At 32.1% G+C, this 72,089-nt stretch overlaps 1 protein-coding gene across 2 annotated transcripts; it reads right to left on the bottom strand.

The window, feature by feature from the left end:
• Window positions 1-43,208: 43,208 nt before the first annotated feature.
• On the bottom strand, window positions 43,209-70,160 carry LOC130891223 (homeobox protein Hmx). 2 transcript variants are annotated; one of them, XM_057795834.1, is made up of 6 exons: window positions 70,007-70,143; window positions 66,789-67,132; window positions 59,499-59,647; window positions 47,614-48,080; window positions 47,152-47,540; window positions 45,455-45,514 (listed from the first exon to the last, which is right to left on the bottom strand). In XM_057795834.1, exons 2-5 carry the CDS (start codon window positions 67,121-67,123, stop codon window positions 47,193-47,195), a joined length of 1,299 nt encoding a protein of 432 aa, XP_057651817.1. In that variant the 5' UTR covers window positions 67,124-67,132; window positions 70,007-70,143; the 3' UTR covers window positions 45,455-45,514; window positions 47,152-47,192. The 2 variants fall into 2 exon arrangements, with proteins under 2 accessions (XP_057651818.1, XP_057651817.1); XM_057795835.1 differs by having other exon boundaries at window positions 43,209-47,540; window positions 70,007-70,160.
• Between the last annotated feature and the right edge of the window lie 1,929 nt (window positions 70,161-72,089).

Below are 72,089 nucleotides of genomic sequence, written 5' to 3'. Positions count from 1 at the left end.
TGGGTAATAAAAATATTTTTAAATCGAAAGGTTTATTTTTATGAATTTTAAATTTAAATCTCCCCTTACAATATCTCCTCTGATAAACTAAATTAACAAAATTTTCCATAGAATGATCCTGTACTGTACAACAGAAATTATTATAATTTTTTAATTATCACTAATATAAAATTGCAACAAAAAGCAAAAATATTTCGTCACAATTGTTGTTAATAAAAAAAAAACAATCAATTTTATTAATGCTGAATGGTTAAATGATATTACCCTTCTAAATTAATGCTTCTAACGTATGTGTGGTCTGTATCATTTTATAGGGCCTTTTCATTGATAACAATCTAACCATCAAACTCTCCAAATTTTAGGTAAATGTTCGAAAATGAATTGATAAGAACAAGGCAGAATGATGGATGACAACGTTGGGGCTTTTTAAAACTTGAGTTAATTGTAATTAGTTCAAATATAACTGGATGACAGGAAAACGAAGGGATGACAGAGGCGGATCGACTTTTCTTGGAAATTTAACCAAAATATTTTTCTTGTGTTTTTATGAAGAGTATGGAGAATAGGGAGAAGAAAGATTACGTCTTACAGGAAAACAGTTGAAGAAGTGTCAAGTTTTATATGTTAAAAATTATTTTAAAAACTTTCTAAAATCACGTTGCTATAAACAAATATTATGGTATGAATATAGCAAATCTGGATGATTTGACGTATGTCTAGGTGAATAATTTAATATCATTTGTGACTCAAGCAGTTCTATACTGACTTGCGCTGTACAAAATAATATAGCGTAAAAGAAATTTACTCTGATGTTGATGTGGCGCCCCCTTTATTCAACATTTCCGCACTTTTCATATACATAGATTGTTCTTCTTATCTCTACTATCCATATTTTATAAGCTTTAATTAATTATTAGTACCTGTATGTATGTTGGTATGTTATGGCCTCGATTTTTCTTACTTTGAGTGATCAGACGAAAATACACAAAATATCTAATTATTCAGATAATATTCACCCGGATTCACCAATTTCTTTTAGTATCCTTCGGATTATGAAATAAGTAGGAACGGATTTTTTTTATCCATCTTTTATCTATTATATATATATATTAAACTATACAAAATATAATCACAGCTATAAGCTATAAATTATAATAAAAATATGATAAATAATACCAAAAATCAAATACTCTAGGTTAAAACATTGTTCTAAACAAGCCAATTTCTGACGGAGCAAGAAGAATCCGAAATCAGTTTTGAATGCTTGTAGAAACATTAGACATTAGAGATTTCTACTTGTAACTGATAGTGTTGCTTTTCGGGAATTTTCCATTTGATTTTTGAGATTTGTGGTAAGCAATCTGATTTCGGAATTGCTCATTTTTATTTGTATGAGAATATTTAACAGCTCCACAAAATTTTTAACGGCTTTGCCAATTTGGTCACTCCCAAAATGTCATTTTGAGAATCATTAGTCGGTTTCAGGAAAGTGGAACTGTTGCCGAAAGGCGAAAAACCGAAAAACCCAAAGTAAGAACCACTATTGATGATCGTTACCTGGGACTTACGTCTTCTAAAACGAATACCATTGCGAAAGGTAACAAAGATTGGGCATGGGTGCACCAACACTGGCGTAATGATTGGAAGATCGCGATCTTCTCTGATGAGTCGCTAGAGATTGTTTTAGACAGTAGACGAGAACTAATATGGAGAAATTCATCAACGCTTTTGAATCAACATCATAGTAATTCACTCTTTTTGAGGAGGTACAATTATGATCCGGATAGAAATTTTATGGCTGTACAGTTAGTTGTATTGAATGAAAACATGACAGGAAAGGTGTGAAAGGATCAAGTAATATCCAACATATTGCCATAATTTCATGCTACTATAGTCTTTTGGTTCATTTTTATGCTAATGCTAGACCACATTGAACTGCAATTATAAACACCCAATGACGACCACAATCCGCGATCATTAACCATACAGGAGCATAGAAACAAAAGTCTTTGAACAGAAGTTAGACAGCATTCGGTTTTGTTGAAAGCTTGCCAAGATGTGCTGCTGTGATACGTGTAAATGTAGATCATACAGATTAGCTATTGTTTAAATAATTCGTTTAATTAAATTCCATGATAAATTACTTATTTTGTTTTTTGATTATTCTTTATTACACATTAGCACTCAGCATATCTGTGTAGATGATTGTATGATTCATTTTTGGCATTCAACAGTTAACAAGTTTGAGAAATATTATTAATGGAATGTAATGAATATCTATAAACTTTGAATAGCTGTTTAATTAAGTTAAGCATACTGTAACGATATAGGTTATTCACTGAAAGTGTATACACGGGAATAGATTGGCTATAAAAGGAAGTGGTCAGAATGTGGACGAACAATGATCAATCATTAAAGCCTCTTGTGTTACAAAAATGTATAAATTATGAAATTGTCGTATACAAAATGTTTATAAATATTGATATCAATATTTTTAAGACGAAAAACACGCAATGCATCGTGTAATTTTTTATTGAACGATAACTTGTTTAAATTCGTCCCATGTAGCTCTTTAAATCATAATATTCCATTAAACGAACCTAATTACATTTTACATTCAACGCAACTACACTACATCGATGTTGTGTTTTTAATTATATTAATTGAACAATTTTATTATGGCTTTCATTTAGTAAATAACATGAAACTGCGGCTGATGTGTTAACAACAATATTTTTCAGATAAGCTTGTGACGCTGTTTTGATGTTGCCACTGGAAATATGTTTTATGCAAATTTCAATAGAGAAAACTAATTGCTCTGGGAGAAAAATATCATTTATTATTATTAAAAAAAGATAACCTTGTATTTCACACATGTCAAGTTGATTACAAACATTGGAAAATAAATAGAAAAAAAGGTGAAACCATGAATTAAAAATTAGATATTTGCATTAGTAGTGGATATTTATTATTCAAATCAATAAATTTTATTTTATATTTGTAAATATTTTCGTATAAATTTCCAGCTGAATAACTTTCAATTCAAATGTTATATGTTTTATTTTAGTAAAATGCATGCTATTCGATATCTACGTTTCCCTGTAACCCACTGTAATACGGTTAACTAACCAAAGGATCTATTCCAGCTAATTTAAATATAAATTGTAGCACATAGGTATTCTATCAACAGTATATCGCACATCTTTCTTACGAAAGAACCACCAAAAAACATTTTAACTCTAGTTTTGTCTGCTCAAAGTTATACAAGTAAACTTCTTTATTTTCTTGATAGGACCCTTTCTTGTTTAAATTGGAACATTTAGCTTTATCATCTGTTCATCTAGAAGCACTGAACTCTGGCCTAGTAGTCTCGGTTCTGACTTCTTGTCCATTTTATTCAACATGATCTCTCCAACGTTCTTCTAATAATTTCACCACATAGTTAATTCCTTGTTCTTCTCTAATATCCTAACTACTCATTTTATCTCTGAGGCTCACTATTTTTAATGTTCTAATCGCTTTCATTTTAGTATTCCTTATTGTTCTTTATTAAATCTCTCTCACTTTATATTGCTACTCTAAGGTAATTGTTGTCGATAACTACTTCATACCTATTCGGATCTTTGGATATTACCAGTGATTTAGTCTTCTTAGTTAAGATATTTATATGATATTTATCTGTTGCTGCCTTCATCCTTTGTATATTAGACGCTGAGGGTCATTTTCATTCTCTGTTATTAGTACTTCATCATATAATTTTTTGCTTATGCTTGATGGTTGCTGAATCGAGATTTTATATTAGTTTCCAATTTGGTTAGCTTCAGTCTCAAAACTTCACGTTATGTTATATTTCTTTTTTTATCAGTTAATCATTTACAGCAATCCACGTTTAGCTGAATATGAGATGGAGACGGTAGCAATAGTTTTATAGCACATTTTGTTAAATTTGAGTATTTGTTTTCTGTTTACTCACAAAGCCATACCATACCGTCCTTAAGCCGGTCATATCCAGCTACAATGGAATTTTAAAATTCGGCGCCTTTAATGTGTTTTTTATAAATGGCGGATCGTGGTTTATTACAGTATTTTAAATAATTTGGAGGAAAGTCTATTTATTTATTTCTTGAACTTCTTTTCATTCTAGAACATTATAGAATTCTATTTGTGATATAAAAATAAGTTTATGTGGCGCAGTAGGTTAGTTTTCAATAAATAGTCGTAGTGAAAAGAACTAGTTAGTGAAAGTAAATTATTATAAGTTAAGTGTACTGTATAGTGTGTAAGTAAATTAAGGACGTAAGAGACAGTGTTTATTAATTCACCCCACGAGTAGAAAGAATGTAAATAAGTTTTAACTGCTTTTGATAGGGTTTACGATTTTTTATTTTTGAGGGTTTTGATAATTGTTTACTAAGGTTATAATTCTGAATACACAAGCTCATATATGTATGTTTTGCTGATCTCAATGAAGCCTTTGATAAAGTACGTATTCAAGATTCTAGAACAGAATACAATATAAAAGGTGTTCCGGGAAAAATTGTGAGTGGATGACGTGAAAATAATGCTGCAGCTTGCAAAATAAGAATGTGTTTGACGAAATAAATAATTTTACTCTACTATCGGAAGGCTAGGGGAGACTCATGCCCAATGGTTAACAACCAGTAACTCCTACAGTGAAAACCAGTACAATCTAAAGATAGTAAAAATGAAATTTTCAATAAATTTTTGGAAAAAGGTACTCGATAAAATTTATGGCTTAGAAGATAGTAGATTTTTAGATCGTTGTACGACGATGTATTGATATTGATTGGTATTGTATTGATATCTAGTTAGCCTAGACCAGTTCCATGCATAAACAAAATATTGCGTTACCATATCAACGACCAATAACTTATTAGAAGTGTCAGTGTAAAGTTTGACGTCAAAAAAGTAAACCAGAGTTACGCAATTCCGAAATTGTGAAAATCGAAAAATTGGAGTATCGAGCCATCATCAAGTACCTGTATTTAAAAGTGGTTAAGAGGTAAGCAGATTTACGAAGATATGCTTAATCCCCTTGGTGATCAATGTCCTCCGTATGCGACCGTGAAAAATTGGACTGCAAGCTTCAAAAGGGGTAAATTTTCCATTGAAGATGATGACCGAACGGCAAAGCCAGTTTCTGCGTCAGTTCCCGAAAATGTCAATGTAGCTCATGACATGATTTTATCAGACCGTCGAATTGGGCTAAAACGGATATCTGAAGCACTGAATATTTTATACGAACGCGGTCATCATATAGTTAACGTCAATTTGGACATGAGAAAAATTGCTGCAAAATGGATCCCAAAATGTTTGAATGTTGACCAAAAGCGTGCAAAGGTAGAAGCATCGCGTTCGATCTGTACCCGATTTGAAAATGACCTAGACTTCTTAAACCGAATTGATACTATGGATGCAACTTGGGTACATTGCTACGATCCAGAAACAAAGCAACCATCGATGTAATGGCGACACTCTGGTTCTCCAAGACCTAAGAAGTTTCGTGTCCAAAAATCTGCTGGAAAAGTTCTTGCTCAATTTTTGGGATTGCCATGGAGTAATGATGATGGATTCTTTGGATAAGGGTAGAACAATAACTGGAAATTACTCTTCAACACTACTGACCACTCTACGGGAAAAAATTAAAGAGATCTATCCAATGGTGGTTTGTTTTTGCAAGACAACGCTCCTGCACACAAATCTCATGTTGTCATTTGAAAAATTCGTGATTTAGGGTTTTAAATTCTAGAACACCCCCCTTATTCACCAAATTTGGCTCCGTCCGACTATTATCTCTTCCCTCAACTGAAAAAAAGTTTAAAAGGTCGTAAATTTTCTTCCAAGGAGGAGGTAATAAAAGCTGTGGAGGTTTGGTTTGCAGAGCAAGAAGAAACATTTGTTTTGAAAGGTCTAGAGATGTTGCAGGTTCGATGTAATAAATGTATCCAATTAAGAGGAGAATATGTTGAGTAATAAAATATTTTGACATTTAAATCTTGTTTGGTTCTATAGTAGGCTAAGAATTTTTCAATATATCCTCGTACATGTCAAGGAAACCGTTCGTCATATAAAGATATTCTTAATAAAATTATCATAAACTGATTATTTATTGAAAATATTTACAGGAGGTATTGAAACGCAATAAAACATTTCTAATTGAACTACATACGGTCGAATATCGTGTTACTTACATAAAATTGAAATGTAAAAAATTCATTTGATTACCCTACAACTAACAGAAAAACTATAATAAATGTTCTAAGGGGGGAGCTTGCACTTCTACACACTTCCGAAGTCTACAGGATATTTCTTTAAACTTAGAAGAGCATTCCAAGATTCTGCATTATATCGTCAAAATGGAAGTTTATTCTATCGATTATTTCGTTCCTTGTGATGTTGCATATACCGAGTTTCTAAGGTATCCCCCAAAAAACAAATCCGTTGTATGTAATTCAGGAGAACGTTATAGCCGTGCAATTTATCTGCCTGACAAATCACTCTATTAGGAACAATGTTATTAAGATGATTTCCTTTTAATACGTAATTAACCATTCAAAGAATTTGAATTGCAAGAAAGATCGGCTTAAACTTCTTTCAAGTGAATCTTGCATACTCTTCACAATAGTCTCATGTTTCATAAAATGTGTCAAAAGTTTCTAGAACTAATTGTTAAGATACAAATTTTACCACTAAACTTTGTTTATTCGAACTTCTGGCTTGGGTGGAATGCTGCAGAATATTTGAAATTTACAATAAATTCACTAAATATCTATTGATTTATTTGCAATATTATAAAACAAACTGCACAAAGTTATGCATGCCATTTTAAACTGCCAAATCTGGCACGCGTGTGGAGATTGCCAACCCTCATTAGCTTAATTAAAATTGTAGTTTTGCTTTCGACATTTCAAAATTAAATTCTATATTATTCCAATTGAGCCATTCTACAACTCTTTCACTTGCTGTCATTGGACCATTATTCAATCGTCTACTATGGTAAAACGCATTGGCCAAACAATGTAAGTTTTTTCATTTAACCTTCTTCATACTTTCGAATTAATTAATCTTTAAAAACTTTCGTTTTCATGTCGTGACGGTAATCGTCAATCTATTTTGAGTCGAACCATCATCCTAAACCTACGTGTAGAATAATAAAACGGCCAAACTTTACCGGGAGGATGTTCTTGTTCAATGGAAAGTCCTTCTAAATGGAATGTCCCAGGCATTGTGATGTTCTTGTCTACTCGTACTATTGTAGCTTATCTTAATCTAGGTCTCATCTAAAAAATAAATCTTCTAGTTGTTATTTCTTTTGTTTGTAATTTCTCACCGATATTTAGGTAGAAAAGCTGGGACATCATTTTTTTATCGCAAAAAACTGTTCCGTTTCCCACCAAATCTAACAAAAAATAAATTAAAATAAAAGCATTTGTCCGCTTTTTAAGGATATGTGTTTTTCTATGTCAATGAACCTGAACTTATAACGCGAGAAATTTCAATATTACCCTCTAAGTTTTCTCATACGTCTCGCACTTAACTTGACTAATTATTCAACTAACAGTAAAAATTCTATGCCAATTGTTGTTAAATTCGATCTTTTAACAATTCACCTACTTCACGAATATAGTATAGTACCTACTGCTTTCAGTTATTTCAGCGATTTAGCGTGTTTCCGCATTTTCAAATGTAAATAGTTATTTCCATTAATAAATTCAAATAACACAACTGATAGATTTGTTAAAAATTTGATCGGTCAGTAAGTTAGTTTTATAATATAAATGTTAATGACGTGGTCGTCTCTAATAAAATTACCATAATGCCACCTGATACTCATCCTATCGTCAGCTGGATCTTTTTTTTATAAAGGCGTAAATGACATAAATCAACCAAATAATATGATGGAACTAAATTTGAGTGTACGCCTCTTAACAATACATTGTTAAGACAGGATTAGAAATTGTAGAGTGATTTCATTTAGATATGTTAATAATTATAATATATTAGTATAGCGGAATATATTGAGATTAGAAGAGGATTGAGGTAATTGAAAGTTTTGTTTGTTATAGTGTTTAACATAATTATATCTATCAATTACTTCGTATCAATAATTTTGACCACACTATATTTAACATTGTCAGTTTGTCTGTTTAGACAGACTGTTATAATCAAATTTTCACTAACTATCAATCAAAGTTCAACTTGAACTTTCGTATATTTTATCGTTTTTCATGATAATACAAGATTCAATAGAAATAATTCCTGAAATATTTAGTAATATCGCGTGAATTCATTTTTACATGAAACAAATTTTTTTTGTTTTATGTCACTCTGTAATATTTTTTCAAATATGGCTTCAAATGTAAAACAGCCACTGTCGCTATTGGTTCGAGAACGCAGCTTACAATACTATAGGAGTCAATATTATAAGTAGCGGTGATAAAAAAATCAATTTTTTTTGAAAAAACTTGTGAATTTCCACTTTAAAACTTTTTTTAGTCTTGTATAAAAAAATGCTGTGTAAAATGAAATTTTACTTCTTCACCGAGATCTTTCCTACTTTATTTTTATTGTTAATTATGTCCTGAAAAACATGAACTAATGTAACACTTCCAATAACCAAAATATTATTTTGTTCACGTATTTTGTTACGTAGAAACTCACTTGAAGTTGCATGTAATTCAGCAAACTGAAAGTACTCGAAGCGTCAAATTTTTATCTGACATTCGAAAAAAAAAAAATATTTTAAAACAGAAGAGACCTAAAGTCAAGAAACATAATTAAATATTATATAAATTTCTTTAATTTCTTCTACCTTTTGATATGTTCATGCTTCTGAATGCTCTTGATTTTAGGTTTCTTTTGTTTTAAAATTAGGTTTTTCTAATAATTTTTGAAAGATAGATAAAATTGATGTTTCGACTTTATCAAAATATGATATTGACACTGACAATTTACGTATTTATATTAATCAATAGATCATGTATATCATGAACAACAGAATAGAATAAAATCAAAATAGAAATTTGTTCTAATAAGTAAAATTAATTTCTCCTTAATCTCTATATTTAAAATATGTAGTCGTAATAAATTGAATTATTTGTAGTTCTATTACAATCTAGAAAATAGAGCTATAAATTTTACTCAAATTATTTTTGAACTTTTTGGAACCATTTCTATGTGTATTAGATTCCATCCCAAGAATTTTTAAATTTTTATATCTGAATTTTTTTGATATATCATGGTCCGTTAATGCATTATTTTTTGTCGTATTGATGACCTTTTAGTCTTTTTTCTAAATACTGAGATGTCTACCCTATGTAGACAGCGCCACAATTAGTACAAGGCACTTGATATATGATATTGCTTCTTTTGTTTTATTATGACGCTTTATTTTATCCCACAGACCTATTTTGTGGGTTTTAGTCATAAATTGTCTTGATTTTATGCATTTAATTGAAACTTGTTTAAAAACCCATCAAAGACTCCTTTTTAACATATAACAATACTCCTTTCAGATGAATATATTTGAGCCTTACGTATGCAGCCAAAGTAAAATTCAATCTTTCCAACCCTTCTAAATTACTTCTCCAAGAAATTCGTAAATTCTTTTTCAAATAAACCTAGAAATCCCAAACCTTTAAATGCCATAATTAGATCATATCTAAGCGAATTAAATTTCTTCCATCCGAATGCCTTCCTATCGAATCTTCTCAGACTCCACCATAGACAATAGAAAGCACCAAATTCATTACCCAGCTCACCTCATTCAACAAACACCACACCAACCATACGCTAATCGAAGGACACTTTAATAACATACTCAATGAGTATCGCCATCGAATATCGCAACACTAACTTCCAAATATATGCTGAAAAGCTCCTCCAACCCCATCCACTTTCACTGCTGAATTATATGCAATACGTCGCCGCTTCATCAAATTTACCTAATCACCTCATATTCACAAATTCCCTTAGTTCAATATAAACTCTTCACACCACAAGTTCCTTAGCAATCAAAACCAAGCAGCAACTACAATATATATAAGACAACAACAAAAAAGTAGCATTTTGTTGGATCCCCTTACACACTGGAATAAAAGGAAACGAAGAGGCACACCTGGCCATTAAAGAAGCTGTAAATAGTAATAGTGCGGAGTGCGTGAACTATTGAATTACTTCCGATATTAAATCAATCCTAAAGCGTAAAGTGTTTAATGAATGGGAGAACAAATGGTCAACGTCCATATATAAACTTCGTGAAAGACTCTGGCCCATAGCTACTTATTTGATGCGAAACCTGAACAAAATGTAGCAACTTCAATTGCAAATTTTAGGACCTAAATACAATATTACTTACCTTAAACAGATCTTGATCATAAACTTGATTTAACAAATATCTGTAGATAAAACACCTAATTTTTACTGAATTGCTAATAATCAGTATGCGGTTAAAGCGACTTTTGTAAGTAAGACAAATACCAATTTATTTTCATGTTATAACGGGTTTAAATGTTAATATTCATTTGTTATTCATATCCCAAATTAAATTCTTCACAAACTCATAAAATGTTCAGTGTTACGCTAATGCAACGAAAGGTGTTTTCTATTAATAAGAATCTTCAATTGTTGTTCATATCTATCACATTGATCTTGAGGATGTCATGTTAGCCAGAAATTAAATTGCCACACCAAATTAGTGGTTCCTAAACAATTCACTTAAACGTTAATTTTTATCTCTTGAATCTTACAACCAATTCTCTGAATGTAATAAGTGAAAATTATTTTTTCAAATGATCGGTTCTAAAAACATGCTAAATGGAGAGGCAGGATTGATGCACCAAAACCAATGTTTCCGGAATGAAGCACGGAAAAATAGTTGGCTAGCTTCGGCGGTATAATTTGCTTTTATGGAACATACGTTACTTGATTCTGTTCAAAAAGATGCTGTTTCTAGATGAAAAGTTATATTTTTGAAAATATTAGGTTCAAAAAGTATTATAAATTTTTGTGTTTAATGAATAGTGCCACAGTAAACGTTAAACTAAAATGTAAAAGAATTTCTCCTCCCTAATAAATATTTTATAATTGCAAAGATTCTATAATATTTGTCACAAATGAATGAAAATATTATGTTTCACTTGATTATATACATAACCCCTTTAATACCGAATAATAAAATAATAATTTCAGCATTTTTGATGAATTCATTTCTTAGTACAGTATTTACTTTCAAATATTCGTTCCTATCAATGTTATAATTCAAAAAATATTACACGTAATTATATATCCATTTTCAACTTTATCATTTCTGTCATTTTAGTCTTGTCGACTCTTGATCGAGCTTAACTCACGAAATTAGTAAAATGATCACCATTATTTTATTATAGTGCATTTTACAAGTGTAAATATAGTTATTTAGTGAAAAAAAAACTACAACCATTATCGCAATCATCACCCCATATATATCATCTCAAAGTAAGCAAATTTAAAATCTTCATAACGAATTTAACATTTGAATGCTAACAATCAAACACGATTGTTGTTAGTCAAGGTACAAAACCTGTTGCCGCTTATCAGCAAAACAATATTTAGAAACCAGTACCGGTTTAAGTACTAATATGTTAATTAGATTCAAAGAAGATGGATGAAAACAGCACAAACAATTTTACTTTTACCCTACCTAATAACCCTCCACAATCTTATTCATCCATTACAAGCCAACAAAAAACAATTTTTCCAACGAAACAACAAGCAATAGTAATTAGCTCACTAAATGGAGTAAAATTAGAAGAATACCTGATAGCCGTAGGCACTATTATCAATCCCAGCAAAATTACATTTTCATCAAGAATAACCAATAATAGAATATGCATATATCTAACTAAAAAAGAAGACGTGGACGAATTTTTAACAAAATGCAATGGAAAAATCAAAGTGAATAACGAAATTCTTTCTGTACGTCGACTTATAACACCTAGTGAAAGATTACTACTATCGAACGTCTGTCCAACTATACCTCATCAAATTATTGAAAAGGAACTCAGACAATTGGGCCTCCATCTGTCGTCTTCCATAACATTCCTCAAAATCGGTACTTCTAACCCAAACTTTAAACACATTCTAAGCTTTCGCCGTATTGTTTACATATCTCCCACACAAATCACAATACCTACCTCGATTCTTATTAATTTTGAAGATACTACATACCGAATCTTCTTAACGCATGATAGCCATTTATGTTCTTTATGCAACGGATCAGGACATAACTCTAATAATTGTCAGAACACATCAATAAGCACTACATCCGACAATACATCATTACCAATGGACACTAATACAACAAGATCAACAAACATCGTCAATCAAATCTACAACAAACCTTCAGTTTCGAACTCGACCACAACAAACCTAACAAATGTGAATAATCAAACAGAAGACATACCATCACATATAGCTCCTACCAACCTCAAACATACCACTCAATCCACAACCGATAGCAAATACATATTCTAAAAAACTAACCATATCAGCAGAAATACACATGGATACAGATACAACGAATACAAAACGCACCTTATCTGAGATCACAACTCCACCTTCACCTACACCACAAACAAAGGATACATTTAATAAACCAAACGAACAAACAATTAAGAAAGCGAAAAAGATAGTAAACAACAAATCAAATACACAAACAAGTACTTACTACAAATTAATGGAGTCAGCACAACAAATATTTGAAGACGAAAGCCAAATTTTAACTTTCGCGGAAGCCGTTGATTTCTTCGAAAATGCAATAGGAACAAAAGATCCATTAAGTATATCAAAAATATATACAGAAGATACAAAAAGCTTCTTAAAACTACTCGCACACATGCATCCATATTTTACAAACAAAAGAATGAAAAGCATCAGTACAAGAATCAGGAAAAAAATCATGGGACAGCTAAATTTACACCCGTCAACTATCGCACAAGAAATAGAAGACTACTCTGAATCATCAATTGAATCATCGCAGGAATAATGACTAATAATAACTCAATTTTACAGTGGAATCTAAGAGGATTTTACAGAAGATTCGAAATGCTTAAAAACCTACTCTCCGAACTATCACCAAACATAATATGCTTACAAGAAACCAATTTTAAAAATCAACATTATTACAACTTGAAAAACTACACCTGCTTCTACAAAAATAGAACGTACAATGGAAAGGCATCTGAAGGTGTAGCAATATACGTCCACAATAAATATAACACACAACAAATCATTTCTATAGCAAACAATATTGAATTAATAACTGTAGCAGTTGATATACCACAAAGAATATATATATCCTCTTTATACATACCCCCAGACCAAAATATCGATACGTCAGAACTTGAACAAGTTCTAAAAACTATTCCAAGTCCTCGATTGATTTTAGGTGATTTTAACGCTCACAATACACTATGGGGATCAAACTATATCACAGCCCGAGGCAAAACAATTGACAACATGATAAATTCCCTAAATCTTAACATCTTAAATGACGGAAGACCAACAAGAATTGACATACACACAGGAACATGCTCAGCTATTGATATCACCCTGTGTGAACCAGTCCTGACTCCCACATTAACTTGGGATGTAATACAATATTTATTTGGAAGCGATCATTATCCTATAAAGATTTCATATACATCAAAACTCTCTGAGAATAATAGCTTACCAAACCCAAAATGGAATCTAAAAAATGCTAATTGGGAAAAATTTAGCGAAACAGTTGAAACGAAGATTAACACTACAAAAGACCAGCCAATTTTAAATGTAGAAAATCTCGTAGAAACCTTCACATCTATAATCGTAGATGCTGCCAAAACACACATAGGATATACTAAAATATTATTAAACCATAAACCACTACCTTGGTGGAACAAAGACTGTCAAAACGCAATCAGAATTTATAAGTCCTCTTTTAACAAGTTTAAACGGAAGAATACTGTAGAAAATTTAATTGAATACCGGCCAATATCCTTAACGAACGTCCTATGCAAGATTATGGAGAAAATGGTTAATCGTAGACTACTCTGGGTACTAGAACAAAATAATTTATTGGCACCAGAACAAAGCGGATTTCGCCAAAATAGGTGCACAGCTGATAACCTGATAGACCTAGAATCCGAAATAAGTGAAGGTTTTGCCAATAAACAAGAATGCATAGCCGTATATATGGATATCACCAAGGCATATGACATGGTTTGGAAACACAATATAACCTCAAAACTACAAAAGTGGGGTCTAGGAGGGAACATTCTACACTTCATAAAAAATTTCCTGACAGACAGATACTTCCAAGTGAGAGTAGACAGAAGCCTATCAGCTAAAAAACTACAGAAGAATGGGATTCCACAAGGGTCTACAATAAGTACCACTCTATTCCTGATTGCTATCACCGATATTCTTGACAAATGCTCTCCGCTAGTCAAAGGAAGATTATACGCCGATGATTTAGTACTATTTGCAAAAGGGAAAAATATAACCACTATCCAAATGCATTTACAAACCGTACTCGATAACCTAAGCAACTGGTCTAACACCAACGGATTGAAATTCTCGGAAACTAAAACAAAATGTATTCTCTTCTCCAGAAAGTACATACAAGAAAAACCTATATTAATCTTGAATGGTCAAAATTTAGAGTTCGTAGAAGGTATAGGAAATTTGACCTTACCACAAAAATGATTTTATAAACTCAACCAGCGCTCGCTGAAGGTCAAATCTGAAGTATATCGAAGAGTAGTGTAGAGAACATTCTGCGTAACTTCTCCTTTTATATACAGCGGGGGTTTTACAGCTTTCTTTGCCGCATACCGCATTTCGTAAGCCACCATTTTCTATCCATCTTGAATAGCTCTGTCTTTCATATTTTATTCAACTTCGGTCCTTGAGGGTCTTCCTCGTCTCCTTCTATTCTGCGTTTGATACATCAATGCTTTCTTCGGCCACCTGCTCTATCCTCATCACATATCAGTACCAGAGCAGTTGCTTAGTCTGCATTCTCTCTGAAGTCGTATATACTCGATATAGACAGGAGAATATAGCTCCTGTCTATATGTTAGTTGCTATTACTTACATCCATACGTTAAAATAGGTTCCATTATGACTTTGTATATTATCATTTTTGTGTTCAGGTTTATTTTTCCTGAGTTCAATATTTGTTTACCTTTTTTCCATTGCTACACTCTATTTCTTATATCGTCTTTTGTTGTTTTATCTTCCGAAATTATGCTTCTTAGGTATTTGAATTGTCTATATCGTTTAACTCTAATAATTTGTAGTTCGGGGTCTCCTTGTGTGCTCCCTACTGGCATATATTTTGTTTTTGATATATTCATATTCAAATACCATCGTCCTTGTCACCAGCTATATTAACTTGGTGGTCTGCGAAAAATAAAGTTGTTAAGCACTTATCCTCTATCTCAATTCCCATTCTCACAATTTTGGTTCTCCAATTACTCAGAGCTTCCTGAATGTATATTTTAAATAATGTTGGTGATAAACTACATACTCGTCTCAAACCTTTCGAAAGCGAAAATGGTTTTGATAGGGTATTTCCCAACTTGACTACACTTTTTGACTTTCTGCATATGCTCTGAATAGCTCGAACATAAACATTGCTGAGGTCAGAGTTCGTCAATATCAAAAAGCGTTTTCAACGGCACCGAGTCGTAGGCTTTTATGAGATCAACAAATCAGAGGTGAGTGGCTAAATTTCTGGCTTTACGTTTCTCTAATATTTGTTGTAAGGCTTCTCTTAGCTTTCGAAATAATTCTGTGGTAGTTGGTTGTGATTTTCGAGCCAAGAGTTTTTTCTTTGTCCTGGTTCTCTATGACCGTATCTTTTGCTTTGAAGAATTAATCGTACCAAGCCAAATCGCTTTCCATTCCTTGTTATGTGACCCAATATTTTTGTTATTATTTTTCTCATATGTTTTATTTTGAGTCTTTGTAGTAACTGATAATTCTATCCATCCAAGCCGGCTGCATATTGAATCCACTCGGCTCGTTCGAATCGGGAGAGAACAATCGACTGAGCAAATATTCGATCGGTTTATTTTAAGGTACGACATCTCTTAGTATACATAAAGCAGCTTTATGAAGTATTTGGTTGATAAATAAATTATTATAAGTTAAAAAATCAGTTCAAGCTCATTATCAGCTGATGAAGAAGTAATGATTGCATTAACATGCGAACAAAGGGAAAAGCGTAGGCCAAGACACTGGATCTAAAATATTAACCTCAAAAGAGAGAATCACAGGGAGTTTTCCATCTATTTCCATATTTACTTTGAGTCACATAAAAAAACTTTTATTATACATACTCGTAGTTTGATGATAAACAATTTATTTAAGTTAAAAATGAATCTAATAAATGATTTTATTTTCTACCGGAGTTTGTTGTTATGGTGGTATCAGTGTTCTGAATTTTACAGCTCAACATATCCCCCACTATGTTTATTAAAATTTCATCTCTGCAATTTGAACCTAAAAACCTGAAAAAAACCTTCGGAACGTTAGGCCAATCTTAATGATATGAATAAAAATAGAACAAAACATGCAGACCTTTTTCTTCCGATTTAGTGCGACAAAATCCATAAATTCACTCCATATAATAAGACATTTATATTTATGTCCAAATATATGCAGATATACTTCGTCTTGCTTACGTTAAATATAAGACCATACTCTGTAGATCTTAGAATGCCTGTTAATATAATTGTGGCGTCTGCATATAATTTTTATTTAATGATTCAATGTTCATAAAAAATCAACAGTTACTGTTTTTGAAGCAGTTTTGATTACTTGTTCTGAATAAAGATTAAAGATTGAAAATTATATAGCCTTGTCTTATCCTCGTATTTCCTCCGTCAGTTCACTCTACACAGTAATATTAGATGATTAGTTGTAATAGATATTCAAATATTTTTTTCATCTATGCCAATATATCGTGATATTGATACGATGTTGAATGCATAGCTGTAGACAATAAAGCAGACAACACAACAACAAGACTGAAAATGACTCATTCATTATTATTTATCATGTATGAAAATCGTTTTGTCTATCTTGCGATAAAAGTAGACTTCAACTATTTTTTCTAGTTTGCGTGGTGTTCAGATCTATGATTTTGAGAAATTGATGCAAATATCAGGGATTATTTCGGTAGTTGGTGTAATTTGATGTATCGATTGTCACCGCTTTAAGAAAGATATTAAAAAAACCGTATTTGAATCATTATAATTTGATATCGTTAATTATATTCTGTACCCTGAATTCCTTTTCCATTTTCACTTTACCTCCGACAATATTAGTTTCTAATATCAATATCCTTTTTAGCTCCGTTTAGCTGAAATAATAAGAAGGTGCCTCGAAAGAATTAGTGGTTGCACCAATGGAAAAAATCATTATGCCGTATAATTTGAAACTGAATATTCATAATTGCAAATTTTTGTCTCACTTTTGAACTTATCTTACAATATATACATGTATCCATCAACATTTGTCACAGCCTAAATTTATTCCGCCATTTTCAATTTTATCTGATAAATAAAATTAATTAATGGGGAGTTGTTATACAAATACTGTTACTGTTACATTGGCGGAGTTATGGATAGGAAAGTTTCGTTAACGTGATCGTACAGCTTTTGGTGTTTGATTATGAAAAACATTTGTTGTTTTATCTAATTTCCTAAAAAATCATATTTCGAGCTGATAACTTCTCAATGGTATGATTGCACTAATCGATAATAAAAAATATTGCAAAAATGACGATAAAAATATTAATCTTGTTGTATGTCTGAAACCAAAAATGAGTATTTCCAACTTTTCCAACTAGACCTTTTCATATGTTTTTCTTGATAAATCTTCTGGATTTTGAGTCTGTGTTAATAGAAAATAAGTTTAATAAAAAACAGATCAAACCTTAACGTTTCGACCTATTGCGGCCTTCATCAGAACATAATTTGACATATCACCTTCTACGTGAATATAAAAAATAAAAATTTGGTTTAAACACAAAAAATACTTTTTCCTTTGTTCTTACAATTCAAAAATATGCAGCAGCCATCAATTGAATTATTCGTAGTTTCATTAAACTTTATAAAATAGAACCATAAGTTTTACTCGAATTGATTAGGTCTTTTCTAACAACGATAGCTTTCTAGTTCATATGTATGTGAACCATTTCTAAAAATTCAATTTTTTTGTATTTGATTACATTTCAAGAATTTTCGAATTTCATATTGATGACCTTTCAATCTATTTCCTGACTACTGTCCTACGTAAAAAGCATTACAATCCTTACAAGGTAATACGTAGATATTGTAAGGAAACACGTTTTTGTTTTTCTTCTGTTCTATTTCTTAATTGATTATAGAAATTGTTCATAATTTCATTGAATTTGTTATTTATCATTTCATCAAAATCATTATTTCCTTATAATTCTGTTTTACTTTATGAACGCATCTAAATTCAGGATCTGACAGCTCTATCTACCAAGCTTATAATCACTTATCTTTTTTGGGATATAAGGTGAAACGAAGTTTGAATATCTAAAGAACCAAGTTGGTTTTGTATAGATACTAATCGATTTTGATTGAGAATTGAAGTTTTTCATGATAACAATTAAATTTTTTGTTCTATTTCATGTTTTCAATTTCATTTTTCAGTACAATACAATCATTTACATAACAAAAAAAGAATGGAATATTCATGTTAAGTTTGATTGAGACAGAGTCAAGATCTTCCACAACTAATTGTGCTATAACACTTATATGGATGCTTCTGTAGGGCAACCATCAAATTCTTTATCTAATTCTGCTATCAAATGTGACACTTTGAGCCATTTCTTGACATTAGGAAACGTCATGACCTTCATATATCAGTTATGAAAAGAATTTAAGTAAAACTCCTGGTTTAAGTTTGAAAGAATAATTTATTAATTACTGTGAAAACTGACAATTATTTTAATATTTAAACTGACTCATTATTCAATTCAATAGTATTTTAAGGGATATAAACATTGAGAACAACATCATTAAATACACAGTTATTTAAAATACATTTTCTGGGTGAATATTCTCCCTTCTTCCTGTCGAATGTTAATTTCATTTGAAGCTGTGATATCCACATGAATGCCAGTGGCTTGGCCCAAAATGTTTTTCGAAATTCTTCTCCTAGTTTCTAATGAACTTTCAACATAGCCTTCGGCTGCACTGTTGGATTTCCATCCTCCGTGCTGCTTTATTTTCAGAATGTCTCCTGACGAGTGTCTGAAACAATATCTTGTGTATCCCTTAGCATTAGGTAGGCGGGATGTATGTCACATTTTCCTTTATAATATCGCACAAAACATCTTTACAGCCTTACAGCAGGAGGTCTAATATTTCTATACTTTTTGAGGAGGTCAATAAGACTGACACCAGCAATATTTCCAGTAGTGACCACAAGTTCGCGAATAACATGTATTTTGCTTTCTGGGATTTTAAGTTTGAATAAAGGTGCCTTCATCAAATACGTCTCCTTCTCGTAGGAATGTCAGTACAGCCTTTCTGCAGGCTCCCGTAATCCCTATTATCATTACAAGCTAAGGAACAGATTTATTAAATAATGAATTTAGTCGTACTTTTGCAAATAGTCAGCCTCTTTTATAAATCCTTCTAGATTCTCCTTTCTCAAAATCTCAGATTTTTTTGCATGGTATCCTGCTGACCGTCTCTTCAGCCAAGCCAAAAGCATAGTGTACTATATATATCGACATTTTTGCGCACGATGAGCTCTAATCTCAATATTGAATTTGTAGTCCACAAAGTCGACGCCTTTAATGTTTTTAGAATTTCAAAATAAGCAAGTAATGAATACCTTTTCGTTGATGTTCTTTATATTTTTCAAGTCGCACCATTTTTCAAATTTTTGGTATAACAGGGCGTTCCTATCTATTATCGCTGGCGTTCATTTTGGTAAATGTCACTCTTTTCTCTTCGTCTTATTTTTGTATACGAAATTGAATTTATAAATTTTGAACTTAACAGGTCACATTGGAATGAATTCATGTTCACCTTTCGTAATCTGCAACTGAACATGTCTTAATAATATTATTGATTGTTGTTGGTACGACACTGGATGATTTAGATATATCTAACACTCAAATTTTGGCAGTTGGCATATTCAGTTAAATTAAACCCCATAATTTAATATTCGCTTACTATTCTGCCAAGTCACGTAAAACAAAATTGCAATTTCACCGATACAACATTGTGATAAGGGACATGTTCCTTCACTTTTATCGAAGTAAAGGGAAACACCATATATAAAAAAATTAATTTTACTTGTAGTAATTTCAGTTTAGTTTTAATAGAGCTTAAAAAGTAGATTGAATGGATAATGTGAATGGAATAAAATGGCGGGAGACGAAAATGAACTGAACTTAAACAAAGTAGGAAGTAAATTGTAATTTTTTTTTCACGTAATTGGGTATATGAGGACCATCAAAGCAAATCTCGCTTTGTACAACTTTTTACGAAAATTGAGTTAGATATTGCATTATTATCTGCAGCAGTCGGGAAAGTAAAAACATAGCAAAATTAGTCTTGTTCAATTTACATCTGAAACGCGTGGCCAATAGGAATAATTCATATCGGGTGGGTTGAGTCACAGAGCACAATAATATTGAAATAGTTATTTACGTAACCAGTTATGAAAAATGCAAGTTGCGCGAGTTGAACTATATGTCTTTTTTCATGACGTGTTTGCGTACAACGTTTTATCTGATTCCCCGCTTTAATAATATTTAATAGAATCTTCATGGAAGCAAACACCGGTTTTTTAAAATGAGTCAAAACAAGTCAGAAATAATTATTTTAAATATCTTCAGATAGTTTTTAGATAACTACTTTTCATAACTTATATATGAAGGCTGTTAAAAAAAGTGACGTTTCCTAATGTCAATGAGTGACGGACAGAACCGAATCTCAACAATGATTGGCATGCTATCATATTTCTCATCTCAAAATGCCTCCACTAATATAAGCACTATAGAGCTACATTTCCGATACCAAGTCATTAGTTTTCACTCACAGACAGAGTTTTTGGGAGAATCGAAAAGATCTTAAAAAGTAGCTGACTTAATTGGCTATTTTTAAAACATGGAACTATCATGAGGAATTGCTGTCTTGGATTGGAAATCGAGTGTTGGATCATGTCAATATAAGATATTACTTACTAAATTCAAAAATAGAATTGTTGCAATATATAAGGAGCTTTATAATAATTCAAATACCGGAACAGTAAGACAGTTTTGAGAAAAGACAAAAAACTTGAGTATTTTTCTGGTAAGATTACTTTTAGTAAAACCAGTAAAGCTACCTGATGAAATATTTTGTAGTATGTCATGTCAAAATTTGAAAATGGCAAATAAAATGAAAATGGCGTAGATTGAAAAAGACATTTCTGCTTGAAAAACCTTATTATGTGGTAGAATTCTACAATTTACCATAGACTATAGAATAGCTTAATTCAATTCAATTGTTTTTCATATTTTTATATTATCTCATATAAAATTGTATTGCTTTGTCGATAAAATTGTATCATAAATTAATAATAAATTGTATTTTCTGTTTTTTTTGCGTATTAATTGTTTGAACAGAGTTTAAATCCGAGGTTCCTAAAGTGGTTCACTCCTTAGAACCAAACTGATTTCACGGATATTGACTTAAACTAAAACCTATTTTGGAAGTCTACAAATTGACCCTTATTAATTGAGTTCTTATCCAGACAATATATCAAGTTTTTTTAAGAATGACTAAGGAAAATAGTATTTTTCTACTTTTAAAAAGCTTCGCAAGTCGATATGTGTGGTGATGAGTTCGTACAATTTAATTGATTACAAAGTGATTGGAAAAGAATTACAAAGTACTTAGTTACGTGACCATACATAAAAGTAACAAGGTGTTTTATCTTCTAGCTATAACTCTTTTTTTAAATGTTAATTATGAAGACACGGCTTCAATTTTCACTATTTCAGTTTATTATCAAATAAACTATACATATTATACTATATGATACAAATTACACAAATTGATGATATGTAGATTCCATATAATCCAATAAGTTTAATGGATATTATATATTTGATTTTTGGCAATTTCTGCTGTCATTTTCTCGATATATTTCACTACTATAACTGCAAAAACGTAATTTGTGAAAATGTAGTTATCGGGTATATTACAAAAACAAAATTATCTACGGAATCTCATAATTTCAATCTAATTGTTCATTCAATAATTTATTCACTTCGGATTTTTTATCTTATTTCATGAATACAAATTAAATAAGAAATGAAAAGTTGACATTTTTGTGAAAAACTATAAATGAAGACATTTGTGACAATTATCAAGTTAGTATTCGTCCCACAATAATTAAATGCATTTGTAGAAACTACTTTTTATCATTATTAGTTTTTTTGATGGTTTATGACATAATAGGACAACCTGCAGCTTTTCTCTCTTTAGTGTTAAGTGTCAAACTCCAAAGTAGCATAAAATATATTATTTGGTGGTAAATGGCTATCTTCCATTGCTGTTGTGAACATAAAAATATTGATAAGAGCTCTAACCTCAATAGCATAATTTAATCTCTAAATGACCGATACATTCTCGTATTTTTAGATTTTATTGCAATTTCAACATTGGTATAGATTTACCATATCATATGTAATAAAAGTCGAAAAGCAACACAAAATATAATTGATGCTTGTATTTATAATAATCAATTCATCAGGGCCCTGTGCCTAAGTACTTTATATCTAATGTTCACCTCAAGGAAGAGTATGGTTATTTACCTAAAAGTCTTTATTTGCATATGGATATTGTGGATGGAGCTGAATTTCATTATTAGTTTAAATTGATATTGATTCTAATTTCAATCAAATTATATGATGTATTCCCCTGCAATTCTCATAAAATACCCGCCATTGATTCTATCTATTATCATAACCTACAAACCGTTTGCTAACTATTGGTTTGCTTTTGTTTTTGTAAGAACAATGTCGGTTGAAAGTATTTGCGTTGATGTCGCTTTGTCTTACATTCAAATTTTTAATTGCGCTTTTTTTATCCCCATTGTACACCGCTCATTTTCGTTTTTAATGACTGTTACGTTTTAATTTGAACGGATACAATTGTTCATTTTGCTCGTTAAATAAGGCTCGAGTGGAGTTTCAGGGTTGAGGGAGGAAATTTAGTATAATCGAACTAAATGAGTTTTATGAAAACTTTTTTGTGTGGATGATATTTTAGGTTACCGAAACTCTTTTTTTGAAATATAATATTTTAATAATTTAGACCACATTGAGAATTCTAATATTCAGATTGAAATTAACTTAGATGTTGATTAGATGAATTTCAACATTCAAAAAGTTTGAGATAAATCATCAATGGTCAGCTTGGAAACGCAAAATAACGATAAACAAAGAAACGATTAGGAATTAAAATTTATAAAAATCAAAAAGATAGACTTTAGAAAGACCAATGACATCTAAGATGAAAGAAATGGAAAGAAATAGTTAAAATAAAAATAAATAGAAATAATTGATTATTGTAGCAAAGATTTTTTTCTACAGTCACTTCCAAAACGTCAATTCTATACGAATCTATTCAGATTACAATTGTAGATGATTTTAAAACAATAACCGTAGTGTTCAATTTTTCGGATGTCTTTTGGTTCTACTAAGGGATCAGATTTAAAGTAAAGCCTTTGCATTCGAAAATGAAGAAATAACTCCTTCTAACCAATATCCGTTTCATCTACTCGTTCCGTCTTTAGTTGTCTCCCTCAGTTTTTTATCGTATATTTTCCACAGTTCTGTAGCTGCTAGACCATGACTAGATAACTAAATCCAATGAATAATTGTTAGATTACTAATAGATAACCACAACAGATCATCGCTAGAGCCATTAAAAGACACAACCTAGCCATCTTCAGATAAGCTTCTTAACATATATGTCTGGTAGATGCATTAAATATGCCCATATTAAACAAAAACCTTGATCAAATTAGTAAATATGTTCATTGATATTTTATAGAAAGCGTACTCTCATTCTTGAAGATATAATTTATGAACATCAACACGATTATTTGTTCTTTATTTTTTTATTATATGGTTTTTTTCAATACTGACCATTCAGGGCGTATTACCAGCCCTGTCGTTAATATGCCCATTGGAGGTGCCTAATATGCCCAGGGCATGTTCATGATATAAAGAGTGATTTATTTGGTAAAAAACATAAATCTTTCGTTAATTGAATATATTTATTTAAAAAAACAAATTTATGTTGACAACAAACTAACAAACTAAATTAAATAATATTTGTGAAGAACTGAATATAAATTTTCAATCGTGCGTAAGCACGCTCTGAAAAAATAAGTAAAATGTATCACAACAAAACAAAGAAGAAACCTATACAGTGACAAAATTATCAGCAATCTGAACAGACAAAATTTATTTTATCATTCTCGGTGAGCCCTATGCATTGTTCATGAAATTACACCGAGCACAATCGCGTATCTTTTCCAACGTCTTCTTGGTAAGCTTTGCAGTACCATGTTCTTTGTGCCTAATTTTTTCTCCCAGATTTTCGTTCTTTGAATCGATTTTTTCTATTTTGGTGACTTTTACTGGCGTTTTGGTAACTTTTACAACTCTTTCGGTAGAAAAAACTGCTTTCAAATTTATGAGTATCAGTTGTATAGGCAATGAAAATTGAAGAGCTCTTCTTGAAATATTCAGTATCATCCTAGACTCAAAAATGAAAAAACATAAGAAAAGGAGCAAATGGAGTATTGACAATCACATAATCACTCAATCGACTAATGAGAAATATCGGAGTTTGACTGCTACCAAAAAAAGACTTTTAGAATATACAATGCATAACGCTCTGTTTCAGAACCAGCAGTAGTAGCCATTGCGGGAATCGATTGATCTGCTAGCACTTGAACGCAGGAGGATATACAAAAGAAGACGTAACGCGTGAAAGGCCGGTGAAATCATCGACAAAGCCAGATATGCCAACGAGGAAAGAACCATGACCATGGACCAGTGGCAATAGAAGTGTGATAGGAAATCAACAAGGACTACATGTCAAAGGCCGAATAGAGGTGAACTGTTACTTGACCCTACTACTCTCTAGACACGGGCACTTTCGATCCAACAACAAGGAAAGGTAGAGATACTTACTTGTCTCGCTTGCGGACAAGCTGCTTACAACAAAGATTACACAATCTGCATTTGCAGTAATTGGAATTTATAAAGTAAGATACTGCATGAAATAATTGAAAATTCACTCCCGAGAATATCATTGGGATTATGATCACGAAAGGAGAGAACTGGGGCGCCGTACCGGAGTACGTAGAAATTATTGTATGGGCGAAGGAACATGACAATTTGGTCGATGACCAAACCCCGTGAGCTAAAAAAATCACGGAGCGACAAATATACTGATCAAGCGCAAATCGAGCGAAGAACAGCTATTCTGAGTGTCCCTTACGAGGGGTCCAAAATGGAAAAAAGTTTAGGTTTAATAGAAGGGGTTTTAGTGTCATATAAGTGTAGTACAGTGTCACAGACCGGTCGGCCTCGAATGGCCACTGATAGTGCAGATGCCCATTTTCCTCCTCATCTGAAAAAATTAAAAACTGTATATATTTTAAATAAAGTCGACTACAACTTTTTGGTTAAAAGTTTCCAGGGGGGACTAGGGTCACAATGAACTTCATCTAAAAATAATTTTTATATCATCTCATCATAGGAGTAGCTCATTACCAATCAATATAGTAGAAGAAGAAAGAAATGAAACTAAAAATATGCAAATGAAATCGAATTAGTTCCTCCTTTTAACTGTAAATCAAAATATAGCTAATCATGTAATAGATTGGTAGATAAATAAATGGGTAAATGAGAAAAAGAGGGATGTACGTTGAGTTTGTGATTTTCATTAGATTTGGAATCAGGATGATTTAGAGTGGCATCGATATATGATTCTTTCTTCTGAAAACTATTGAATTTAACGCTTTTTAGAGTAAACTCCGTTGATACGTAACGAATGTTATCTTAATGTGAAAATGGCGCCATTAAACAATAGTACATTATGTTACTAGGAGTAGAAGGCTATCATTATTTTTGAGCCTAGATTATTCCACTACCGAGGCGTTTGCCGAGGCTGTGCAAACTGGGCGAAGTATATAATGGGTCTTCTGCTCCAAGTGACATTTACTATTTTTTCTTCAAGCGTAAAAATAATACATTGAAATTCTTCTACTTGAGACATTTTTACATAGAAGACGTTGCTATCTTTCGCATTATTTTGATACTAGTACAATAATGAGCGTTCATTATTTTACTAGTAAAAGAATACACGATCTGAGTAGCCGAAAATAATATAGATATTACTATACGCTTGAACAAAATATTACATTTTGTTACTAGGAGTAGAAAGTATATTATGTAAATAGATAGAAAGGGGGCTAAGCCTACGGCTACATTATTCTATATCGACGGTGATTTGGTTGATAAACGAATGCTTCAGGTTACCAGGAAACGGAATCAAACGAAATCAAACCTACTGAATAGTTAGATACTTGGTTATATTGACAGATACATAGATGGGTAGTTACATCTAGCTAATATAACGAGACGTGAATGGTAGTGGTGTTGTTGGTTGTGTGTTTGAAAGCGGCATTTATTTTTAAAATAGCTCGTTTTTCTGTATGATATTGAAATTTCACTCCTTCTAGAGTCTTTTTAAAATCACTTTCTCCTGTTATTTCGACAATCACTTTTGTTTTATTGTATTTTATATAAGAAAAACGAATTTTATTGGAGTGAAAGCTTTTTTAATGGATTTATTCTTTATTCGTTAACTACATTGAAACATTAACAAGTTTAGACAATGTCTATTGATTTCGGTGTCATTTAATGCCCTAAATTTATTTTTTATTGAGCTAAACAGGACTATTAAGGTCCTTGAAATATGAGAAGTTTTAGGGAGGATTTGCACAAAAGGGATCTCGTTTTAAGGGCTTTATACACATTGGTGTAGAATTACAGTTCGAATATGTCATTATTGAGTTACAACCAAGCAAATTACTAACGAAAGTATTTAGTTCTTACGAACAAGACACACAAGAACTACTTTCGGTAGATAAAACGAACTGTTTGTAATGATGGGTCAGGTCAAAATGATAATCGTTGAATTTTTTTATTTAGTACCTTCTTTTATTTCGTTGTTTGGAAAAAACAGGGGTGTTAAATTCAAAACTTTATAGGTTTTTCGTTTAGGTGAGAAGGACCCTCTTCACGAGTTGTCGTGAAGTGTCAGGAGGCAGATGCCAGTTATTTCTAATGGTTTATTTATAAGTGCGAATTTGAATAGCAGCATATCTTGACCAGAATATTTAATTGAATTCATCTATGATATAAGTTTGAATATTTTTAATAAATTTATTTGCATAATTCCTTTACTTCAGTTATTTGTGAACTTACGTATCTTTTTCTACTTGTTCTAGTTATTTTACTGATGTTAAGTACTTGACACACAGAATTGATTGCTTATCATAGTTCTTTTTTCTAAATCCAACTTTCAAATAATTAACGTCAATATTTGCAGTGTACTTAACAGTTTTTATCTCTGTTTTTGCGTGCAGTGTATGTTTTCGATTAATTTTATAGCTAATAAACTTGATTCTCTGCTCGCTCTACCTTTCAGAAATACTTTTGCCGTTGAAGTTTGTATTCTACATAAACCAATTACATCTTTCTTTATTAGTCGTTTGTAAAGTCTTTGTAGTAAATAATAGAAACAGTCAAGATTTGTTTTTAGTAATTATGTGGCATTAATCATATGTTGAATGTTTTGTTTAACTCAGATGCTAACTGTAAACTCTTCCTCAGGTGTATTGTCCCTTCAGTTGAAGTATATAGAACTAAATTGAAATGAGCTGCTACTAAATTTGAGCTTTTTCATGAAACGAAATTAAACCATTAACACCCAGATCTATAACAATATTTTAAAATTATTAGATTAAAAATTTAGTGTTGAAAAATAATGAATATGTCCTAAAAATGATTGATAATTATAATCTTTGAATTGTAGTTCTCGATTTTGATCTTGGATCATTAATGACACCTTGGGCACCCATGGAAATAAAGATAACAGAATATTATTTTTGTTTCTAGGTAATTCATGAAATTCATCAAAACATTTATCTTGTAATGTAACTGATAAGTCTTGCACGTTTTAGTGGTTTCATTCTTTTACAGGGACGTTATTCTACTTTTCTATTGGCATATTATCGAGTGGGATTCTTTCGAAGTGATACAGTACATACGAGCCCTTTTAGGTCTAGTAATTTTTAGATAGCTCAATTCCATATCAATTTAGGAGAAACTGTAAAATCTAAGATAGAAATCTGCTCCTTACCTCTTCATTATTTTGGAATCAACTAATTTACGGTTCACGGTTCTGTTCTTCCTAACTGTTTTCAACTTTTATTCCAAAATTTATCAAATATAATGAAAAACGTAAACCAAGATATTATATGTGAAAAATATCAGCAAATTTTGGCATACCATATTCCTCAAGATCTCGACTTTCTATAGTCCTTTCCTGGTTTTTTCGTCCTTGATAAATTCATTCGTGCACCGTCCTTATTTCTTTTATCATGTACATGCCTTCTGGCAGAAACATCCATATCCAAATTTTGGATATGGATATTTTGGATATCCACAATTTGGCACTCTTTGGTCAGAATCTTGGAGAAAATCTTTGTCTTGAAGGAATGCTTCTCCTGGGTTCAGCTCTACTGGAATATATATCCATATAACCCTTCCATTATTCCTGATTATGCTTTCATATCAGACATCTATGAAGAGCAAAATAAAGGACCAACACAAACTAACATTTCAAATAAAAGTCAATTCGCAGAACTATTGGGGGATGAGTCGAAGTCATCCCAACCAGTAACCTCAAAATTCCTAAATTTCTTTGTAAGTCCAACCCCAAAAATTGACAACACACAAGAAAACGTGCAAAACAAGTAGCAAAAATACTGGCTGACAGAGAAAGTATCAAAAAAAAAAGAAAAGAAAAAATAGAAAAGAAACAAAATATTAAGAATGACAAGCCTCGTTTGTACAAAAAGAAAGCAGAATTAACTTCTGAAGAAGAATGTAAAATATATTTGGATAGTGAAGATTCAGCTGGAGAAGCCTACAAATAAGATTGTGTTAGCTGATGTGAAAACTACTAAAAAACTGAAAAAATCGCACGGAAATTGTATTCGTACACATTTTGAAATGAAAAGGAAAAGACTGAAGCAAAAGGCAAAGGAAAGGACTGAAGACAAGGAAAATCAAAGTAAGGGCGAAGGAAAAGGAAAAAGGAAGAAGAAATAATATAGCCATCTTCTACTACTTGCTATGGCTATCTGACACAACTTACTTAGATTTAAAAAAAGTTAATTACTAAAATGTCAGATGATAAATCGTCACGTCTGTAAAACCAAAGTTGGTTCATAAAATATTAATAATAAAGTACATATTTTCATTTCTTTTTGTAACAGTTTTATCCTAAAAAATTATCACTCTGAATTACCCTAATATCAGACAGAATTTTTTTTCTACATTACTCGTATTTGAATTCAACCGCTCTTGAAAAACTATAATCGGATTCATCAGATCTGTTTGCTGTTATTCGCAAACTGAATAAAATAATCGGATCATAGTCATTTCATAGAATCGTTTCTATTTTTGTAGATATATTGGGTTGGCGAAAAAATAATTTTCGTTTTTTAGTATAAAATAAAACAATAGCTTTTAATCAATTATATATTTTCTCTTTTGCTCAATGACCTTTTACCATCTTTCTTTCAGCTTCATGATTCCACTCTGGTTTGTGATGGTTCATCATACTTAATCCATGATCGTTCTTGAACTATGTTACTGTAAAGGACCGATTTTTCCTCACCAGTGATTATTCTTATCATTTCGTTTAAGGTGCATATCGCAAATGTTGATTCTTTGTGTTAAATGAATTCCTTTCGTGAGGTATCAAGTTATATGATGTTCCTCTTTGACTTTCATTTGGTCATCATCAACATCAGTAGGCCGACCAGAAGGTTGCTCAATTTTGAGGGAATAATCTCCAGAAGGGAATTTTTTATACCAATTCTGACACGTGCGCTCTGTTAAGCAATCCGCACCATAAACTTCACATATTTCTTTGTGAGCCGTAGCAACTTTCTTTCCTTTACGGAAATTAAAATGTAAAATATTCCAAAAACGATCGTTTCTGTAATGTGACTATTATCACGTGACAAACTGCAAAGTAGAGCACTAACAAAAGTTATTCAAAGAATAAAGCAACGCTCTCTATCAGTAAAGAGAGAAAGTTCTCAGTTGCCAATCATATACTCGTATTATGCGATTAGCTGAGGGGTTATTACATTTGTTTGAATCTTAAAGTTATTAATACCCCGTACATGGTTATTTTTGATTAATTTGTAAGAGCAGCGTACCTAACTTGCGATTCTAAACTTTTTACACTTTCCGACAAAATAGTTTATTGGTAATAGAAATTTGTCCAAATATAATTATTGAAACATCTTAAATCTATTGCATGAGGGTAAAATGAGAAAAACCATAAAGTTTTGAATAAAGCATGAAGCTAAAGTGACTTTTGTAAAAGCACAAAAAGTTCAAAATTAATGGCGTTAAGTGAAGACAACAAAGGTTTATAATACAGAATTTGAACAGTTTTATAAATATGAACTAACTTCTTGTCTTTTTATGGACATCACATTTAAAAGAACCACGTTACAATAATTTTACCTTCATCATGAATGCATCCGTTAAATGAGAATACTCATACTGAGATCGTTTTATTTTGGAAGTGTGTTAATTATAACTGTGTTAGTGTTAAGACCGCGGGGTTGCCAAGTAATCGCAAGGGGATATTAATAAAAAGAGGGTGGTTGAACAGAGGAGAGTGTATTACAAATGAAGTTGGGTGTTTTTGTAAACTAAACAGTATAATGCAATTATTGTTATGATTTAAAAAAAGAGTGCTATTATATTTGGACTCCTTCAGTGATATAAATCGGGTAAAAACGTTATAGAAACTCATTGAAACGGTATTGAGAGTTTGTTGAAATTAATTAAGTGTGAAATATTTCTATATATTTAATAGCTATTGGAACATCGGCTAAGAGTATTTTATATGGAAATTGAACCAAATATATACCGGTGGAATGAAAGTTTGTTATCTTTTCTGATAATGTCCTTGTATATTCTTATGAAAATCAACACGGAAGCATAGTTTTGGATAGAAATATAAACTAGCTTTTACCAGCGGCTTCGCTCGCATAGAAAAATTGCCAAAAAACTACAAAAATCCATAACTCATTGAATGTCCGCTCCTCTCCAACTCAACCGATTTAAGTGTTCAAAAACACAAAAGAAAAAAGGTGTTTCAGCGAGTGTTCTTAAGCCAAATCGAACTCTGTAGCTATATTAGTACCTGAGATATATATCTTTGAATGTGGAAAAATTGCCAAAAACCTACAAAAATCCATAGCTCATTGAATGTCCGCGCCTAGCTCCTCTCCAACTCAACCGATTTAAGTGTTCAAAAACACAAAAGAAAGAAGGTGTTTCAGCGAGTGTTCTTAAGCCAAAACGAACTCTGTAGCTATATTAGAACCTGAGATATATATCTTTGAATGTGGAAAAATTGCCAAAAACCTACAAAAATCCATAACTCCACATTGAATGTTCGCGCCTAGCGCCTCTCCAACTCAACCGATTTAAGTGTTCAAAAACTCAAAAGAAAGAAGGTGTTTAAGAGAGTGTAATGTACAGGGGGAAATCGCATTTGAGTATAACTTGAGAATGGTGAAAATTAGATGAAATCCGATAGTTGATGGCTGATCTGTGCATCAATACCTTTCATTGAAAAAAAAAAAAAATTAAGCAAATCGGTTGGGTAGAACGCCTGAACGGACTCGGAATGGAAATCATCAATTTTTTTATTATATAAGATAATGTATTATTCCACATATTCCATATAGGGGAGCCAAAGATTTCTTCCTGATGATGATATTAAGTGGTGACAAACTTTTTTAGGGATTTTGATTATAAAATATGACATTAGCATCATTTCTACATAGTATTAACCAACGATAATTTCATCTGTTTTCGAAAAAATTTGGCACTCGATCCATTCACATCCTCAAATGGAGTTTACATTTTTGGGAATGCCAAAATATTGTTTCTGATACATGCCATTTCTTTCAGTGAATTATTTTTGCTCTGAATTTATTATGAAAGCAAATAGAAATAGGATTTTATATACATGAAAGCGATGTATGAGATAGAGAAACATATAATAATCCGTTCAGTTTCTTTTCGTAGAAATAATTTAATAGACATTATCTTAAGTTAAATCAGGTTGTTGTTATGATCTATAAATTTGAAGAATATCAATGAAAACTATTGAGTTACAAAGTGTGCATTCGAATGCTAAAATTGCCTGTAGTAAAGTATTAAAAATATGTTACAGAAGTGAAAACTGACTATCCATTTCTGACTTAAAAGCAACTGCTATAGAGATGTAGCACTTGATTCTGAAATTTCACAATCGAAAATTTTATTTGTATATTTGTATTTCATCATTTCACATAATCTTCCATATCTGTGATCGAAGTTTTCCATCCCCCATGTCGCTTAAAAACACATATATTAATATTAACAAAATTAACTGAAATTTTTTAAAATCCATAAGCAGTGTAGGCCTCAGATTTTAGTAATTTTAGTTGTTTCCATCACTAAATACAAAAATGACCACTTATGGTAATTTTTTAGGAATATCGGTGTGTGTTTTCGAAAACTATAAAAATCTATAACTTTGTAAGAGCTGTAATTTTCTTTCAACATAGTATTTGTGAAGCTATTTTTCTTCCCAAATCCCTTCCGTGTGTGGTTACATTTCCAAAGATTTACCAGTTTCTTCACTGACTTTATAGAATTGTTGAACAGATTTCATACCATACATCACTTAAAGAAATAAAATAAACTACCTCACTTATTTCATACGGAAGCCATGTTTTTCCATTCTTATTTTGCTCCTCCCATTTCTAGCACCGCATTCAAAGAATAGCTGCAAAACATTCACACAAAAGCTTCTACTCTATAATCAATTTTGATACCACCCATGTGTTTAATAAGAACACACTGTACAATATCATCGTTTACAATTGTCGTTCACTGCGAGCGTGCTGAGGTTTAATATATAATTTTAGTTTTAGAATGTGTGTTATTAAAAGTTTGCTCTACAAAAAACCACAGGGCTACTTAACACAAAAATTGCATATTCCTGTGGGAAGTTGAAAAGAATGACAGATCGTGAAATATAAAGTATACTATCAGTCGAAATCTTGAGATTTGAGATTCAATTTAAAAATTATTTGTTTTTCTTCGGATTTATTAACCTTCTTAAGTATCCTCCGTCAGTCTTGATCAATCTCAGTATCTTCCTTAAGTTTTTTTTCTATAATATTTGAAGATCCTCTTCGTCATTCTCTGACAGGTTTTGACTCCATATGCTATGACTGGTGTATTCCTGTGCTGTATACTCTCAACTTTGTATTCGGGCTCAGCTCTTCACTCGCCAGGAAGATTCTGTATAAAGTATGAGATATAAATGTTTATGGTTATAACCATAGGCCTAAGACAATTGTAACAAGATTTTAATATGACTACCTCGAAAATTCTCAATCCCCAAATCCTGTAAGGAATCAACCAATAATTTATTCTATATTTCAGTAGAGAAACACGAAATTAATATAGTATAGAAAATAGTAAACTGTTAATATTAAGTGCCTTCATTTTTCTCCTAAAAATAGTATATAATCTATTTCCTGACAGCTGAAAGACAGCTAGAGTCGTTCTACTCCCGAAGGAGGGAAAATACCCAAATGAGGCAAGTAGTTACAGATACCTGATTAACTCTTTTGGTTAACTACTAGAACGCATGATTACAAATGGGCTAGCTGAGGAGATTGAAAACAAAAACTTACTATCTCCGCACCAGCACGGCTTCCGATCTAAACGATCAACGGTGTCGGCAATGAAGGATTTGCAAGAAATGGTAAAAAATACTAGTCACAAATGGGGTGTAATTGTGGCGATTGACATTAAAAACGCTTTCAATATTGCAAAATAGCAAAGAAGGAGGAATAAGCCCATACTTGGTAAAATATATACAGAACTATCTGAGTGGCAGGAGGGTGACATTTGGCATCATTTCTCATAAGTGTTCGATGGGTGTCCCACAGGGCTCGGCACATAATGTATAACAGAATCCAAAAGTAGAGCTACGGGCCAAAAGTGGCGACCACAGCCTACGCAGACGACCTTATATACTATGTTGAGGGGAATAAGGAAATTGAGGTTAGGAATAGAGAAAAAAATACTCTGGCTCTAGTAGTCCAATGGATTGGGACAAATAGCCTCAGAATAGCTCCGCAAAAAAGGAAATTCTGGTAATAAAAGGGCCTACAATATTTAAGGGTCATAACAAAAAATTTCAACTTTTCGGAACATATCAAATACGCGGTCGAAAAAGCAAACAAAAAGACAGCACAACGGAGGGAGCAAGCTAGCCGGCAACAGAAGAATGGCAATAGGAAGAACGTACAGAAAGTGGCAGGAGAGGTGGGAAAGTTTAGACTCAAAGGCCTAGTGGACAAAAACACTAAGAAAAGACATCAGAAGCTACCAATTCCTACTACGTCACGCAGGTTCTTATGGCACATTCACTAAAAAAATCCAGAAAACCTCGGATGAATATGTGTAACATGTGGCCAAAGGGACGAGTCGAGCCATCTCCTGTACGAATGTGTTCGATAGAGGAGGAAAAGAAAAACACTCGAAAACCAAATAGGAGAATTGCCACCGGTCGGTGAGATCATAGGAAATATGATTAATAAGGAAACCTGGAATGTGGTAACGAAATTCATGACCGAGGCTATGACCAAAAAGGGGAAAGAGGACAGGAGCACACATGGTTAAATATATTATAGGAGAAAGGAAGTACGAGAGATGAGATGATGATATGAAAACTTGTTGTCCTCCCGGTGTACACAACTCCCAATCATGGATAAAAGAAGAGGGTTGTTTAGTGAGGTGAAAGTCCCCACCTCAGGCTATAAAAAAGGTTGGCACATTTCCTTGAAGCGCCTCAAGTACTTATTGTAATTAATATAAATATGAAGTTATATATCTAAATAAATAAGCTGCTTAGAAGTCATAATCAGTTTTTTCACTTTCCACAGAAATGATAATTGGTTCACTTTCTTCCTTTATCAACATATCAAGTCTCAGAATGTATCTTCGTCTTCTATAACTTGTTTTACATCATTCTGCTAATTTTTTGGTTATATAGTTAGGAAGCATCTTCAAATTTAGATTTTCGGTCGAAGAGTTAGGTATAAGAAAGTATAAGAATGGGGAACACCTAGAAAAGTTGAAATAAACATGGATGGTCTAGATAAATTGTTAAAAAGTATATGGAGAGAGGAAAAGATGCCAGAAGAATGGACAAATCGTCACAATACTCACAAAAAATATCACAACAGTGCCAGAACTAAAGAAGAATTACACTTCTAGACCTTCCATTCAAAATAATGTCAACAATACAGATATGCCAGCAAGTAAAACAGATTATACGGGACTACCAGTGTGGCTTTATGCAAGGTAAGTACACAATAGATGCAATACATTTTAATAAATAAGCAAGTAATATCAGATCGATATTGAAATACTGTTTGTAGATTTCCAACAAGCCTTTGACTGAATCAATAGATCATAAAGTCAACAGCAAGTGTACTGACCAGCAAAGAAGAAACCGGAGAATTCCCAATTATTAAAAAAGTGAGACAAGGTTAATCATTAAATGCAACACTATTCAATCTATCACTAGAACACTAAGAGAGATGATAAGAAACAGTAGATAAGAAAGATAAGAAACAGTAATGGGATTAGGGAGATGTGAACATAAGAGTGAAATTATGGATATTACAAACAGTTCCAAATTAGAAATGAAAAGGAAAATATCAGCAATTAACAGATCATATCATACAAATGAGATGTTAACTAGCGAGATACTTAATGAAAAGACCAAAATAAAAATTTACATACTATGTACGGCGAAGAAACAAAGATCAAAAATTTGAATTGTACACATAACTTATGAATTATAGATTAAAGGAAGTAGAATAAAGTAGTAGAGAAGGACCTGTGTATAGTGTTGATCAAGTGACGGCTCATAGGCATTATCATTGTCCAAATCTATCAATTAAAGAAATACTCATCATCTCCTTCTGGTGAAAGTGAAAGTATATTATAAAAAATCTCCAATAACAAATCCCAATAAAAACATAGCCTTTATATATTGAACACTTCTGGATGATAAATGAGCATGCGTTCTTGTCAGTTACCTTTCTAACTTCCAAAGGTAAAATAGTGAACATAATTTAATCTAATTATAATTCTTTGGTCAGAACCAACAAGTGCTGCTTCCCCTCTTCGAATTTGCTAACAAATAACAATTTTATGTTTTTGTGGTGAGCACGCGACCCCCAAAAACCGAATTTCCGGCATTCAACGCGCGATCCTAATTAAATAGATTATTTTTGTTTGCTTAGATAATCATTTAATAGACCCTTAGCCCTTAATATTTGGCCATGCACTCCCTTTAGGGACAGATACAATCTGGAGATCGTTATCTGGCACTCTACACGCGCCCTTTCATTCGTATAATATACCAATTTATTTTCAGAAGACTGTTGGTTGTATTATTATTATTGTACTCAATGTGTATCTAGCTTTGGATGTAGGATTTTCTATTGATTGACTTGGTAGATAAGATGCCGTTTGTGGTAATCGTAACGTTAATAAACACTTAATTAAAAATTGCCCAGAAAAATAGACCAATATAAGCTGATAAACTTATTTTAAATGCTTTATTGTAAAATTTAGGTATTAATAGTTGAAAAAACTCAATGAGATAATATGTATAGAAATCAAACATTATTACAAGCATAAAACTGATATTAATTCAATTTCTTTAGTCATTTAGAGAGGTTATATTTAAACATTGTTGCCAAACTTTGGAATTGTACAGATACTGAGAAAATGCAAAGCAATGGGATTATATTAGTTCTTCATTATTTGATCTTCTTACTAAAATTTATCTGTTTGGATGGAATTTCATCATCCAATTTTCTATTCACTTGGAATTATATACATTTTCGTTATTCTATATTAAAATTAACTTGAAACATTTCATAAAGATTTTTTGTGAAATGAATCATTTATATGAGCCTTTAGTCAAAGAGGGTTTTAAATGAAAATCAGCTTCGTTAGCAATAAAAAAATAGTTCGTGAAAGTGGTTTAAAATCCATGGTTGGTAACTTGTAAATGTTTATTCTAAAACTATTTTTAGTCTAATTTTTTTAAGAATCACACTTCATTTAAAATTAACTTCATAATTTGATTTTTGGCACTGTGGTAATAATACTATGTTCATTTTAACTATTTTCACACATTATGTGATAATTAGAACTCCATCACATTTTACGTTTCACCTTAAGTTAATCAACCGGACCTGTAAAGGTCAATTCTAGTTGTGTCCGAGCTGACCATTTTCCTATCTACATACTAAGGTTAGGTTAGGTAAGGTTAAGTTGCAACCAATTACTTTATATTTATCCTCATCCATGGTAGTTATCCCAACATGATAGGGGGTGTTATGATTAATAAGTTGGTATAGTTCTTCCAATATCAATTGCAGATTATAAAAACCCTCGCCGAAAATTTTGTTTGATCTACCATAGGCGTAGATACGTAATTTTATGAATTTATTATTTTTATAAATATTTTTAAAAATTTGTATATCTTACGCGAGAAAGTATCCGTTAAAAAGCAATCGAATCATTATAAATTGGACGGCATTATACGTCGTTATTTGGAGAGATGCACTTAATTGTAGTCCTACTTGATACTTGAAAAAAAATCATTATTATACCTCGTTAACTTGCTACAACTGAATATTAAATTATAAAACGTGAATAGACGAGTAAAATGTACCTGTCTGTAAGGGAGTTTGGTTAAAACAGGATACCAGACGTGAATTGAGCCCTTTATGTACCCCATACGTCTATTAGAACTTCAGTAGACTTTTATCTGACCCAAATAATCTTGACGCCATCGAACTATCCTTGACGATTCGGTTATTGCCATCCGTTTATTCAGTTTTTTTATGTTTAAAGCCACATGCTGACTTAACTTGTCGCAATGTCTCTAATTGGTATAATTGTATTCTGGGCAATCTACTACTTTTTGCTGTATTACTTCTAATGTCGCAGCCCTGTTCTTCTTATATAAACTATAAATTGTCCTACGTATAAAATCTTGAGTAGCTTTCAGTTTTTCTTTACGTGTTTTTCGGTTCTGTGAATGATCCACATCAACCCCTTTTGTGACTACTCGATAAATGGAATATTCATTTACTCTAGTTAATTCAGCAATTCTTATTACGATTGCATTATCAGATTATTGAATATTTTCCTTATTTAAATATCGAATATATTTAAAATAACTTGCTGTGCGTGTGTATCTAAATATTTTTTATTAAATTCATGCCTGTCTTTATTCTCACTGCACTGTGCAATTTCATTCTTTTCACTGCTTGTTGCATATTGTCTGGCAGGAATATTTCGAAGAAATTGTGCACATACGCCTTCCGACAGCTTCGGCTGATAGAAATGCATTTATGTTTACGATTCAATGCTTTCATTGGTAAACAGTGGAGATAATGAGTCCAAGTGGACTGACAGTTTGTTAGATGTTTACCGAATAAACCGAGGAGTAAACATTATTGTTCATTTCTTAATTTTGTATGAGTGCCGTGCGTATTTCTGCAATATTGATTGTTCCTCGCATAACTGCCTTCTGCAATTGATATAGGAAGAACTATAAAATACATTTTACTTAAGCTCCAGGTAAGAAAATGGTTAACCTGTATTCAATATTTTGATATCGATAATCCCAAGAAATATAATTAGTTTACAGAAGAATTTAGTACAACATTCCTTGGACGATCTTCATATACAACCCTTACAAGAACCAATAGGATTTTTCAGTTATTATGAAGTAATAGTTTCTATTTGAACTATACTTTATTTTATATTTCTGTACCTATTTGTTTACAATATCCTTTTTCAGCTAGGCCTTAGATCTATTTAAATAAATTTTATTCGTAAATTAGTGTAACCTCGGATTTTTATAGGGAATATAATGGTATTACAATTAACGTTAAAAGCTAATTACCCAAATAATCAATTCATTATCCTTTCGAGAATCTTTAACCAAGCATAGATGCAATAACAATAATTCGGTGTTTAGTGACCTACACAGAAAACCGAAGGGGAAGAGGACAAACAGCATTGGGCCCCCGCGATTTAACTTATCTGTCACTATCGAATCTTTTAACAGATTAACCATTGGCTTTAATTCGAATTTTAACTTTAATCATGTCCCTTCCAACATCTGGTACTTTTGGAGACGAGCACAATGCCCTATATGAAGGTTTATCCCTAATGTTAACAGGGCCGAATTAAGGAATCAAATATATTTATTTATTAACTATAGAAATCGGATGTCCCAATAAGAAGTTTAGTTTATAATTGCCATAGAAAAATGTGCGTACTTTACTATAGGTGGGCATATATTTGTTTTGACATTATTTACTTGGGTTCGTACCTCATAATGTGAGTTTCTGGCGCTTGTAATCTCGAGTCCTAAATATGTGCATACACTGGTGATAGAGTTGTCGTTCACAGCTAGTTTACAACTTTATTTTTCAACGTAATCTCCTTTCAGCCCTATACACTTTTCCCAGTGATATTCGATAAATTCAATACCCTTTTTATACTAAGAATCGTCAAGCTCCTCAAAATAGCTTTAACTGCCGACATCACCTCTCCATTATTAGAAAATCTTTGAACAACTGAGCCATTTTTTCAGGTCTGGGAACAGAAAATAATCCGACGGGGCTAAATCTCGTAACAATTCAAACGTTAATTCATTAATTTGGCCATTGCAATAACGGTTGTGTGAGCTAGTAGATTGTCTTGATGCGGCCATTTTTGCTTGATTTTTTTCTCAAACTTTGCAATAAGTTCGCATATTACTCGTCGTTGATAGTTTTTTCTTATTCAAGATAGTCAATGAAAATTATCCCAGGCGCATCCCAAAAAATTGACACCATGACTTAGCCTGCAGATGGAACGGTCTTTGCCTTCATTGAAGTCGGTTCTCCTTTTTCAGTCCAATCTTTTGATTGTTTTTCTGTTTTAAGTGTGAAGTGATGGACCTACGTTTCATCCATAGTCATGAAACATGGTCAAACAATCAATGGAAACATTTTCACTACGCTGCTTTTGCTCCATTTTTGGTGTCATCACTTTCTTTGGTCGACCAATGCGATACTGGTCTTCTCAGGTCTTACGGCCTCATTTAAACTCTGCCACCCAAAATTATACTGTTGATAACGAAGGAGCAGTCTCACCTAGAGCTTTTATTTTGGTTGTGGTAAGGCTTTTTAAATAAAAGTATTGTACCACAAAACGATTACCAATTTTTTCCATATTTACAAATTCATTGAAAACGTTCACTATTGATGGCTGCCAAACAAATACTGAATAACGTGGCGTCTTCAAACTTGAAACATACGCTATATAGATTGTGTAATTTCTAATACGGTATTATTTCTTAAGCAACTACCACTAGCTCTAGGTCAGGCCAGGTACTTCTGGAACTATTCTCCTATATCAATGATGTCAGCTATTAGTGCTGTATCAATTGTCTTCTTGAAATCGACAAAATAAAGGAACAGGGGCTTTAGATAATCGAAGTGGGTTTGTCTGAGAATGTAAATTGCGTCTATTGTCGATCTATTTTCTCTGAAGCCTTGTTATTCCTCTCTCATTCCTAAAAATAATACACAATATTATTTTTTCTGTAAAGATTTTGGTCTCTTTTAGTTTTCATTTTAGAATCAATGCTGCTTTCGGAGGTGATCTTATTTCCTTGAAATTACTTTTCATATTCCAATTCACCTCACATAATATCCTGGTTAGTAAAACACAGTTTTCAGAAAATTGCTTATTCAAATATAATTAACTGATCATACGAAAAATAGAAAAACTATAAAGATTTTTTGTTAGCACATTCATGATTAACTTGATGGCACCAGGAAGACTTTTCCCTATTTGTATCATCAATGTGTAGTAAACTACAAAGTTGTACAATAATTTCTCTGTAATATGCATTGCACTTCATATGCAGGACCGCATATGCAAGACCAGGACTGGTCCTTGCAAAACTAAGTTCAGGACTACAATCACATCGCTGGCAGGGGGTCGATATTTTTGAAAATGAGCGATTTTAGTGATTATGTTTATCATGAAACTAAAGCACAGGTCGAAGAAGTGGAATAATTGCAAAAACAACACAGGTTTTGTGCGAAAGAACCTACATTGCATATAAAAACTGTGGCTATGAGAAAAATATGCATATTATTCGTAAATACAACACAAAACTTATTGGTACTCTAATTTTAAGAGATCTAGCTCAAACGAATGATGCTTAGCATTAAAGAAAATATTGATATTTCTTAACAAGAGATGACATAAAGAAATCTATTTTGCTAACCTACCCAAATGAATTCTCTCAAATAGATTGAGATCTAGTTCAAGGCATATTTCAATCTTTGTTAATAATGAACAATAGAAGACGATAAAGTTACGTTTAAAAGCCGGTAGTGAGAACAATTGATTTATTCATTATCTACTAATATATGATAGATATATGTGATAGAACAAACTCATAAAATTGTATAATTTCCATGTAGATAATGAGAAATTTGATGATCCGCTCCTGTGCCAATCGTTTTGAATTCGCTCACATACTTTTAATAGGGATTCAAATTACACGCGTCCACCACTCGTTGTTCCCTTCTGTTCAGTTCAATATACTGCTTGTCGTCGATTTGTTTATCAATCTACAGTGATTCCATTTTATAGCCATTTAAAAGTCATTGCAATTCATTTTCTGTCTGTATATCTAAAATCTTTCTTAAGGTATGATAAATAAATGATTCAATCTAGTGGTTGGAATTAATACATTTGGATGATATACCTTGCAAATTGTGAGTTACTTTAAATTAGGTGACTCCATAAAATATACGCATGCGTTTTAACGTGTGTCTACCATTATGAAGTGGTCTGGATCAAATACAACGGAAAGTAGGATGGAAACAGACAACAGACATTGGAATGCCACTATTGGAAATGTTTGTAGTATTAGTTTAAATTGCATTTTAATCAATGCCAATGATACATTTATTTGAAAAATCAATATTGTTGAATATTTGAATGAGCTTTCAAAACATATATTAGTAGTTTTATTTAGTTACAAGGGTACCTACTTCTGCCAGATCAATCATTGAACGTTAACACTTGAAATAAAACTTTCTCGGGTTAATGATAGAAGCTTAAAAATCCTGAGTTTTTGGAAAGTGACATTATACACGCTGTGGCGTGAATAAGCAACATAAAACATATAAAAACAAATTTTCTTTCTTGTTTTTAGTTCAACCTAAGGTTGTTTCAGCTCTTTTATATTATTTTTCTTGTAACTTTTTTTTAATTATTAGGAATGGATGTTGAAGGGAGTGGATGAATTGAAAAAATACGAAATATATTAAGTTTATGCTTGATTTTTTCGCTTAAAATTATCCTACGCGCATCCCAAAAAACCGACGGTATGACCTTGCCTATAGATGGAACGGTCTCTACCTTTGAATAAATTTTCTTGATAGAGTTATTAGTTCAACCAAAGGTATATTTGATGAATAATATCTACACCTTCCGGATCTTGTTTCAGTTCTTTTATATTTTTTTTCTTGTAACTTTTTTTAAACATTAGGAATGGAAGTTGAGGGGGATGGTTGAATTGAAAAAATACGAAATATATTAAGTAGATATTCCATTTATGATAACAACAATTTTACTACACAATTACACATGTATTAATAACTTAATAATTTTTGGCATATTAGGTAACCAGATGCATACAAATTTTAATATATACAAATACCTAAAGGAATAAATACATTTACAAAAACTATTTACAATAAATTATTCATATAAATACAGTTTGCACAAGTAGCAAGAAAATTACAGAACATAAGTTTAGCGAAAATAAATGTTATGATAATGAATCACAATTTTATAGTTATTCATTCATTAAAAGACGAATCGCAGGTATCCGAAAATCACAAATATCAATTTTAATATTTAAAAAAATTTTAGAACTTAGCCACTCTCAAAATATTAAACATACATCTAAGGAGAAGTCATATGAGAACTTGAGCTATCAACAAAATGATTATTTTGAAACTGATTCAAGTTCCTGAATATTACCTAATAAAATTGTCTCTTTGAACTCAATTTTAGATTTGACAAGATATTGCAATGTGTTTAAAGTATTAAGATCAGTGAAGTAAAGTGAATTTCGAACCAAGAAGTCATTTATTCTGTTAGTAAGCTTTATATCGCTATAATATGAAGTATTATAGATAGTTTAGACTTAAAAATGAGACCCATATCAACAAATATCATCGGACGGTCAAGACATAGAGTTAATATTACAGATAGAGAGAGCGATATATAGAAAGAGAGAAAAAACATCGGTTTACCACTCTCTATTTCTCTCTAATCCTAACTGCGACGTGGTGACAATCTAATGAGAATAGAGGGAGATGAAGAGTTATATGCCGATATTCTTGCTCTCTTCATCAGGAGTTCGACCCCATTTAATAAGCTTCTATTCCTTGCTCTCTCTATCTTTAATAGTAATAATACGGCTCAAGAACAGTATAGTAAATTTGATAATGTCATCACCTTAGATTTACTACTGGTACGTATCTTTAACGAAGACTTTAAATAATGAGGAAGCCCCGAACTTATTTCCCCGAGTAACTCCTCATGGACTTAAAAACATTTAATATAAGCTGGTATTAATGCATTAAATTGCCTTACGTTCGTCAAACTGGTGATAGTAGAGAGATCTTTTAAGAAACCTTGTCGGTTCATGTTTATAAAGTAACAAAAACCAAAATTTAGGAGATTTAGTAGAACTTTTCTATATTCTTTAGATGTTGAATATTTCACTAGTAAGAATTTGAAATGCTTAAGAAGAGTATTTACATTATTGATGAATGCGTTGTTTTTCTGCTCGAAGCAGAGCTCAATCTTTATGAATCAATAGTACGAGTATATTACACAACTAGGGAAGATAATTTGAGATTTCTGCATTGCTCTCAAACTTCTGCTGGTGCAATGTATACTATTTTTCTTTATAGACGGTCAAAAGCAAGTACGCATAGTTTACACGTATTTCGAAACAGAATCTGTAGCTTTCTGCCTCGTAATAGTTGCAAAGTATGCGTACTTTTGATCGATGTATGGACAATAAGAATTTTTGTTATTTTATTTATATCATGTAATGTTGAACAGAATTACTTCAAACAAAAACGTGTATATTTCTAAAATTTGAATTCCGATCCAGACCCTCTGCGTTTTTTTTCTGGTGCGAATGAGAGGGTATGAGAATGAAAATAAAGTGAAATCTGATAAGCTAGAAATGAATACAGAATAAATCGAGAGTGTGGATGGCTAGCACTCCTGCTACCTTCGCTTGCCAAGACTCGTATATAGAGCCTCTAGGAGGCGCCTCGTGAGAATCTGGATCGAACATAAGAGATTATCAAAATCTAAAATTAAGCCAAAAGTATAATTTTGGTGTATGTTTCGAAGGCTACAAAAATATATCTTCAACATTTCATAAAAGTGCATGGAAATAAAATTGTTCTTCTATATTAAGCAAAATAAAATATTCTGTAATTTTTTGCAAAAAATTAAACATCAAGCGCAAAGTTATGAAAGATCTATTTGCACATAAACCCATGTTTCAAAATTTACAATTAATTACAATGTACATATCACTTTGTTGATTAATAACAATTGGTATTCTGGAAATGGTAATATAGGAGAGTTCTCGCAAATTGGGTTAAAAAAAAACTCAAGTAAATATTATCTTCCTATGTTGTATTTGAAACACCTCGTATTTCGAAGTTTCCTTCATTGAACATTGCAGTCGTGGATGGAATAACAACATTTGTTAATATAGTTAAATTATGTAAAAATTACTAAAGCCTCAAGTTTCCTTTTACTTTGCTTAATCCTCCCATGCGTTTACTGTTCACCATAAATGGGCTAGACAAAAAAAATGTCATATAAAACTACTGACCCATAATTCATTGTATAAATTTGTTATTATACTGGAAAGTTATATGCCAGGATAAAAAGAACTGTATAGAAATGTAGCTGAGAGACATTTAGCGTTCTAGTCTTTCATGAGCGATGTTGTCTCCAAGAACAAAATATTTCAAAATCCTAATGTATCCCTTTCATAGTATTTCGGTTGCATGTCGAGATATGAAAACTTCGACACGCATAATTTCATTTTGTAACGTTCACAGTTTTCTCTTGAGATTTTCCAATTGTTATGCTTTCTCTTTACAATATTTTCTATTTAGTTCAAATTGACTTTACAGGGTGATTGATTAGTGAGATAAAATTCAGTGCCTCCTTTGTCCTTTGAGATATCAATTTGAAAATTTGAATGATTGTGACCATCATTAGTCTACATATTTTAAAATTATTTTCAATCTTAAATGGTGTATTTGCAATTAGTTTGACTTAACAATAACAATAATGTAGAGTTGTGATGGGTTGTACGGTATTTAAAGTGAAAACCAGTATTCCATAAAAATCGTAACAAGTGCAATACCCTGTAAAATATAAGAGAAATTCAAGAATCAAAATCTGCTCCGGTCAAAGCATTCGAATAGTAGTGGAAACTTTGGAAACTTATTCATTTCTTCAATATTCATCAAATCTAATACAGTGTGAATCCAAATACTAATACATTATTTTCCCGATTTCTTTTTAATTGAATCACTCTGTATTTTATGTGAGTATCGGAATTGGTTGAATTGCTACAAAGAATAAAGGTGAACTTTATCACACTAATAAATCGTCCTTTGTAACATTTATCCAACCAATTTCAAAAAACATTTTATAATTCAAAACTATGTGTTACAAAAACCAATAAGGACGATCTGGCAAGTACTACAAATGTACTTTGCATTGTACCATTATAACAATGTCTCATTGTAGTACAAATCTTTGAAAGAAATGAAAAAAGAAACTTCCTTATATGTAATTAAATATATAAATACATAATAGCAAATATAGAAGATAACTTCGTGGATGATGAGGTACCATCAACCAAGTGAATAGTTTTAAATGCTTTGGCACAACTAGCACAAGGAACAGCTTAGGTACAGATATAATTAGAAGTCGTATTATCAGCGCTAATAGAATCGTCAGATGTTACAATAGCCTAGGTGAGACCAACTCCAATTTAAAAGCGTATGGAAAGAATAATTGAAAAGAGAAATCAGAAATATATGGTATAGGAAAATAAAATACATAGTGGCTATGCATGATGCTTATTTTGGATAACGATTTATGGAGACGGATAGAAAGGAGGCTTTATTTTTCAGGTATTATAAAAATGTAGCTCAAGTTGAACTGAAACAAATTGAGTATTAAAGAAGATCAAATTAAATGAAAAAAAGTTTACAAATCACTGGTTATCCGTTGCTGTACTGATGTTACCGTGGACAAGAAGAAAAAAAGTTATTATCTACCACATACCTCAAACTTAAGCGCATATATAAAAAAAAAATCATTTTACGTTCTAAGCATGATTGGATTTGCGCTTGCTCTTTTTCAATATTAGTGAAACACAAACCAGTTCTTAACTTTTTGTCACATAGACTCACCACTATTTCCAGATTACACATTAATGTCCAGTTTCTCTAATTCAGACTAATCCAGACATAGGCGGCCTACTCACAGGACTAGAAGGTAAACTATGTACAGCTGCAGCTACCGCAGCTTGATGGTGATAATACAAACTACTTGGATATGCGGGTGAAGATACTACGGAACCACTTCCATTGTTCGCACTATCTCTATTTTCTAATTGATGATGAAGACTTAGTGGATGATTTTGATCGAAAGGGTGTCGTATTGAAGAGTTAGCTGATTCGTGATAGAGAATTGGAACTCGGACTAAACGCTGCGCCGCGTGTGCCATGTTTGCAGCTTCTAATTCGGCAGCTAGTTGCCTTTTCCATTTGTTTCGACGATTTTGGAACCATATTTTTACCTGTAACAAGAAAGTGCTGTTTAATCCATTATTATAGAAAGAAGTCACTTTTTCACATTGAAATTATAATTACCTGGGTTTCTGTCAAATGTAAACTAGCAGCCAGCCCCGCTCTCTCCGATGAAGACAAATACCTTTTCATATCGAAGGTACTTTCCAACTGAAACACCTGTGATCTGGAAAACACCGTTCTCGTTTTCTTTTTCCTTTTGTTAGACATGGAATTGCCGGGACTCATACTAGCACAGTTATTCTTTTTATCTTTATCATTATCGTAATCACTTTCTTCATCTTCGACGTCTTCTTCGATAACAAGATTCTCGTTTTCTCGATACGGACTTTTCGATCTGATGTTTATGTAGTTTTGGTCTAGGAAAGCTGGATGGGAGGAAGATAGGACATTTGAGTTGTTCGGACTGGAAGGTGGCGATCTCGGATTATCTGATGGAGAAGATGGGCGAGAAGAACGACTTTCTGGATTTGTAAGTGGTCGAGCATGTGGAGAAGCTGGCGGACTTTGATCTTCGGTAGTTGAACCTCCTGTAAAAAATACGAAATGATTATTATCAAATTAATATCAATTTTTGAAAACCTGCTTATTGTTTGAGAAGTAATAAACTTTAATAAGATGGGTTTAGCAGCACACAGCTGCAGTGAGTATTCTATTAAAAAAACCGTTACACATTATGATATTATAATGATGGTTTCAAATTCCACGTACATTTATAAAAAAAAACAAGTAATAATGATGATGATATTGATAATTTCAATTGAGCTAATGCTTATATTGTTCTCCATTGACTATTATGTAATAACCTAAAAGCGAACTAAATCTTTCTGCATATTCCTAACTTGAAGCGATAATAATTCATTTCTCTCTTTAATAAGCGTCTGCTGCAATCTCTGCTTTGGAAAGAAGCAATGGAATAGATGAAGGAAATTGGAACAAACATAATCATTAATACCCTATTCTACTAAGCCGTAGAAGGGTGTATAAATTATACAAGGCTTGCTGCTTAAGTTTTGAAATATGGCATCACTGATATAAATATGTCAAATCTAACATTGCTATCATAAAGTTTGACATTTATAATGGTGAACGTATTCAGAACGTATTGTCCTATGAGTGCTATTTGAGTTATTTATAGATACTTGAAGCATTCATTTAGATCAAAAAATGGAATTAAATCGCGAACATTCTCTTGTGATGATTTTCTATGATTTTCGACGTGGATTAAATCAACAGAAGTGTGCCGATCAACTCGCTTCGAATGATGATGATGCACCATATAGAGCTACCGTGTTTCGAAGGTTTCCCGTTTTTTCCATTTTGGTCGCACTTCGCTACAAGATGAATTTCGTGAAGGTCATCCAAAATCAGCTGCTAGAAGTCAGAAAACATTCAACCGCAATGTTCAAAAGACGTCTATAAAATTTTGACAGTCGACTAATCATGGAGCTATGCATATGAACTCAAAACTAAACAACAATCTACTGTATGGGGCTTTCAAGAAGAGTCAAATCCAACAAAAGTTGTTCGCGCATGAAGTAGTTTGAAGCAATTGATTGCCTGTTTTTTTAAAATAACTGGACATGTTGCCACAAGGAAATCACTACAACAATGCAAGCTCTCAAACAAAAACGTTTTTGAACAGTCAAAACATCGAATTGATGGTTCATCCGCAATACATTCCTTGTTAAATATCCAATATTATAGCTGATCAAAAATAAATTACGAGGTGAACGCTTTTCTACACCTGAAGGCGGTTGATTCGTTAATATACATACATACATTGGCAAAAGTATATTGATCTCACAGAAGAATATTTTGGAAAACAATCAAGCCATATCCAATTATAAATATTCTTTTTTATTTTTCTATATCAAAACTCGTATATACTTAGCCAGTTTCATTTTGTAAAGTTTGCTTATGTGGAAATTAGTGAAATGATTAAGCTCTGGCCATCTCGATGAGAAAACGCACCATTTTGTTGAGTGTGGTTGAATATGGCTCTCCCTTATCTCATTCCGACAATATAGAAGAATTTTGTTAATTTGATTCGCCATTTGAAATTATTGCTTTGTTTAGTTACTCTATAATTTGATCACAATACTACAGTATTCTATCAGGATCAGCTTTTAGTACTTCCTATAGTTATTTTAAAGTTATACTATATATGTTGGGTAGAGATACCTATGAGGATTTCTTTGAAGAACTAGTGATAGATTTTTTTGATATTCTGAGGGCAGTTCGACAATTAGTACATGTTTCCTTTAAATGTCCGTTTACTTGAATTGTCTTCTTATTTTACCTAAAGGACTTTCGATTTGAAATTTTCACTCAAATATTTATAACAACAACTGATCAATTCCATATACACATTTGGGATGGCGTTAAGTGTGTAAGAAAGTTCCAATTAGTATGATTTCATTGAAAAAATAATACATTTATTAGTATTTACGTATGAAATGTAATGTAAATGAAAAGTTTAATATTTTTCTATTTGTATAATTCACCTGGAACGATAAATAAATGTTTTCTTAACACGTATATTGACTAAAAGAGCTCAGTTATATCTGCAATTAACATATGTTTAAATAACCTGTGTAAAACACTGATAAAATATTTCAAAATTCAGTTTTTGATGATTAACTTTGGTCAGAATAAAGAGATGATCTGTTTTTTAAGAAATTTATATAATTCCTCCGGTATAAGGATATTTGTAGACGTACTGGTGTTTAAAGGTAGTCACGCACTTGTGTATTGGACGAAGCTTTCGCAACGGACGGATGGAATCTATTTCTTCGGCTGCGCACGCAGCGAGCTCCACAAATTACCGACTCCGAGGTCTCTCGCCAATCGTGAGTTTGAGTGGCATCCTGTGTCTGCGGAGCTCTCGTATGTTTGGTTTTTGACTTCCTTTATTATAAAAATTTTTATTTTTGTGAAATGTACAGTATGGATATTGAAGGAATTATAATAATTTCTTGCTTGCTGGCAGAAGAAGAAGAGAAAGAGCATAAGCTGGCCAGAAAGCCCTCAATTTGGGTTTATCAAATTAATCAGAAGGGACAGAAGTATGGAACGAAATCATTGAAATAAATGCATTGTTACTTACTGCGATGGTTCATCCTCCTTCCCTATCTCTTCCCAAATATTGTCTCTGCGTTATTGATTGGAGTATTGAGGGTTCCTCAGATTATATAACTCTTCATACTCCCGCACGATCACAATTAACTGAGCTGGATCCATCTCAGGTAACAATCCAGTTATAATAAATAATATATAGATAGACCACACGAAGTCCAGCACGTGCTAAACGTCGGACTGAATATTCTAACTACAATCGGCTCCGTACACAGAGAAAGAAGGGGTAGCGCATATTCCAGGAATTCCTGATACTGTTGATACTCCGTACGGATCATTCGGAATGAATTCATTTGAATCAATGTTTCAATTTTTTTAATCAGATTCGGAAAATCCGATCCATCCAATGCGTGGGTGTGCTCTGTCCGATGACGACAAGTGCGTGACTACCTTAAGGAACGCTTGCTGCTTCATGTAAGATGGATATTATGGAGAAGAAGAAGTGATTTTTTGCGTTGATTGCCAATCCATAAAAATCTTTCTGTTTGATTATGTAGGTAGCAGAATTTCTTTTTTAGCATGCGGATAACTCTAATATGTTAACAAGAGTACGCATTTCGTCTTCATTTAATGAATTTGTAGTAGTCATAGTATTTACCTTGTATGCGAAACAAACAGAACTCACGTTATAAATTCACGCGAGGCACCAAACGGCACAATTGATATTTCTAAAAACAAATAGTAGCTAAACATCATCTACTTGCACCAAATTAATACATTTGATATAATTTTACCCGAATAATATTACATCCACTTGTCAATATTATTCAATTGAAAAAAGTACGAAGAATTAATATTCTCTTCGTAATCCATAGATTCTGTGAATGTTGTTGATAAATTCGTCTAAATCACTTTTATCTAGAGAACTAAAATTTACTAATAAACCCGTTGTCAAGTATATATCCAGATGAAAAAAAAAATTATTCCCTATTGCCCGTATAAACCCCAAATTCATGTACAATAACGGTTTCGAAGAAAGACATCATTAATCAACGAAAATTAACCATTGAGATAAGAATCCGATTACATTTGAAACATTAATTTTTTTCAAAAATATTTATTCATTCATTAAGTGAGGCGAAGTGTTATTTTTAGCTAACGGGATAACCATCAAACGAATGGACATTTTGGTCATTTACGAGTATCAAACAAAGGCATTTACCCCGTGAGACACCTGGTATCCAATGTTTTTGCACGTTTTATAAGTTGGATGACCGAATTAATTTCCATTTATTAAATAACGTCCCTCAATGTAGTTTTTGGTTTTAGAATACAGAATATTTTCGGATACATAAAAGTGATGTATATATAATTGTGATAGAATTCGGTTAATAAATCAGGATTTAAGAGTGATACCAGATCAACAACAACAAAAATCTGATATAGAAGAGTTTTATAATATGCAAGCCATAATAAATCATACTTCAATGACATTATCTTGTTCTTTAATATTAATATAATAATAAATATTAATCTCCAATAATCAAAAAATGGTATATTGTTAGTCTTTTCCTCACACAGTTCTTGTAAGAGAAAAGTATGCGGGGTATTGCACTACCGGCTTCAATAATATCAAAATAATTGTTTATTTTGTAGTAATTTTTAACAATATTTTGCTAATATTTTCAGTTGATGGAATATATAAATTTTTGTTTCATTCGAGTTCTCAGTTCGAATAAACAGTTAGTTGCAGGTATAAAAGAAAGCATTTCATTAAAAAATTCTTAATTTTGATGCAATTGAGAATTTGAAACTTTTATAGGTGTACTTATCACCCCAACAGACTTGGAGATCGAAATCTACTAGAGTGTATAAAATAATCGTATTTATTTAAATTATCCAATAGAGCCAGAAATTAACCAAATCGCAGAGGTTCAAGAAATGAATTGTGCCCAGTTTGTGTATAAAATTCTTCTAAATAATAATTTGGTTCAAAGTGTGTGTGGAATTATTTGAAAAAGACTAAGAGAAAACAATTTTTTAGATAAAGTTGGGATTGCACACATATATTCAGGAGATTGATAAAATCTAGGATGTATACAGGGTGTTTCTATATTCGACCGACTACGCTCTACTACAGAAAGATCTCAATAAATTATTCATTTTGATATAGGAATACGAACCACCCTTACGGGGCCATCCTTACGAACATTTTAAATCAAAATAAAAACTGCCGTAAATCAAGAACGCCTTTAATTTTTTTTTTCAAAAATGGTACCAATATGCTCTTCAATAAAGTAATATTTTGACATAAACAAAGACACGCTTTTCAATGACAAAACGGTGTAATAAGTGCATTGAAGTAAGCGACCAACAGTTTGAACAACTACTGTAACTTTGTCAATTTTGTTATTGTTTTAATAAATTTTGGTTTGAAATTGAGATTATGAATAATTTTTATTTGTTTTGAACTACTTTACGCTTAATAATTATCCGAAATTAAATGAATAATTAATTTGTAAATTCTTGCAGACTTTTGTTTAGAGGCAAATTTCTACAACACTGTTCATTTTAGCTCCAAAAAGGCTGTAGTTTCTTAATTAAAAAAAATCAGGCAATTTAAAACAAAATTAAAAAAAAAATAATTTGTTCCAGTGGCGTGAAAAATAGGGGGAAAAAGTGATAACTAACCCTGACAGCGCACCACTGGTTAAATTTTTCCAATGTTTGTTTGTGTCAAAATATTACTTTATTAAGGACCATATTGGTCATCAAATTTGAAAAGAAAATTTAAAGGTGTTCTTGATTTATGGCAGATTTTTTATTTTTATTTAAAATTTTGAACACCCTATATGTCAGCAACTGGGCCCCGTAAGGGTTCGTATTCCTATATCAAAATGAAATCATTTATTGAGATCTCTCTGTGGTTAGGTTAGGTTGTCGGTCGAATATAGAAACACCCTGTATATTAGAAGGAACGGATGTCGTTTCTGCGTTTATCGATATAGAAAAAATTGAAGTACCGACAACTGCAAAAAGTAGGGAATATTCAAAACACAGAGAATCGAGATTCAAAGTACCTATGAATGAATGAATTTATAATGAAAAGGAGAGTAAAATTTCAAGCCAATTGCTATTTATGACTGAATAAACTATAGAAAATAATAACAGAAAAATATAGGTTTGCTGCAATTTTTGTCGCACAAGTGCTGTATTTAAGAAAAATATCTAGTTACGTTTGGCATAACAAATGTCAATCAGATAAATTTCCTAATCTTCTCAATCAAGAAGTACACAACAATAAGTCAGAACCTACAGAAGAAATAGTATAAATTAACATAACGGAAGAATCAGAAATAAAAATTAGTAGACAAGAGATAGAACATGCAATCACAGATCTAAAGAATGGAAATGCACCAGTTCGAGTTAAGTCAAAACGTCGATTTTTTATCAATCTCTCAAAAATTATTAAAAAAAATTCATTTTTAAACAGAAAAGACCTAAAACCAAAAATATTCAGAAACATTAATATATCAAAAGGTCTAAGAAATAAGAAAACCTTTGCTATATCTCATAAGTACATAGAATTTGAGAAATTCATGAATCATCAAAGTGTAATATTTTGAATATGTTATATAATATAGATGTATTGTACTGTAATTTTCATTATTGAATGAGAAGTTTATTCTTTTAACACCCCACAACAATTTAGTTTCGAATTGCATGTTCAAATTAAAACCTGAAAACTGATATCTAGTAATTGCAGCAAATTGTGAAACGGCTTCAGTCGACTTACAAAGAATTGCGTAATCAAGTTTAAGGCGATTAGAAACCGGGTATTTACGGGGGGTTTGGAAAGTATTTTTATTGTTAGGACTGATTTTCAGAGTTAATGCGTCGCAGTTGAGGGGCTTGCGATTATTAGCACAAGACGTAACCAATGGTAGACATATTAAGGGGTAACAATAACAGCTATTTCGTTTTTATTAAGATCATATAATAGTACACAAACATTACAAAATGATTTATATCTTTTGCATGTAGAGCATTTGATAATTCCTTAATTCAAAGACCAGCTCTCACAGAGGTAACGTCAGTATTGGGGAATGATAAACCTGACCAAAAGATCGTGATGCAAATGATCAAAATCAAATATACCGGTATAAAATCGAATTCTAAAAAGATTTTACTTCGATTTATCATTACCACAAGCTAATGATGTGGTAGAAGTATTTGTTTTTAGATATATAAGGTCGATCAAAGGTATAAATATCATGTTTTAGTTGACTAGATTTTAGTCAATTTAATTAAGCCCACTTGTAATCAATGTAATCGTAAACAGCCAGTCTGTAAATTTTGAGATGTCATGGAATTAGAGTAGTTAGAGTTGGCACTGCACTTTTAAGTACCACGATCTTCAAGTAAGGAGCTGTGATTACAGGTGAGTCGCTGCTATTATAGAGTAAATAGTCATTTGTGGGAACGATTTGTCATTCAAATATAAATTTATCGAGAGAACATGTGCGAGCTATGCTCTACTTGTATTTCAAGGTGAATTTAAATTAACAACAAAGCCTTAGAAGTTCTTCACGAGCAACTGTGTTTCGCTGTTATTGTAAATTTGAAAAGGTCGGATAATTGCTAGTTAATCAGGTCCCTGCTCGCTTATTTTTGAATATAGTGAGAAAAAATCCAAACAATTTTATCATATTCCTACCCCACTGGAAAAATCTGTGTGGATTCACCAGATTTACCAACACTAATAATGGTGAAAAATCAAGGAACTTATGTACGCAGCTTTCTTTCGTTGTACAAGAATAGTGAAAGTAATTAAGCTTGAAGAATAACGTACAGCAAACTGGTACATCACAAAATGTTCATCTACAGCTCTTGGGTCAATTTTCTGTGATGTGTGATTTCTGACCATTTTTCATACCAAGGAAACTTTCAAGTGGTCAATCCATTTTTGAGAACATTTCAAAAAATGACAGGCCGTCTAAAGTTGTCCTTACAAAAGTGCATTGATGTACGTAATAATTACTTTATACATAAATAAAATCATTTTTCTGAAAAGATTCATAGTTTTCTTGTGTTTTGTATTTATCGTAAGAATGTCGTCACGAGAATTAAGAATTAGGGTAAGGTCGCCTAAGAGTAAGTATCGTGAGTTTATAGGAAATAAGTAATGTCCAAGTGTTTTAATACACATTTTCCAATATCTCATGTCAAAGGTAAGTTATATTAAAAATTTTACTGAAATCTGTCCAGCCCAAAGTGAATTATTAATGTTTCGGCTATCTATTTTATGCATTTAATTCGTAAGTATAAGTTCGATAAAAGGTTATGTTTACGCCGGTATCCTGAACCGTGGAGCTGGTGTATCTTCAGTTTGACTTTATGCGTTTTTCACGCTACAATAGACTTATTTAGTGTCGATAATTCAGTTTTAATTCGAGATGGATTGAAATCCAATAGTCCGCAACGACGATTTCTCCAAGAGTACGCGTGCGTTCTCTTGTTTCTTTTTTACAGTTTACTATTTTTGGATTTTGTCGTGGATGGGTCCTTTCTATAGACAAAAAGTGACCAATAATTTAAATGTACACAGAAAATTTTGGATGAAATAAAAGAAAAAAGTAACAATGGACAGTCCAAAAGATCCTTAACCAGAGAATGAGGTATAAATGAAGCAACACTTAGAAAACGGTTGAAATCAAGACATATTCCCACATATTTAGGTAGTTTTAAGCCCGTCTTTGATTCAAAGCAAGAGCGTTATTTAGTAAACAAAATAAAACAGTTGGATGAACGTTTTGACAATCAAAGAATTACGAGCAGTTGTATATCAATTCACAGAGAAAATAAAGTTAAATAATCCTACAGCCAGAAAAGTGACAGATGGATGACTATGAATCTAGGAAAAGTCATTACTATATCTCAAGTGGCTTCACTTTTTGGAAAAGCATATACGAAGACGGCTTCAATCAAAAATGGTGAGCACTGTTTCTCAGCAACAAGAATATGACCTTAGAAACATCATATTTTCAATGATATTGATTTTGCTCCTGCCAGCGTTTCTTAGATAATGTAATAGAAATTAGAATAGTGATAGAAGGCGAGGAAGTGGAACAAGAGTTTTTGAAAAATGCACCAAACATGCCGATAGTTTCAGCATTCGCAAACGAATCACCACAACCTGGGCCAAGTGGTTTGTCTCTTTATTGTAATGAAAATGTGTTGAGTCCGTATTACATTCCCACGGAAACCAATGATTCTACCAAAATATTCATAGACGCGACAAACAAATTGAAAACAGATAAATCACAATCTCACAATCTAAATTAACTATAACTGGTGATTACCACATCTAATCTGAAGTAGAAGGTTGTAAATTTTCTAGTTAGGTATAAGGATGAAAGGAAGGCTACAAGTAATAAGTCAGAAGTTTTAACAAGCACTCCCTGCAAGGCAGTACTTGATCAGAATTTGAAGAGAAAAATAGACAAAAGAGACTTGAGCAAAAAACCAAAAATAAAAAGGAAAAGCAAATTTATCCCAAGCTTCTGAAAAAATGAAAATCATCACCATCAAGAGAAATTTGTGAAACATGTCCTGCGTGTAATGAAGTGGACTATGAGCCCCTAGAAATAAACCTAATACAGTGCAGAACCTATAAAAAATGGTTTCATGAAATTTGCACTGCATATGAAGGACTGTATAATTATTTTTGCGATTTGTGCCCGAAAAGGGGTTGACTGCGTACTCTTGTATAACGTACTTTTGAGGGAAAGTGAGATCCAAGAGGACGAATGTTAAAAAATTTTTTATTTTATTTTTCGTTAACCATAATAGGAAGTCACTAAGTTTTGATTTGTTTTTATATTCTCATATATATCTCACTCAAATATTAAATATTTATTTTCGAAAATTGATTGAGTATAACTAATTTATAGCACAGAGAAAGTTAGCGTACTCTTAGCTCTTAGGCGACTTTGCCAGACGTAGAAACTTAGTGACTTGTTTAAAGTTAGAAAGCTTTGAGGGGCAAAATAATTGACCAAATTTGCAAAAATGACAGATGACACTTTCGACCTCTAAATTAGGGTGAAAAATGACCAAAATTATTTTTGACTGTCTCTATAAACGATATCCTAAAAACATTATCTCCCTTTCCGCATCTCCGTTTTGATTTCGTAGAAAAAAGATTCGCTACCACAGCCAGATCCTTTTATCATTAAACAAGCCAAGTAATGCCCATGAAGGAAGCACATACGATCCTGAAATTCTGGAAGGTTTGGAGATGAATATGAACAATAATGAGGATGATAACAATGAATTGAACATTTTTGAGCGACAACAAGAAGAAGATGACGAAAAAGAAGAAGAAGAAGAAGAACTAGCTTCCATTGACAATCAATTTTAATATTTAAACTCACATTTTAATAAATGTATAATACCATACTCAATGATGAATAAAAATGTGTGTAAAATCTATTTCCTTACTGTTTTTTTATTTTAAAATATATAATCCAGAATTAATAATATACTATAGTTAAATAGTTAAATATAAATAAATCATAATTAGTCCATAAATAATGGGCATTGTTCAATAATTATAATTTTTTAGTAAGTATTTGACTTTGAAGTTTAAACAAAAGATATAGAGAATTTCATACTCTACAACTTTTAAAATGAATACAAATCTCATTTGAGCAATAGAAACCGAGTTATTCGCAAAAAACGATTTTGATGACCTTTGATGACCAATACCGTAAAACACGGACACGATAACATTGGTGATTTTTGGGACAATATTTAGAACGAAAAAACAAAGATTTATACCAATTTTCAGCTTATTATCTTCCATTTTGAGGTGAAACCCATAATATGACTGGCCTATTATTTCTAAATGTTGATTAAAACTACATGGCAGCTACATGACAGCTATGTATTCTCAGAATGCATAAAAACCAGGTAACTGTAACCAAGGTAACAGAAAATTGATGTAATTATTCCTGGATTTGTTGATTAAAATTCAAATTACAAAAACTAGGTCATGTTTTATATCAAGCATAATCTCATTTGATTTGTATGTGCCATCATTAGGTATGATCCGCGACTGCATAAGTTTCACAAATTTCTTGTTGAAGTATAATAGAAAAAACAATATACACATCATAAAAGGCAATCTTACCTGCGCTTTACGTCAGGTATTAAACTATCCACGTAAGGAAACGCATCATTTCTCTCCCTTGGTATATAAATAGCTATTTTATTAACAAAATTGATTAAATGCTTCTAATTTTGATGTGATGAAAGGATATAATCTAATATTTAATTGAAGGGCATTATTTTCCTCATTTTATCCAGTTCATTACACTCTTAGTTAGAGTATTGAATGTATTTGCCTCACTAAACACCGATTTTCACGCCGTCTCTGTTTTGAAGGGCTTTCGTCGAATAGTATCAAACTTTTCGTTTTATATGGCTTCAAGAAACCATTTTGGTGCTGTTTTAAGTATCTTCGAATATGCTAGTAAATCTGTCACGGACCTGCCACTTGAGATTGTTGACATAATAACGCGAGTCGATAATTTGAAGGAAAATCTGGAAATATAAGACGAGGACATCGACGACAAAATTAAGGCCGTCCTTGAGAAACCTCACATGAGAATATTTTATTTTTAGAAATAATAAATTTTAAATCCGGTAAACGAACAACTAGAAATTAATTGTCTATAATCAGGAATGGTTTTGTGTTATTGTTTTACTCGTTTAGAAAAGATAAACTACTAATTATTTAAAATTTTGTGATTGAGATTTTGTAAATTATCGAGAGAAATCACATTTGTTGATTAATAAAGACTTACCGGTAGGACTTTGTTGTTCTTTAGGAACTTGAGTTGGTATTCTTCCCCAGTACCAAGGTAACGTTCTAGGATCCGTAGGGTTAACACATAGTGCGGCATATCTACTACTTGCTGCTGCTAGAGCTCCAAAATTAGACATTAAACCTAACCTGTAACAATATAAACTTATAAATTATCAAAGCTGATTAGTTTATCCAATAAGAAATTGCGGTTAGATAAATATATCTTTTCTCAACAAGCTGACACGCTTTGAGTTATATGCACATGTTGTATACATTATTTTTTCTACAACCTTATACAAAAAAAATGAAAATGAAATAGAAGATATTTTAAATTAAGCTCCTTGATTTAGATTGAAAGTTAATTGTAAATGATATAATTTTGTTTCTTCGCAATTTGAATATTGAAAACGCAATTGTTTTGTTTCCAGATAGATCTTCATTCAAATGGTGAATATTTGTAACAGTCAAATTGGCCTCTTGATTCTTATATGATGTAAAAGATTGGTTTCTTGTGATATTCGTGAAGCAAAATTTATTTTTGTGTTGGGAGAATTGCTCACTCACATTCCCTTCAACAGTGGATTTCCATCCTCTATGTTGTTTTAATTGAATCAACTAGAAGCGATGCCGAAGTACGCCGAAACATATGACCTGTATATTCTTCTGGATGCGTTAATCTTAAATATTTCGCATTAACGATGGAATTTTCGAAAAAGTATTTATACCAACAACTTGATTTGTACATTTTTCATTTCTATATGATAAGAAAAAGTTATTGCTGGTTGCGTTTTTAGATAGTATCTATTTAGATAGTATAGTATTTAGATATATTTAGATAGGTATCAGATTAGCATTTTTTTGATATAAATGTATTAAATTCATATTTGAACTGGTTTCTCCAATTTCTCTAATAACTGTAGAGGACTTGAATTTTTTAGACCTTCCTTCAAAATAAGCTAATAGGATGCGTTCTGGAAAGCTGTGAATATTAATCTGGTTCCGCCATTTCATGAAAGTGTTATATTCTTTTAGATAGTGTTCTTTGAATTTTTCCGGCAATAAACACTAATCAACTGTGGTAGCTAATGGAAAGCGTAACATGAAGTTAACGTTGTGGCTGTTTTTTGAATCCTTTTTTACTTTTTTTCACTGTAACCATAAACAACCGCTTTAAGCGCTAAAATCCGGTGGAATATAAGTTACTTTAGAGACAGGGCGTAGAAAACATACATTATAATTTAGTCTTCTTGCTTTATTTACAGCGATCAATCAATTACCTCCTCGGTGAGGGGGTGGATCAATATTAACGACAAACCGTTTTTTTTTCTGTAGATTTTCTTAAATAAGTTTCGAGGCTATTTTGAGAAGAAAAAATCCTCTCAGTACATGTGGAAATGAGCAATATCGCCAAGATCTTTAAAAGGTTGAGTGTGTTTGTAGATACGTCTTGGTTGCATTCTCCAAGAGCATCCCTAGTATTTATTCCATCTGCCACAAATCTAATTCAGCTTTTACAAAGATTTTCCATAAATGTCAAAGTAATGTTTTTAATTACCAAAATTAATTTGTTCTTTACAACACACAGTCGAAATTAAAGAGTTGAGAGATGATAAAGTGGCCTTATGATTTTGGAATCTTGACTGAAGCTGATAAATGCAATTTTCCAAAAGTGGAATATCATTATGGCAATTTTGAAATAAGCTTCCTGAAAACTTCAGAAGATGTTTAATCAATTTTTTAGTTCCGTCTTTGTGGTTGAATCGACGTTTTGTAAAGCTGTTAATAAATCGAAGAAGGGAGATTGAAATATTCTGCCTAGTGTATGTGTTTGGAAACAACCGTCGTAAGCAACCCAAGCTCATAACAATATCATTCGAAATGACTAATTTGAAAAAATTTTCCTATGGATATTTTGCAGAATCCACGTTAGAGCTTAAGTCGTCCAGTGTACCAACAATAGCTTCCTTAAATCTTAACAATCCATAATGATTTTTAACTGATCGAGGGGATTCTATAGTGCTTTTCAGAAGTTTCTCCGATATTCTCTTTAAACCACTTGATTCAATTTGCGGAGGAAATTTCCTACCGATTTTATTATTTCAAGAGTATTTACAATAGGCAGAACCTGGCAAGAATGACCCAGAGCTAAATTTAATGAATTTGAGCTGAAAGAAACGTATAAGGCACTAACAACTGCTTGCATGCCTGCAAAACTTCATTCCATAGTAAAAACTTTCATATTTTTGTCTGATCAAATATTCGTAATTTACTTACAAAAATTTCAATTCTGATCAAACTGCATTAGTTGAATATTTTCCTCTTGTATTCTCGAAAGTTACAAAAGTTAAAATATCTTCTCGCAAGAATATCTTGTTGTGAAACATCAGTAGTTTCGTGAAGAAGTAGTGAGAAAAATTTTGATTCAAATTTTGCAAAAGTATTTGGCTTACATTGTAATTACCTACATTTTGTATGTCTCTTTCAAGTAGGTAATGTTCATTGTCAATAGTCGCACTAGGTATTTGTTAAAAGAATTATCCTATATTCTCTCCATTTCGGGGACCAAACCCTTTTGATACCCCCTGGCTATGGAACTGGTAATAAATCAGATGTTATAAAAGAAAAGGTGAGTTTGAAGTTTCAAAAATAAAGTAAAAACTTTATTTTTGAATAAACATTGTCAACGTTTATGCAGATCAGAATTTCTGAAATAAAGTACTAACGTACTTAGGTACTACAAATGGTAACTTTCTTCAACACTATTCTTTTCAACTGCCAGTAATAAGGAAAACAGAGGAAAATAATTATTTATTGGACAAACTCAAGAGTTCGAAGTAGTAAATTTACCATAGATAAAAAAGGTAAATGCTAAAGCTATTAAATAAACTGAAAGTTACAGCAATGGATTTGAGATTCAGAATCAGGATAAAAGAACCAAAAACAGATTATTTTTATGGGGCATATTGAATGGTTTCGTTATCTGTTATTTAAAGAATAACGTTTTCGTAAACTCTGTTAGTCGCGCTTCAACATTATGAAAGTTTTTGCCATTCATGTTTTATTTTAGAATCATTTAGGTCTGAAATATACTAACTAGTGGTAAAAAAATCTAGGTTTAAGACTTTCGAGTAATGAGGTAGTTAGTGATGCTGATCACAAAGACCATTGATACAAATAAAACTATAATGATAGATTATGTGTGTTATTTATTAATGTTATAATTATTAATTAACATTTCCCAAAAATATTTTTTTTTTGAGAAAATCTGAAAAACATGTGTCTTTTGAGTAAGAAAAATAGCACTTGTACTGCACTGCTATATAGTAGGGATTGGAGATACCCTAGTGCTACAATTGCAGCATCTTCTTGAAGTGGCCCTGTCATGTTGCTGGCGACTGCACTCTAGACAAAATTATTGGGGGACTGTTCGTTTGTGACGTTAATTGCAGGACCTGGAGAAGACGCAGCGGTGCTATGAGGGCTACTAGTTGCCGATTCAGGTCTTTTTTTGACATATGCAATTATTAATAGACTTAAATCCGGACGTGAAGAAAGCTGCAGTTGCTACCATTTTTGGAATTTCCTGTCAACAACATAACTTTAGTTAATCAAATTTATTGACAAAATTCATGAAAGCGTTGTAGTCTAAGACGAGCTCTGGACAGGATACTTCAGTACCAGTACCATCGCGCTCTCTGCGGTCAACTTTTCCTCAGACTGTTTATGGATCATATATTTCGACAAAATAAATACTGATCTCTTATCTTTCTATTTTTGCAAATTTATTTTTGTATTACTAACTTGGTAATCATGTTGACCTCTTCGTAAATGCAAAAAGTAAAATATTAGCCTCACATATTTTCACTTGTAGAGGATAACTATTGACGTAATTGTCAAAATACTATGATTTCACCCTCCAAATTTTTGGTACAATTTCTTTACATTTATACCACCCAAGGCAGTTTCTACCTTAGTACCTTCTTACCGTAAATATTAAAATCAGGGCAATAATCTGACTGTGTACACATCAACTAAACCTTTTACCCTCACTTAGTGGCCTTTTTTGGCATATTTTGTTTCTGCCTTTAAATTTGTTTCTCATCAATAGAAACTCTTCCTAATAGCTTGTAATTTTGTTGAATCTTTGTTCGCAGAATGTCAAGTAAAGGCCTAATTCCATAAATAAGTTTTTCATAATCTGGGTTATTTCTGTTGGGAAATACACTATTGTCATTCACGTGCAAGTTATTTAAAAGCCAACAGAAACGGTTGAAGCTCAAGAACTTCGAAGAGTAGCTATCATGTAAATCAGGTGTTGAAGACCAGTAATGTTTGTGGCTCCGTAATTATTTTATATCCATCACCAAGTTTGAAGCAATAAAAACATCAAGCTTTACAGTTGTCGTAGGTTTTAAAGGCTTTCCGTAAAAGTTAGTATGAAAACATAAAATCTCGTGTAAATGCTCGATCCAAAAAAGAAGGAATAGTGAAAGAGCAATAACGTTCTCCGTGCTTAGACTTTCATCTATTATTTCCACACTTTCAATAAATTCACCGAATATGACCATCCTATAATTCTTTTTCCATTTTGGAGCTATTGTAGGTGGTATGTTTGTATGTTCAATGTTGGCCTCTGTAAAATCGGGATTCCGGAATACTAACCTAGATAGATGGATGTCATCATCGGAATCAAAGTCTTCATTATAGTTTACTTGAACTTCTCCAATTAAATCACCTCTCACATCGGATTTCGCTGATACTCTCTATTTTCTTCGTCATTCTCAGCACCAAAAATACTTTCGTTATTTGAAGGAATATCTTTAACAAGTTTTCTGCAATTTCTCTATATTTTAGTTTGCGCGAGTGACGCGACGTACTGAAAACAAAACGAAAAAGATATTAGCAGTAACATTCAAAAGCTTCATGTACGTAACCCGCAACAGTCACTTTATTTTTCTTGCCATTAAGCATGGAAAAACTAGAAGTATTTTCATGTAAATATGTATGAATTAGATATATTATATTACATTTATATAAAAACAGTAAAGAAATAAGCTTACTTACCCGTTTCACAGATCTTTTTATCAAACACGCGTATAAAAGTCAATTTGCACAATATAAACTTCAACGCAAATGACATGTCATTCATTCAATATACCGCCAATCGTCGCAAATTGTCAAGCGTACATAATTATTCAACCGTTTGCCGTTAGATGGCGTAGATTATAAGAAATTAGAAATAGGTGAATAGTGACACTAATACCAAGACTGAAAAAGTTAACCAAAGAATAGCTACGAGGGAAAAAACCGTCATAAATGCTATTATTAAGAATTTATAGTTTTCCGTATTTTGTTTTTGAATAAAAAATCAATACTGATGTTATAATCAGACGTTACTTTTCATCCAAGCCGTCGAAAGACGTACTTATTAAGAAAATGAGATCGATATGATTTCCTCTTTTATTTTTATTTTCATTGCCGTTTTGCTATGCCGTTGCCGTCGGTCTGTGCCGTCATATTTCAATATTCCCTCGTGGCAATCTATACTAACTTAGTCTCTCCCATTAAATTTGCATCAAGTTAAGTGTTTCTCTTCAGAAGAGAACTCCTTGAGCGGAAGAAAAGTTCAAGACTTCCGACGGAGTATTCCCTAAGAAGCTTAGTCAGCCTCGTTTAAGTGCTTCGATATTGCTACATGATCAGTAAACAACTTTGAAGTGAAAAGTATAGCCAACAAGTACTCAAAATATTGCAGATGAACGAGATGCTTTAAAATATGAAAAAATTACAGAAAAAATACTTTTCGAAAATATTATTTTTATCTTTACAATTTATTATAAAATCAAATTAGTTTGCGATATTCGTAACAATAATTCTAATGTGATGATAATTTAACTGTAAAATTTATATTTTGTATTGAATTGTAATTTAAAATGCAGGGTGTCAAGAAAAAAATGCGTGCATCGAGCGCACGTGAGTGAAGCGCACATATTATAATGGAGGGTACATCTTGCACATATTTGCAGGTATAAAGACGGTATTATCAAGCCCTGTATTGTTGCCCTGTAGAGGAGCTACTCCTATATCAGGGTCTACTCAAACAAACAACCTCCCTTACAAAAATCCTCCTTATATAACCAAGCTTTTACCAACGAATCCCTCCCTCTCTCCCTGTAATTAAGTGAAATGTTTATTACCGTAAATAGAAGAAAAATAAATATAAGAGTTGAGAGCAGAGTAACAAAGAGTTCATATTTTCTCATAAATGCGATTATAGTCATAGTCTTCTAACCTAACTTAACCTTACCTAATCTAACCTAACTTTTTTTGTGGAAAATTCAAAATACCCAATTTTTTAATTACTTCGAACCTCACACTCTGATGGTTTTTCGTTTTGTCTTAATGAGAATAATTATCAAAGTTCGCATGTTCGCCCATCTCTAGGACTCACTTCAGTAGATCGAATTTTCTTGTGCACTCCTTGCACCCCATCCGAGAAAGTGTGGTTAACTAATTATTTTAACTAATAAGTATGTATAAGATCTCCATTATGAATTACTCATCATTTGTATTGAAGACAAGTCTTACTAATTTTGTTGTAATTATTGAATTAAAATATTCTTAAAAAGTGGGTAGCCTGTTATATTTATCTCAAAGAATTTTCTCGTTAGTAGTCAAATTGTTAAAATATTTGTCTTAATTCCACAAAAGGAGAATAAGCAGAGTAAATAAAGCAGAGAAAATAAGATGCTTCCAACGGATAAGCTTTCTCGAGGCGTCTTCCGTATAATCGCTTCAAATGCATGTCGACTTCTACTATTCTCTTTCACGAACTTAATCGTAACGATATAATTCAAAGAACTTGATGGTAATTGAATGTTTGAAAACTGATAATGCGCAATAATTTGGAGTTTTAATATACATATTTTAATTCAAAATATCAATTTGTCGCGTATGATGGAATATTTATATATATATATATATATATATATATATATATATATATATATATATATATAATTTTTGTGACCCACGTCATAATTATTAGAGAAATTTGAGAATATGTAACATAAGTGCATTGCCTTTAAAAAACAAATATCTGTTTCTATTTTTCGCAAAATTTTCAAAACAACTCAATACGATTGTCGAACAGACACTAAGTATCCGAAATGGCTGAAATTTTAATGAGAATCTCTCAACGTGTACGCAAACATGTATATTGATAAGTGTATAATTATTATTTAGTTGTATTCATTCAATGTACATAATAAACATTTTCAGTACTAACCTTGAAAGTACTCCACCATCAGGACCACTCCCAATTCCACTTCCTTCTAAAACGTTTCCTCCTTGTACTCCTGACAGAAGTCCACCATTTTTCTTTATCGTCGGATCGGCTCTCGATAATATACTTGATATAGAAAAATTCGTCGATCCCCCCACACCCTTTTTATTATCTTTATCAGTCCTTTCATCGTCTTCACTAGTTTTTATCACTGGGTACGACAAACCGGAACTATGATTAATGAGACGATAGGTGTCAGGTTCGGGGGAATTATTCCTACTGGTGGATTCAGGGCTGGAAACTACATTAATTTCTGCCTCACGAGTAGGTGATGTCATTTTGTAAGACTAAAAGAAAGAAAATATTACTTAACATATGTTTGCAGTTTATAAAATTACAGATATATAAGTATAAAAAACAGCAAGATTTTGAAAGAAAATGCTTCGTGAAATGCTTTTGATAGTTTTCGAAAGCGAATATATGATTTTATTAATAAAAACATATTGTTTAATTGGATGAAAGTTGGATTGTAATGGCAAAAACATAATCGAGAATAAATTTTCTTAGCTCAAATCTTTTTGTAAAATAATACGTTTTGATATGTATTCCCCGAATATAAAATGTATTGAACTCATTTTAGGGCAAGTAATGCTCTATGCAACACCAACTGCAAGATGAAGGTACCCGGCACATCACGAAAATTCAACGTCAGAAGAGTTATGAAGCAAATGGATGATCTTTTTTGTATTCTGTCTAACATGACCTTGAAAAGAATAGTTAGGAGGCTGCAGACCAACCTGGAAGGAACCCTACTCATCCCATCAAGACAGAAAGTGGCCTACGTAGACGATGTTGATCTGCTAACTAAAAGAGAAATAGAACTTAGAGAGGACTTTTTACATTCAATGAAGAATCCAATCGAGCAGGGCTCGGTGTGAACGAAGCGAAGACAAAGTACGCGCAGCAGAGACCAAGAAGATACTACAAGCAGTGTAGACAACTTCAAATATCTTGGCTTTCTCGTAACTGAAAGCATCGAGACTGGAGAGTACTTCGCATCTATGGCCCAATCCAAGACCAAGGAGAATAGCGGATTCGTTAACGTTGAGACTTGTATGGAGAGCCCAGCCTTGTAGCAGAGATCAAGAGTGCGGAACTAAGATGACTTGATCACTTCGAACGGATGCCGGAGAGTCGAGGAATCAAACTTGCATGCTGGCAAAAGTCAGAAGACCGTAGACTACCAGGACGACCAGGCATAAGATGGCAGGACGACGTAGAACAGGGCCTAAAAGAGCTGGGCCAAAACTATAAAAATTGAGGACGGTTGTCTGGGAGGCCAAGGCTGTTCAAGGACCGTACCGCCAATTGGTTGAATCAATGGACAATTGTACTAATAATATTATGAATTAAATAACGCCGTATCAAAAAATTTAATAAACTTTTAAGCTTTATATGCTTCCAATAAGTAAGTTGAATAAATTAAATTTATGATTCTATATTAATAAAGAAAGTAATGTTGATCTTAATACAGAAGTAGTGTTTGAGGAATTTGTTGGATTTCTACATAAACTAAGATATCATGTGATAAGTACCTATGTAATTACGCAAAACTATTTGAAAATGAGTAGTTGGCTTCATTTCTTTTTGGTAATAAGAAGAGAACTGCTTAATTAGAAGGAAAGGAGTCTAGATGAAATATTTCTTAAACATATATACCTATATTGAGTGTTAAATGTAAAAGTCTAAAAAATATATATTAGTGCTAGCTGATTTTTTATTATTAAATTTGATTACTTGTTATCAAAATGTAATGTAGTCGGTCGCGTATTTTAATTGAAAATATTGATAAATAAAAACAGGAACTCTACTGATTTTGATTATGAGTCTTTAGTAGAAAATACAGCTTATTAATCTGATATCCTAGATGAACCACAAAAATTCAATTCGAAACTACAAGTCAAGGAAAAGCATATTATTAGATATAAATAGTACACAAGCCAACGTAAAATGAATATATGAAATATATCTGAACAGTCGGAAATAAGAATGGCAGTTTATTGGAGGGATGAAAGATGCAGAATTTGTAACCACCTTTAATCCCTTGAATCTGAAATCCAAAGAATTCAATTAACAAAAAACTGCATGGCTGAGAGATTTATTTTTTGGATGTAGTCGAATTTCCTAATATCTTTTCAGTCTATGGTTCATTCCAGGAAAATATAATTTTTGAAAACCACCAATTTTACTCGAACTAACAAACAATAATAGATATTAAGACAGAAAATAAATGACCAAGATAACATTGACTCAATCAAAAATTCCAAGTCAAGTATATCAAAATATGTGAATCAGTTGCACTCTCAATCATCACACAGAAAATTATTTCTAAAAATCTTTCGAATAACTACGTATTCATTATCAGGGAATTAATTAAACGAGAATTGTGGTTGAATACATCTTTTACAAAATTATTCCATTTTAAAATTATTACGTTCACACTACAACCTTCAAAATATTACAAATATTTCACCACGATTCTCGTTTAATTCTCTGATGACGAATACTCAGTTAATTGTAAGCTTGGAATATCTATTAAAACGGAATCCACGGTGGGGTTTTATTGAAACAGTCCCACAAAAATAACGTTAAAAAATAGTTACCATAAACATATAATACATAACAGAATAATAGATTATTATCTCAAATGTATTTATTACGTTCTTTCTTTCATTTTGCTTCGCAATCCCGCGACATTTTACCACTGAATTCAATCAATCGATTCACGAAAAAAATATTTCAAAATCTAATCTAATTTTTTCAGGTCAATATTATTGAATTAAAATCCAATTTATAATGAACAATAATCAAAACAATTTCGTATATTTAATGTGCTAGCTCGGAGCGTTCGCTCAATTAAGTGGTATGTAATTGTATATTTATTACCTGATATTTTAATTTGGATGGGATATTAATTCCCTGAGCAGTCATTCTACTCGTTTTATGAGCAGAATTTCCATGTTTAATGATACAGTACTCTAAACATGTAAAAGATGTACCGAAATAAAAACCAATTCTCAAAAATTGATTTCTATTTTATGTTGTTTCTTGTCTGCAAGAATATTTTGAAATGTGATGTGGCGAAATGTTGATATGAAAATGCAATTTTAAACATTTCGTTTTATATTAAACTTAGTTCTTATGATATTAATGATACTCACCGTTTTTTGCTGTTCAATAATAGTATAGAAAATCACTGCGAAATCATCTGTAATCACTAAAATATTCACAGAAACGACACAATCGAATTCGACCGTAATTCGCGTATTTTTCGCAAAACAATAAAATATCTGCGAACCGAAAGCTGGACTATGACAGAATACGTTGTAAGTATTTCGAATTGAGTTTCTGTGGACATCATAGGGCGGTTTCCACCCTAGACACTCCCCGACTCTATCAGAAACACCCCTAAATCTACCGCACTCTCTTTCCACCTCACTTTATTTAACCGTTCATCTCTTTTTCGTATATCTCTAACGGTTTTGTGATACTTCTAAACCGTGTCGCTATGTGTAAATTTGTTTTGTAGGGGCTGCAACGTGTCTCCCTCGATAGAAGGTGGGGGTGATGAGCTCCCTTAAACTGTTGTTTCTTAGTAGTTGATTCCGTCACAAGATGTGTTTTCTCACGAGTGAATGTTGAGGTAATCCCGCAAGTTAACAAATGATTTCAGGTAATTTGACAGAATGTGATGTGGAAGGCGTGTTTTGAGGGCTACATAAGGAGAGTTTTTGTGATACAGTTAATTGGCGAAAATACTAAAGAGAAATAATAGGTGGGTAGGTGGATGAATTTGGATGATACATAGGGTATCTTTTTTACTGTCTGCACTAGATTTTTGTAAAAAAACGTTTCTCCACATCCATCATTATTGAAAAAAAAGTAGAAGTGTATTTTGACACAAAAATAGTTAAAAAATAATGTAATCAGAGTTAATTGACGTATATATTGAAATTAATTTAGACAGAATGTAATAAAAAGTTAGTTTATATTCATCATTGATAATAATCATCCAGGAACTCTTGATATGTTATCAAATAACAAGGGTGAAGCTGTTGGTTTAAGCTTCTCCAAACAATAAAATTATTCTACGACCCATTCAAAAAGTGGCATCTTATGATGTTTTCATGAGGTTTTTAATGGGGTTTGCCATGCTGTAAGATGCTTTTTGACCTTACTTGTATATTTACCATTGTTGAACACTAGTTGTAAGCAGTAAATTTCATCTTATTATCAAATCTATACGAGTTACTTCTAGTTTCTAATCTCTTGACATTTGTAATTGAATAAATATCTCAATGCAACGTGCAATGCAATGCAAGATGCAATATTTCTTCATCAAAAGCTTGCGCAGATGCTTGAGCTAATTGTTTCATGGAGAAAACTGGCACTTGCAACATTATCGGCTTGGTGCCATTTCTATCGCGTTGCATTTCTAGTTACTTTATGACAACAACGGCAACAACCAACCTGTCTATCAGGCTCTAACACCAATGCAGCAGCAGATATCATTATTGCCAGTTATTTACCAACCATTTTATGTATATTTCACTTAACTTTGTTGTTTTAATTTTCAAACCGATCATCAAATATTAAATGTGTGGCTGACATTTAGACAAGGTGCAAGACAAATTACAAGCAATTTCTTGTGAGGTCAAAATATTCCATAGATGAATGTTGCAGGTCGCTTGACATTATGCAAGTCTCATTGCATCATGGCTGCCTCTAACAAAAATTTCATTTGTTGAATGAAACAAATTCCTAATCTCCAAATTCTCCCAATATTTTGTGACCAGTTATATGAAAATAACAAAGCCAAGTAAATTAAACAAAAAAGTGGTGAGTGGATCATTGGCGATCATTATATCTGCTGCAGTCTTGCTTTTGGAGCCAATTGATAGGTTGGTTGCTAAACCAAAAGTAACTAGATTTCTCCCTAAAATTGCAGCTAGAACACCATAAATATGGTACCAATCTGATAACGTTGCAAGTGCGAGATCTTGCATGAAACAATCAGATGAACTGCATCTGTACATGCTTTTTATCAATACATATATGCAATATACTTGTCAGAGACTATAATCATGGATAGTAGTTTGCTTTGCTTACTCTTTTCGTACTCTCCAAAGTGAAATAAAATAAATGTACCTACTTGTTCTTTAGTTTATTATATGTTTAATTTGTTCTAATAGCTAAACTCAATCTATTTGATTCGTAAAAAATGCAAAGTAGAAAAGCATGTAA

The sequence above is a fragment of the Diorhabda carinulata genome, chromosome 3 (genome assembly GCF_026250575.1).
Source record: "Diorhabda carinulata isolate Delta chromosome 3, icDioCari1.1, whole genome shotgun sequence".
Lineage (NCBI taxonomy): Eukaryota > Metazoa > Arthropoda > Insecta > Coleoptera > Chrysomelidae > Diorhabda > Diorhabda carinulata.
Note: the sequence above shows the minus strand (reverse complement) of the source record. Positions and strands in the feature narration are given on the sequence as shown.

Excerpts from the sequence above, each read along its gene's own strand:
- LOC130891223 (XM_057795835.1), bottom strand. The coding sequence starts at position 67,123 with ATGACATCACCTACTCGTGAGGCAGAAATTAATGTAGTTTCCAGCCCT. Across the intron at positions 48,081-59,498 it reads AGAACAACAAAGTCCTACCG|GAGGTTCAACTACCGAAGAT; the intron begins GTAAGTCTTTAT and ends TATTTTTTACAG. Across the intron at positions 47,541-47,613 it reads TACATTTGACAGAAACCCAG|GTAAAAATATGGTTCCAAAA; the intron begins GTAATTATAATT and ends TTCTTGTTACAG.